At 37.3% G+C, this 72,089-nt stretch overlaps 1 protein-coding gene across 1 annotated transcript; it reads right to left on the bottom strand.

Moving 5' to 3' along the window:
• Positions 1 to 14,606: 14,606 nt before the first annotated feature.
• Positions 14,607 to 60,318, bottom strand: LOC128863680 (developmental protein eyes absent). The gene is made up of 5 exons (XM_054102958.1): positions 59,865 to 60,318; positions 36,303 to 36,349; positions 16,260 to 18,185; positions 15,925 to 16,169; positions 14,607 to 15,844 (listed from the first exon to the last, which is right to left on the bottom strand). The coding sequence occupies exons 1-5, from the start codon at positions 59,934 to 59,936 to the stop codon at positions 15,663 to 15,665; spliced, it is 2,472 nt and encodes an 823-aa protein (XP_053958933.1). The 5' UTR covers positions 59,937 to 60,318; the 3' UTR covers positions 14,607 to 15,662.
• Between the last annotated feature and the right edge of the window lie 11,771 nt (positions 60,319 to 72,089).

Here is a 72,089-nt window from a genome sequence, read left to right as displayed (position 1 = left end):
ATTGAAGATTAACAGATTTAAGTTTTAAAATTCTGGCCATTAGTACTTGTAATTAGAATCAAATGTTAAAGCAGACGTGATTACTCTTTTTAATTTTTTTTTTTTAAAACTATTTTGATATTTTCTATGAAATTTTTACTTTTAGACGTTTTAAAATTTGTGCATAACTTACTTACCTCCAATGCGTTGCAACATTTTTCCTGCGCATTTTTTAGATTTTTGTCTCTTTGAACCTCATTGATTGCTACCAAGACTCATAGGTGTGTAGTCACCAGGTGTAATCAAATAGAAACTCATTTGTGAAACATTTATTAAAGCGATTTTTAACGTTTTTGCATCATTCGACGGAATAATCCGCGAACAAAAACTGTCTCTTATCACCAAGAACGGAATAAGCCGTAATAAATTATTTCTTTGTTAAAGTTTGAAGAAAATAAATAATTTTGTAGTCCTGTCGCATTCCGTTTCATTAGAGCAAATAGTAAAAGTCTTACCGGCGCAAGGCATTTTTAATGCACCGCATATTTCGAGCGGTGATGTCAAAGGCTTAAAGAACTACAGCAGTGTTGACGAACATATTTTCCAGAATTCGACAAGACATTTTTTTATAAAAAAAATTGCTCCAATAATTAGAACAAAAATAATTAATGTTCAAATGAAATAGTTTTCAGCAAACACTGAACTAAATATAAATCTTCCTACATTTGAGTACGGGAGATCCAAGTTTAGGTTAGGTTAGGTAGTGATGATTGCCCAGAGAGTGGGCCCACTTGGACGAAAGAGTTTTGTTCATCCTTTGTGATACCATTGCAAGATGGGAAAAAGAGGTGAAGGAAAAGGAAGATAGGACGAAAAGGGAAAGGGTTGGGGAGGGTTGAGTGTTTGTGGACTATGAACGGTGACTGGCCTGCGGTTGTGTTAACTTCTCAATGCTGCTGATGAAGTTCATCAGTTTTTTGTTATCAAGACCCGCTATATCAGCAGGCGCAGAAAAGAAATGAGGACCAAGATGCTTGAGTCTTAGTCCCGCGAGAGCTGGGCAGCTGAGGAGCAGGTGCTGAGATGATTCCACCTCATCATCCATACAGCTGACGCAAAAAGGACTCGAAGTGATTTCGAGTCTTACGGCATGTGTACCCCGCGGGCACTGCCCCGTGAGGGTGACCACGAAATTTGAGAGATGAGATTTCATCATCCTCAGAAAATCCCTCGAACGCCTCCTATCCAAGCGTGGCCAGAAGGACTTCGCGACCCTACACATTCGTGTATTTACCCAGCGCTCGCTGAGGTGGTGCAAAGCCCATCCTTCCAGGAGTAGAGCGCAGGTTGTCAGGGGGATCCCGATCCTATCCTTTCGCGGGCACACCGCCTCCCAGGTCCCTTGTCTGGCCACCTCGTCAGCTTCGCAGTTTCCAGCAATGTCACTGCGACCAGGTACCCAAATTATCTTTATATCGAAGAATTCTGATGCAATCGAAAGAGATACCAGGCATTCCCTGACCAGCTTCGAGTGCACCATAATAGCCTAATTGCCGCTTGGCTATCGGAGTAAATATTTACCTTCTTAACAGTTATTACGCTAGTAAGTAGCCCGTCAGCTGCTTCTTTACTCATTTGTCATTAGCATCGAAACTGGCTCTATTGACTGCCCCTCTCTTTTATAAAAGAGGCTTTTAATATTCTCTCTCGGCGCTCAGGTTAAGAGGATCTTCTCAGTTAGCCACTAGCAAAAATGGGCACACAAAAATACTAGGCGAATTTTCCTTCATACCCCATACTACAGGCCTTTGTAACTCAACAGAGCTACATTTAAATGCATCCTGTACCACAATTTTCCCAATGAGAGAAGATAGGGACAATGGGGTAATGGACAACAGAAATGGAGTTAGTATCTATACTAGTGGTTCCAAGCTCAATGAACACGTAAACGGAGGCTTTCACTCTGAGGAGATGAGATCCAGCATTTCCTTCCGGCTGCCGGAGCATTGTAGAATATGGACGGAAGAATTTTTTTTGGGTTTCCAACAGCAGACTGGAACCACACTATTACTATACTACTGCAGAAGCTACTTTTTCTATGCAGAGCTCGGGGTAGAAGAATGTTTAATATTCTAAAACAAAGCTTTTTGAATAATTTGGCAACAATAGCCAATTTAAATCTAACAAGAAACAGTTATGGTGTCACCGCTCCCACATCCAGAACCTGCACTGAACTAAACTTAGTCTCCAATGCTTTAGATTTTGATTGCAGGCAGTCAAGAGCTTCTTTAGTTATTTAATATTTGCGAAAGTTTTTCTCTGCGCCACATCTCAGCTCAGCTTTTGTATTTAGATTAATGTTAGCTGTGTAGTCTGTAAGAATATTTTGTATTCCAAGACTTGAATTACCATAAATACAAGTCAATATATACACGATTGCAATCACAGATTTAAATAAATAAATATTCATTCAAGGAAATATTGTTTCGCGTAAGTTTTATGCTACCATTGCCCAAATTTACTTACAAATAACACTTTTGTTTCTGGAATAAACATAATACGATTACAAGTGAAAAAAAGCATTGAAATCAAAACGAAAAATCGAAGAGTTTTTTTCCTTGTTCACTCCGCTCGGGAGCATAGACCCTCACAAGACTCTTTTATCGTACACGATTCTGTGCTTTTGTTTTTGCTCAGTCCTATGTGATGTCGGCATCTGCTGGCTCGCGCAACATCGATCTTCTCCAAGTATTCATTGGGAGACCGCGACCTGTGCTGCCTTGCGGGTTCCAGGCCAATGCGATTCTCGTGATGTTAGCTGCTGGTTTTCTAAAGGTGTGATCTATCCATCGTCACTTTCTGCATTTGATTTGCCATAGGATGGGTTCCTCAATCGTTCATCTCCACAGCGCGTCGTTGCTGATGGTGATCGGCCAGAACTCTACAGATGATGCGGAGGCATTTGTTGACAAAAGATGGGAGCCCCTGTGTGATGGTGTTAAGGACCAGCCAGCCGAAAGAATTAAAGTTTACATAATTTCACTTAGATAAATACTGATTTTATTTCTGGAAAACTATTTTACTACCCATTTACTAAGTAACATATTACCGTGGCGGCAAGCTTTAAATTATTATTGTAGGGATTACACCACAATCAGCTGTTTTTTGTTCATTCAGTTTTTGATTTAAATGTTGTGGCAGAATTAGGTTTTAAATTTAAAGACTCTCCCTAATCGCTGAGCGTATGAGCGGGAACAGTCCCGCATTAACTATGCAATTCGTGGGGGTTAGTTTGGTCACGATGTCACAGTGAGCAGGTGAAAAACATACTTTCGCAATCGAAGCGCATTTCAAGGTCAATGATTCGTGTGAAAATGCCCGTCGTAAATTTGATTCACTTTACGATATTCGACGTTTACGTGGTACCCCAAGTGAAGATTTGATTCGTTCATGGGTGTGAAGGTGCCGAGAAAAAAGTTCGGTGGCAAACAGCGCACGGTCAGGGCTGAACCAGCTAAAAACATTGAACTCGCCACTACAAATTTGCACGATAATCCGCGTCAGCCTGTGCGCAAGAGAGCGACTACTCTGCCAATTCCAAAATCGAATGTGCATGAAATATTGAGGGAGAATCTTAGACTTCGCCCCTTCAAAATTCAAATAACAAACTGAAAGCCGTTTTGGAGACATACCCCGGCCACCCAGGTCGCTCGATCTTACACTCAAGGACTTTTTTCTATGGAGATACCTTAAAAGTAAAGTCTATGAAAGAAACCAAGCGCCCATCACAGCATTCAAAGAAACGATCGTTCACGAGGTTATTAGCATCCCGGCATCACTCATCCAGCGAGTGGCACGCAGTACGGAGGTCACATTCTAAGAGTGCATCCCACGTATCGGCCAACATTTAGATAAAATAATTTTTCTAAGTTATTATTAATAAAATTTTGTAATAGTTATTGAAGTAAACCTTTATCATTGGTAATTCTTTTTTAATTTAGCTTTTCATTCTTGGTTCTGCCACCGGACACCCTGTCCATGCATATAATATCGCACAGAAGTAAATATTACTTCAATTTTCTGTATTTATATCCCATTTTTCAGCTATTGTGAAACATCATTTACGATACTAACCGAAATAAGCCAAAGATATCATTCACGGTTAAAAAATATTACTGAGTTCCAACTGAAGTGGATGTGAATACCCCTGTTGTTATTTGCTAAAAAAATGTGTGCCTTCGCTAAGTAAACATCGCCATTCAAACTGTTAGGTAATGAGGCTTAGCTCTCAAACTTTAAACCACTTCGATTGAGAACGTAAAAATGTTGACAAGGTGCCAACAGTGAGTATAAAAAAGGTGTACGTTCTCTGCAATTACGCTCTTTTGATTTACGTACTTTGGCAGCACTAGAAAGCACAGTTTGAGGATCACTACGCAAACAGTTTGCAAGGTACAATGTGTAAACTAAATACGGCAGTAAAATAGCGGAAATAAATTACTAGAACTGTGTTGTTTCTCCATTTCCGTTTTCTTCAATTCTTTCATGTGTGCCTGCACATTCATATCAATTTTTAGCTACGCGAGTAGAGATGGGTTTTATAGTTCACTAAAAGGATTAATTCACTTCTTTCTAGTTCGTTGACCCCATTGAAGTAGCTGTTTAGGCTCTTAGTGCGTTCACGTCATTTTATTATTATTTGACACCCGAAACGAAACGGAATTATCTGATTTACATACAACTAATTTTTCGTTCGATAAGCTGTATCTTGAGAAAAATTAAGGGGTTACATGGGTTTCGTCGGGTAAAAAAAGGTCTATTTTCAATATTTTTTTCTATGTAAAAAATTATTTATTTAATTCAAACTTTTTTCTTATTTAAAGAATAATTTCTGAAAATTTCAAAAAAAAATTAAAACTCCTCCATTGTGACGTCATTTCAGGTGACCCCTCGAAAAAAAAGTGTGTCCGCGTTGTCAGCATAACTCCTAACAGGATCATCAAAAATGAAAAAACAAAACTAAGTGTTTTAGTTAAGACCATAAACTCGTGCTTGAAAGAAGGAAATATAAAATAAAAATTGGAATTTTGGCAGACATTTTTCCAAAATCCAGACATTTTTCCAAAAAAATTATTCGTGCAAGCACGAGTAAATTGTATCTCGAACACCTGTGTAAAATTTCATCAAGATCGGTTGAGTAGTTTTCGAAAGTATTTGACAACCGACTTTAAAAACACGGCTCCGAGAAAAACGCGTTTAAAGTTTTGAGTAACAATAAAAGTGGCTTGGAGCGCACACCTTCCGAAACTATTATTCGGATCAACTTGAAAATTTAGGATAATATTCTTGAGACGTTGTAGAAATTAGTAAGCTAAAAAAAATCGATTTTTTGAACCCACGAAACCCATGTAACCCCTTAATGTAATTAAAAATGTTATTATGAGAAAAATACTCCAATTTATTGTTCCTTAGAAATTAACAGAAACTTATAAAAAGCTTTCCCCCTTGAATGCAAAATTAACAAAAATCACAGTATTCTTCATATTTTTAAGGGACAAAATTATTCACACAATTAAATTTCACAAGTAAAATATTAAGTTCAATGAAATTTTAATATTGAGTAGGCATTCCTTTTTGCCTGATGACTTCCTTAAATGTATTTGGCATAAAGTTAACTAATTTTTTAGTCACTTTTGGACTCAAATTTCGCCATTCCTATTGGAGTACCTCCTTTAGTTGAGTTTTGCTAGTTGTGTTAATTTTAGCGACACGCCTACTGAATTCATCCCACAAGTGTTCGATGGGATTCAAGTCTGGAGACTGTGTTGGCGGAAGAATGTGAGGCACATGATGTATGATCAACATACGCACATCGTGGGGAGTATGCTTGGGATCATTATCTTGTATATAAAAGTAATTTCCAACATAGAATTTTTGCGCACTTTCATGCAAGTTTACTTTTAAAATCTTAGAGTAAAGTACTTTCTCCATAATACCATCAATAAATACAAGATTACCCACGCCTGGCGTTGACATACATACATCCCCACACCATTACTCCCCCACCACCATGATTCACTGTACTTACTGTATTGCTTTAATCAAATTCGGTATTCGGTTTTCACCAGACTCGTCTTACCCTCGTCGCTAAAAATGACGTTGCTCCAGAAATCAAATGGCTTGTTTTTATATTCCTTTGTGAACTCTATCCTTTTATTTTTATTGACTTTGCTGATGAATGATTTCCGTCAAGCAATTCGTGAGCTATACCCGGCACGTTTCACGGCCCTGCGAACTGTTTTCGGATGTACTTACATCTTTATTAATCTCTTCAAGAACTTCTGCTATCACTTGCGTTGATGCAATTTTTGGATTCTTTTTATTTTTCTTATTACATGGCGTTCATCAGTCAGTGGCAATTTGCGAGGTCTTCCAGTATGAGATTGGCTCTTAAAATATGTATGTTTCCCCTTTAAAACGTTTTATTATGCTGTAAATAGTAAAACGGCTTCGATTCACCGTTTGTCCGATTTCTGCACATGATTTGACCTGATTATGCAAGTTAAGCAGAAATAACTGCTGGTCTCCTAAGTAAACGAACATGTTCTCTTCTGTCCAACTAGCGAACATCATACACATACGACTCTAAAGCATCCCATGCAGTAACAGTGCAAGTGTGAATCGGCTGCTGTGAGAGCCAGTGCAGTTAACATCAAAGATCATACGCCTCGCTTGCAGTTACTATGCACTTGTGAGTATACTGCGGGGACAGCGAGTGCAGTTAACGGCGAGCATCATACACATCGCTCGCAGTTGCTATGCAAGTGGGAGTCGACTGTTGTGAGAGCGAACAGAGCAGTTAACATAAAGTGTGAAGTTCACCAAGTTTGGAGATGATGATGAAATTACCATATAAGTTGATGATCATATTCATAATGGGACTTATTCGAAAGCATAGGTTGCTTTGTTAGAAAAATTAAATCAGTTAAAGTTTAAAATTCATACTTTGTGCGAATAATTTTATCCCTTAAAAATTTGAAGAATCGTAGGATTATCGTTAATATTTTATTTGTGGAGTAACGTCATGTTAAGTTTATCTTAGTTTTAAATAAACAATATACAGTTGAACCTCAATAAGTCGAACTTCGATATCTCGAATATTTGATATCTCGAATCAAATTGCTTGGCAATGGCGTTTAGAGTGAGAATTGTGTGTAATTTTTACTTGATAACTCGAACTTCTATTACTCGAATATCTTGATAACTCGAACAGAATATTTGGCGCCAGCTTTGATAAGTCGAATTTCCGGGGTCAGTCAAAAATTAGAACAACCGAATTTCAAGGCAAGCACTGGTTGGCTCGATAATTGGAAACGAAGGTATGTACATTCATAAAATAAATGTGCAAGCTGGCACCTAAAGTTATTTTTTTTTTAAGATCTGGTATATGTCATAAAAAGGCGTGTGGTGAGAGTGATGATGTACGCGAAGAAGACTGTATGAAATGGCAACGTGATGTTTTACCTCATTTATTAGAAGGTTATCAAGCTCGAGACGTATTCAATGCAGACGAGACGGGCTTATTCTTTAAATGTCTTCCAGATAACACCTTGACTTTTAAAAACCAGAAATGCCATGGAGGAAAGCACAGTAAACAGAGAGTTACTTGATGTTTGCCGCAAACATGGATGGATCAGAAAAATTGAAATTACTCTTGATAGGTTATAGTAATCAACCCCGCTGTTTTAGAGGTGTTAAATGGTTACCTCTTCACTATAAAGAAAATTCAAAGGCGTGGATGACGAGAGCCTTTTTTGAAAAATGGCTTCTTAACTTAGACAAACAATTTGGAAAAGCCGGAAGAAATATTCTACTTTTTATTGACAAATGTCCAGCCCATCCCAAAGACATCCAACAGAGATTGAAGTTTATCAAACTTGCATTTTTTCCCCCGAATATGACATCAAAATTACAACCACTCGATCAAGGTGTCATACAAAATTTAAAATGTCATTATCGTCGCAGAATTTTAAAAAATACTATAAAATGCTTTGAAGTAAACAAAAATCTTAACATTACATCAATGGACCAGTGATGGTAAATGTAGGGAAAATTCCCTACATGTAGGGATTTTTGCCGAAAAATGTGGGTGTAGGGAAAAGAAGGACAGATTTTTTTAAATTCTGTAAATGTAGGGAATTTTCAAGAAGAACAGAAAAAATTTTAAAATTGCGGAAAAAATTAAAAAAGTTCACTTAAAATAGAAATCCGCAGTAAGATTTCATGCCAGACTTTTTCCCTTATGGCAGCATACTTTTAAAAGCGTTAATATGGCAGCATTGCCATTTTTTTCTTCGTTAACGCTAACGGAATTTTTTCTTCGCGCGATAATTGTTAGTTGTCCTACGTTTTCTGCTGCTTTTCACTTTTTTTGAATAAAACGCGTGATTTCGTGTGAAATATACAAATATACAAATTATTTCAACAACTTTTAAGGTAAGTTTGCAATTATTTTAGTTTTAGCTATTTTTATATTTAAAATTCATATATTTTACAGAAATGAGCTCCTTCTCTTCGACTGACTCTTCGGAGGAGCACCAAGAAAAACAATGCAAATATAGAAAACAAAAATTCAATAACAAATGGCTTGACGGCGACAATTTCAGTGGCTGGCTGGAAGCTGTGGCTAACGATGTACATACATATATAAATGCAAATGCGCTGCGTGCGACAAAGTTTTGAACTGCGGAAAGTCTGATTTGCAGAAGCACGCTGAAACAAAAATGCACAAAAAAAATATAAAGGCAACAAAAAAGACGACTAAAATAAACAGTTTTTTTAAGAAAAATCCGTGTAAACCAAATGGTTCAAAAAATTTCGAAATAAGACTTAGCATGTTCATCGCTGAGCATAATGTCGCGTTGCAAGTGGTGGACCATTTAATCCCCCTATTAAAAGAAATCGTGCCGGATTCGGAAATAATAAAAAACTGTGAGCTCGGAAGAAAGAAGTGCACCAGCATAGTAAAAAATGTATTGGCAAAAGTGGATAAAGACAATCTAGTTCAAAAATTAAAAGTAAACAAATTTTCCGTAATGATCGATGAGAGCACAGACATCGGATTGAATAAGCATATGTGTCTCCTGGTGAGATTTTTCGACGAGGAAAGCGAGCGGGTTGTGGTTAAGCTGCTGGATCTAATTCCAATAAGAACTGATTGCACTGCAGAAGCTCTGTACGGAATTTTTAAAGAATCCATTTTAGCTCTTGGAATTCCATTCAACAACATAATAGGCAATTAAAATAAATTTTTTCAGCATATGCAAACATTTCTAATGAAATATTTGATTACATTTAAGGTATATGCAGCGATGGTGCCAGTGTAATGATCGGACAGCATAATTCCTTTGCATCAAGATTAATTGGGGGCATACCAAACGCTATAGTTGTAAAGTGCATCTGTCATTCTGCAGCAATTATTGCAAGTAAGGCTTGTTTAGCGCTACCCAGAGGACCTGAGGACCTTTTGCGGCAAATCGGTACGTACGTTTCGGGAAGTTCCAAAAGATGCGCGCAATTAGAAGCTCTGCAGGAAATGCTAAACGAGAAGAAAAAGAAAATACTTCGGACTTGTACAACCAGGTGGCTCTCTCATCACAAATGTGTCGAAAGTGTATTAGAAAACTGGGATGTGTTATTGGCATTTTTCAACCAAGCTGTCACGCAGGACAAATTAAAATCAACAGAGGCGATTTTATTGGAGCTCAACAACCAATGCAATAAGATGTATTTATTTTTTCTCAAGTATGTACTCAATTACTTCAATACTCTAAACGCACTTTTTCAGTCGAAAGCACCTTTAATACAGGTACTCCAACGAGAATCCATCAAAATATTTTTAGGCTTAGGTCAAAATTTTATTAAAAAGTCTGAGCTTAACATTACTTGAGCTGTTAGATCGCCACATATTTCTCTACCGCTTGAGGAAGTTGTTCTCGGATTTGAATGTAACGAGCTCCTAAAAACTGTTCCAAAAACGGCTGCAAACAAAATTAGAACAGATTGTCTACAGTTTTATATTATTGCTTTGGAAGAGATACAAAGGAGATTACCGCTCAAAACTGAGCTATTCAAAGAAATTGAGTTTTTAAATCCAGAAGTTGCAATGGCAGTAAAGGGAAACAAAAATGATCTCACATTTGAGAACATTTAGTATGTGTGGATGCCAACTCTCTCCTACAAGAGTGGAGAACGTTTGAGTTCAATTTCTCTGAAGACGAAAAATCTAACCTTTTAAAGATGAGAGTTGAAAGTTTTGGAGCGAAGTCTGTAAACTTAAAAATTTCAATGACAATTTTGTTTTTCCTATTTTGGCTAAAGTAGCGAAGTTCGTTTTATCTTTACCTCATGGTAATGCAGACTCCGAGAGAATTTTTTCTATCGTAACAGATGTTCGCACCAAAAAAAGGAATAAGCTCAGTCATGAAGTTTTAACTTCGGTTTGCATTATTCGTTCTTTTTTGCAAGACGAAAGTCAAGATTGCTGCAAATTTCAATGCAATGAATCTCATTTCAAGAAAATGGTATCTGCAGAACTCTATGATCACGTGCAGTAACTCAGAAATTCTTAATATTGACACTATGTTCCTTAGCCAAACGCAAATGAGTACAAAATACAAACCTTTGTATTGTTTTTATTAGTAACTTAGCTTTAGAAAATGAACTGAGAGTAATTTTTGTGATCTTAGTTTAAAAACTCTGTTATGTTTTCTTTTTAAGTTTTTCTTATTTTAAACAGAACTAAATGTAATGAAAAAGTCTAATTTTTAGTCTTTTTGCTGAATTTTTTTTATATGTATATGTGTTTATAATATAATAAATATGTGTATTTATATATATTTGAATTAGAATTTGTTTTTATTATAAAGAGGCAAATCAGCACCAAGTCCAAAACTTATGCAAATAATTCAATTTTGACGTTGCAAGTGTCTGATTATAGTGTAAACACAAGAGAAAAAAATGTAGGGAATTTTGTAGGGAAAATTTTTTGTAAGCGTAGGGAAAAGTAGGGAATTTTTTTGGGCTGTGTAGGGATTTTTCAAAAAATCATTTACCATCACTGCAATGGACTGTGTTGATAAAAATAACTAATGCATGGAATATCGATGTTAAGCCTGAAACCATCTCTAATTGTTTTAGAAAAGCCGGCTTCGGTCAATATTCTGATGGGAGGAAGAAGATGACGTTCCTTTGGTTTTCATAAGCGAACGCATAAAAGAAAGGAGTAAGGAAGAAATTCAACTGCAGAATGAATATGAAGCTTGGCAAAATATCAAAGGTACAGAAGGTGTCATCTTTAATGATTTTATGCATGTGGATGGCGATATTGTTACTTCAGAGTTTCCCACAGATGAAGATATTGTGGAGCTATTGGGATCAAAATCCGAATTTGAGTATGATAGCGAAAGTGATATAGAAGATGATTTGCAAGATGATATGCTGCAACCAGTTTCAAACGAGCTAGTTGCAAATTCGTTCAAGATTTTGCGGTCATATTTAAAAACCAATGAACATACAACAGATTCTCTGTACAATGGTTTAAATAATATTGAAGCTTTTTTTGAAGATCATAATAAAAAATCCTCTCGTCAATCCCAAATGGCTGACTTTTTTACTATAAAAGAATGAAAGCTATACATCTATTCATACAATGTTCTTAATTATGTATATATAATTTTAAAATATACACATACAATATTATACAGCAACTATACATAACTTGAAGCATGGACTGTTTTATCAATCAAATTCTTTGCTAACCCTTAAGTTTTATGGATTGTTTTATTTTTCCATCAGGTTTTATTTTGTTTATGGATTTTTATGTATGTATGTACATATGTATATTATATTTGATAACTCGAAATCTTGATAGCTCGATTTTTTTTGTGGCATGTCGTAGTTCGAGTTATCGAAGTTCGACTGTATTTGTGTATTTTTCTCAGAATTACATTTTTAATTACATTAACATTTCTTTCAAGTAAGAGCTTCTTGGATCCAGTATAAGTTGTTTTGTGAATAATTTTGTCCGTGTGTTTATAAGAGATCTCTAATATTCTGTCAAAAAAATATTGGGAAATATGTATTTAAAAAGCGCGCGTACACATATGTCTAAATTTTTTTTGCTGGAAAGTTGGTACAACTGTCCTCTATAGTGCCGCAGAGTTTGAGCCTGATATGTCAATAAGCATGTTTTTGGCATTTAATTATATCAGCCCAATAAAAACGCGACGTTTGCATCGTCGTACCGACCAATAAGTCCACTGCCGACAATATCAAAAATATTTGAGAAGCTACTCTTTGATCGCATAGAGCCCATTCTAACAAAAATAAATTTAATTCCCCAACATCAGTTGGGATTTAGGCGAAAACATTCGACAATCCAACAAGTGCACAGAGTCACTCATAAAATTAATAAAGACTTCAACAATAAACAAGTATGCGTGGCTGTATATCTCGACGTAGCTAAAGCCTTTGAAAAAGTATGACAACCTGGATTACTCCACAAACTCCAATCTTGGTTGCCATACGACTACTTTCTAATGCTAAAAAGTTACATCCAAGATAAAAAATTGTATATTAAATATAACGACAAATGTTCCTACATTGAGCCTATGAACGCAGGAATTCCCCATGGCAGTGTATTAGGACCCACTCTGTATCTTATCTACACCGCAGATTTACCGGAACCGTTTTAAGGAAATAGCATGATTGTGACGTTTGTAGATGACACTGTACTAATGGCATCTCATAGAGACCCGAAAATAGCACAAACAAATTTACAAAACGACCTCAACAAAACACTGGACTGGTTCAATAAATGGAACATAGAAATTAATGGCGACACAACAATTCATGTCAATTACACGAACAGAAAGGTAACCATTGACTCATTAAAGATTGGAAACTCTGACGCGATTACTGATACGAAATACTTAGGCATTACAATTGACTCTAAACTAAACTGGAAGAACCATATAATAAAAAAAAGAAACGAAATTAAAAATCGTTTTCGACAACTCTTCTGACTGCTAGGACCTCAGTCAAAGCTCTCGCTGCAAAACAAAACCTTAATTTACAAAACGACAATTGCATCAATTTGGAAGTATGGTATAGAAGTTTGGGGCACAGCTTGTAAATCCACGTGTAAATAAACGTGCCCAGTCGAAGATACTTAGGACAATAACAAATGCACCATGGTATACACCAAACGCTGACATTCACCGCGACTCAAACATCGAAACAGTTGACGAAATAATACAAATTGCGAGCAGAAGGCACATAAGCAGATCACATATCACTTTACTATCCAACAATTTTTTTAAACAAATTACTTATTGTTAATATAGACAGGCGTAATATTTTTTGGAACCAATACAAAAGAAAACAAAAATTATATCAGTCAACCCCAGATGTGATCTGCGATTTTCACTATGAATAAAAATATCGAACAAAGAGTTTGTCTTAAATTCTGTGTATTGAACGGGATTTCGTGTGCCGAATCGTTGATAATGTTACAGAAAGCCTATGGCAAGTGTGCTTTATCAAAAATACGGGTCTACGAGCGGTATAAGGATTTGCAGAGGGCCGAAAAGTCGCCTAAGATTTGCCTCGATCTGGTCGCCCATCAACGTCTTCAACTCATGAAAACGTCGGCAAAGTCAAGGAAATGGCGCTGGAAAATCTTTATTTAAGTTTGAAGGAGGTAGAACGTGATCTTAGTGTGTCTCACGAATCAATTCGCAGCATTTTATACCATCAATTGGGCATAAGACGCGTGGCTGCTCGACTCGTTCCAAGAGAGTTGAATTTCTTTCAAAAAATTCATCGGAAGAAGGTAGCTGAAGACATGCTCGTATTCACCGGATTTAGCACCCCTGTGACTTTTTCTATTTCCCAAAACTTAAATTGCCACTCCGCGGATGCCGGTTTGAGTCGATAGAGGCCTTTAAGGAGAATTCGCTGAATGAGCTGAAGAAGAGTGCTAAGAGTGACGCTAATTTTCTTATTTTCAAAGCAATTGATCAAAAAGAATTTCGTGTTTTAATTTTACACTGCTGTAAATGGGATGAGAAAAAATCCCGTTTAAGCGAAGTAATGGCCTGAAAAGTGTTATGAGGACTCCGCTCCATCAGAAACAGCAATAAAACGATGGCTTGCTGACTTCAAACGTGACCGTAGAGTCACCGATGACTCAAAACGCCGTGGGCGTCCAAATGAGGAGGTAACACAGAAAAATATCAAAAAAATCTACTAAATCGTTTTGAATGATCGAAAAGTGTTGTTACAGGAGTTAGCTGATAGATAAAGATATCAAAAGAACGAGTTCGCTTCATATTGCATGATCATTTGACTATGAGAAAGCTTTGTTCACTGTTGACCAAAAACAAGGACGTCACAAGTCAATCAAAGCAATGGCAAAACTTCATGAATCGAACTTCGAATTGCTCTCTCATCCTTCGCATACGCTAGATTTGGCTCTCAGCGACTACTGGATATTCACAGAGCCAAAAAACGTTATTGCCTGTAAGAAATTTCGCTCGAATGAAGAGGTTATTGCTCAAACAGAGAAAAGGTACCAGCTAAAAATTGAGGCCTATCACCAAAGTGATATTGAAATATTAGAGAGGCGCTGAAATGATTGCGTTGTGTTTGATGGAACTTACGTTGATGAATAAAACTAATTTTGAACACAAAAGAACATGTTTTCCAATGTTAGGCGCGGGACTTTTCAGCACATGTGTTAAGTTAAACTACCCGGCTACGGTGGTTAACAAAAAAAAATGGTTCCGGACGAGACCGCTCTTTATTGGTTGCTTGATATTTTACAACTGAACTTACAAATTAATAATTAATTCTAATACTAAGACTTAGATTTGGCCCGTGTGCTTGCCCGGTGACCGGTACTCTGCTGAGTAGGTCTTTCCAGCGGGAGCGTCTATCGCATTTCCTCAATGACTTTTTGGTTGCACGTGTGTAGTGTTAGGTTGCCATCATATTATGGTTGGCTTGTGTGGGGTATTGCGTTAGGTTATACAAAAATGCCCAAATTAAGGAGAATAATCCTTTTAGCCATGTCCGTTCGTTCGTCTTTCCGTTCGTGCGCACGATAAGTGGAGCAAAATTTAATTAATAAAAAATGTTTTTATTTTTATTTTTTTATTTACGTCAAAGTGTAAACCAAATGTAATAAGTTTATTTTCAATAAATATAATACAACTTAAAGAAGACACGTTGCATTAATTTTGTACATATTTTTTTTTTTTTGTTTTTCTTTTTTTCTTGCAATCAGGCAACAAATAAAATTTTTAATTTTTTACAGTTTTAGATTTTTCAGTGTTAGACATATTTTTTTATTATTTAATTAATTATTATTTTTCTTTAACTAAATACAATGATTAAGTCTTTTAATCTTTAGTGCGTACATTTGCTTAGCTACAACAATATTTAATTTATATGCAAGAGGTTTTCACTTATTTATTTATTTTATATTTTTTGTTGTATTTTTTTTTTTTTTTTTCAATTAACTCAATACTATTTAATATTACAATTGTCATCATATAATTTACTTCTTATTTTTACAGTGTAATTGTCGCGCAATATACCCAGCTGCAGCAGCGCGCCTTTCATAAGAAACCCATGTCGAGCGCCGTGTAGAGGGCGCGAATATCACTGTGCGACGAGATACGCCAAAATGGAAAGTTATATGTCTTCGCCGCATTCTCCTCCTCTGTGCCGTCGCCTATAACAACGTAGGTGCCTTTCCGGCCAAAACGCGTCATAATCCGTTCGAAACAGGTGTCGTGACCTGAAAGGTGCAAATAGAGCAAAAAAATAATGGCATCTAATCTGCTTTGGGAAATTGGTTTTCTCTAATTCTGCACTCACCAATCTTATGCGCGCTGTAGATATTCTCAATGGAGAATATGCTGCCGAGCCCGAAGAGCAGCACTTTAGCCAACGCAGGCGCGAGTTGGGTCTGCGTCACCAACACATTCACACAGTTCTCGCGCTGCGCAATCATATTCAGACACTTCGTGGCCAGCGAAGCCCAATTATCGGTAGCCATCTCAATGTCCGAGCGTATTTGCAGCCAGGCATCACGCTTCTCGGGACCCAACAGTCCACCAACGCTGGAAAATGTAAATAATAAAGGTAATAAGAAAAATAATATTTTTTAGTTCCATCCAACATAACTTTTACGTTGGTATTCGGGTACTCACTTCCCTCTGTAGGTGTTGTAGATCTCTTTGATTTTCCGATATCTAAACGCCAACTTGCGCATCCAGTCGACACCTCCGCGCACGCCAGTTGGCAGACAAAGATTTGGCGGCGCACCGGGTGGCGCGCCCGAATGGAAACCGTCCGTCGCGAAATTGTAATTGCTCAAGTCCTGTCCATTGTCATCGGAGGACACATCATCAATGTGCACCTGATCGCATTCCTCAATTTCGTTGAAGAAAAAATGCGTGTCGGCCATATTGAAGACCATCTCCTCCATGCGGAAGGCGATCGTCAGCAGTGTGCTTTGGTCTTTGGTGTAGCGATTGGCGAAGGAACCGGAAAGTAGCGTATGAAAAATGATGATCGTCTCATCCAGGTCCCAAATGAAGACGCGTTCGGGCGGCTTGGCCGCATCACTGTTTGGTGTGTCCGAAGTGGTGCTGCGTGTTGGACTGGGCTGTTGGTGGCGTCGTCCGCGCGAACGCCCACTCTTGCTGGTTGGCGTGCTTTTGGCATGTGTTGCCGTCGCTGCTGCCGCTACATTCGTGCTCAGCGCCGCGGCATTGGCATTCGGTGAGATCGGCAGCGGCGAGTGTGGTGAATGTGTGGCATGCAAAATCGGTGTGGTCGAGTGCGTATCTGTAGGACTCTCCGACAAGTTGGAAGCGCCCACATGAAAACCGTGGCTGGCCGCACTCGAACTGGGCGAACTTACAGCTGCATACGGTGAATAGCTGGCAGGGTTGTAATAGTTGCCATACTGATCGTTATAGTAGCCGCTGTAGTCCTGCTGCGCTGCAGCTGCTGCTGCTGTGCCGAACTGCGCAAAGTTGTTGTAACCATATGCGGTCGGATAGAGCTGCGAGGAATTATTGTTGCTTGCTGCAGTGGCATATGATGATGTCAAGTATGGCGAGCTGGGCTCGATTTTAGTGGCTGCGCGCGTAGCCGCTGTGGTGTAAGGTGTGCCGTAGGTGGAGTAGAACGGCGGCGTATACTGTTGCATGCTGTTGTAGTAGTTGTAATAATCGTGTTTGCTGGTGTCGTAAGCTGCCGCTGCAGCAGCTGCTGCAGCTGATGAATTAACCGCCGCCATCGCTGCGCTGGACGAAGAGTTGGTGCCAATGCCCGCCACAGTGCTTTCCAAACCGCTCAAGCCGCCAACGCCGACGGAGGAGCAGCTGTAGACTGAGCTATTGCCTGGTGTGCCACCATTGCCCGTCATGCCACTATTGCCATCTAGCTGTGCAGCGCTGTTGCCGCCCAAAGTTGATTGCGTTTCAATGCCGCTGCTGTTGGCGTTCACATTAGATGCAACACCTCCACCGCCACCGCCGCTGTTATTAAGACCAGGACTGCGATTCTCCGACTTCACAGATGCCAAGTGTGACTCTGTCGGTAGCCAATGGGGCATGCCCGCGCTGTCGCTGCCACCCACGCCAACACCTAACTCCGCATGAGAGTGACGTCCAGCGCCCGCCACGCTCGTGTTACTTAGACTCGTTGTGGCATCGACGCCGCTGGGCGTGCCGTCAGCCGTCGCATGTGGATGCTGATATGTGGAAAAACTGCTGCCGGGTGACTGGGTGAACGACGCAGCGGCGGCGGCGCTTAACGAGGGGTAGGCGCCTAGCCCAGTCGATAGACTACAGCTGGAATTTAGGTTGGGGGCCGCATTGTAATGACTGCTAAGTGACGCCAGCGAAGTGATTGTTGGCTGCAGTGGTTGCGACTGCGGCGGCAGCGTTAGCGGGCTGCATTGTCCGGACGCTGCCGATGTGCCCGCGGCAGCTGCGCCCAGAGGCGATTGTGTATGAGGCAGGGAGTGAGGATGAAGTTGTGAAGTGTGGTGTTGAGGCTGATGCGAATGTTGTTGTTGTTGCTGCTGCTGTTGAGGCGATTGAGCGGTGGTTTGAGAGCAGAGTCTAAAGAGAAAGTAAGAGGATGGATTAGTTTGATTGAATAATTTCATCAACTAGTAAATGCGAAGGGAAATATAGAAACTACATAGGTCTTAAAGCTTAAGATATCTGCCGAACTTCTTGCCATTTGCATGTGTGAACACAGCGACCTGATTTGCTTGATGCCATTTGCAAATGAAATGTTAAGATATTAAGCAAGTTTCCCACACGATCAAACTGGACTAGGTCCATAGAAAAATTTGGCAGATGTTGAGTTAGTTTGTTGTGGAGTTATGGCGTTAAGCACCTAGAAAATGTGATATTACAACCTCAATGCTCGTTTTTCTTTGTACAGACCTGGCATTTCTACATGGTTCCGTAGGCCCTTTCGGTTCGGTATGTGGATCTCCATAGAAATATGAACTTTTTCGCACTAGACGAGGCAGATCTATTTAATAAAGGAGGATAATATCTACTTAGAGCATCTCGAACGGTATTTAGTGCAACGCTGGTTGTTTGAGAATTTTGGTTATTGACAACCCACCGAAATCATCAAAAAGGGCTACACCATTCATGCCATGGGGCGCTTACCGGAGATGAGTGGTGACGTCAAACTTAAATTTATTTATTTATTTATTGGGTTGGGGAAAAAGAAATGTCGTATTTGGGATCGAAATTTGACGCTTTATTTAACGTACTTAGAATTATCCGATTCAAGTCAAATATGCCCCGTTTTGTTCGCAAACTTGTTGCCATTTAGAAGGCAACTTCATTATCCCCCCTTTATAAATCCCCCTTGGCTTGGCGATGGTTTGGGCCGGCTCGCCGCTTCTCGACCACGATCTTTTTCGCTTGGCGTTGTCGTACGTGATCCACTTTTCATCGCCAATCACCATCCGCTTCGAAAATGGGTCAAGTTCGTTCCGTTTTAGCAGAGAATCGCAACCGTTGATTCGGTCCAAGAGATTTTTTTACGTCAACACGTGTGGCACCCAAATATCCAGCTTTTTTTGGAATCCAATCTTCTGCAAATGGTTCCAAACGGTTTAGTGGTCTACACCTAGTTCCTGACTAATCGAGCAAATGCTCAAATGCCGGTCTCTTTGGATAATTTCAACGATTTTATCAGTCTCTACGACGATTGGCCTACCAGTACGGGGTGCATCTTCGACATCTACTACACCAGAATGAAATCGATCGAACCAACGATGTGCTGTGCAAATCGTTACAGTATCAGGCCCATAAACGAATTTCTTGCTTGGTGGACTCCATCTTCTTTCAGACTGAAACGTACGATCACAACACTGTAGACACTTGTAGTACAGATTGTCGTCTTCACATCGCCGTTTATTGTGACCCGATGCAATGAGTACAACATGTTTAAATGTCGCGCTCAATTGACAAAATACGACATTACTTTTTCCCCAACCCAATATTTATTTATTAGAAAATTTGGAAATACGTGATTTCTTGCAGACTAAAATAAAAAACCTAACGAAAATAGTTCATACTTGTCAATACAATTCATGCAGTGACAATTTGAAAGTTTGTTTAGAAGATGAAAAATCAAAAGCCAAAGTATTTGACATTTTATTGAACTCATTCAGTGTTTCATGGGCCGAAGCATATGAGACATAAGTAGTTCTAATCCGCTCCAGAAAGAAAAAAATTACTCGCCCGGTTTTCTTTGTGGAATGTAAAAATAAATGAAAAAATTAAAAAAATTTAATATGTTCACTAAGTTCATGCAGCAAAGTGTTGAAAAAACACCGAAATGTTGATTCGTCGTCGTTCTAAACTTGTTGGTCTTTGTCCTTCGACCACGTGGGAAATTCTACCTTAGGATCTGGGGTTACGTACCTATGACATACAATTCATGCAAGAATAGAAGCCAAAAGACCTTCGTTTGAGTCGCATTTTTACTGATTTAGAGTTATTATTTAGATTGCTGGAAAAAGTAGTCAAAAATTGGACTGATCGAATGGTCTATGAAATAAATAAACCCCATGAAATTACTAGATTATAAAAATTAAAAAAATAAATAATTTCAGCAATTTGTATTTCCGTTTCGTATTATCATTTGAAGTTCTCGAGCTCTTAACGAAATACCCGATAGTAACTTTCGAAAATATGCATCAGTGACGTCTGAATCAAAGCATCGCATAAATGCATATCTAAAGGGTATTTCAAATGACGCGCCTAGATGTTGTTTTGAACAATTTTAAAATACTCTAATTTCCACCAGGACACAGCAAAAATCCGACAAACAGCCAATTCATGAATGCCTAACCATTGAGAACGTCCAAATATCGATGTTGAAGATTGTTCAGCCGCATTTTGCGCTACAGCCGCAATACTCCTAACAGAACGTCCAGTTTTTACAGTATTTAGTCTGTCATTCAAAAATTGCACCGAGATACACAACTTCATTCGTAATGGTGAGATGCGGTTCCTTAAGTCCAAGTCCTAAGCCTATGAGTGCTGAGTGACTACCATTCCGAAGTGCCGGAAGGGCGTAGGTTCGAATCTCCGGGTATGAAACCTCAAATGACTGAAAAAGTTAATGGAAAGTTGTATCTAATAGTGAGCGCCCCTCGATAGGCAATGGCAAACCTCAGAGTGTATTTCTGCCATGAAAAAGCTCCTCTTATCTGGCGTTCGGAATTAGCTTAAACTGTAGATACCTCCAGTTGTAGAACAACATCAAGACGCACGCCGCAAATTGGAGGAGAAGCTCGGCCAAATACCCCTTAAAGGATGTACATAAGAGCGAATTATATAGATATATAGGGTGGGCCATGTAAAATTTGCCTTTTGAATCGGCTATAAATCAATATTTTTTCAAACTTTTTTTTATTTTGAAGATTGAACATTGTCATTTATGAATGAAAAATAATATCGTTCAAATGACTGCCACGACTGGCTTTACAGGCTATTCGATCAACCCAATTTTTAAGCACATTTTCGATTGTTTGGGCTCCAATTTCATGAATGCCAACTTCGATTTCGTATTTTAAAGCATCAATCGTCTCTGGGTGGTTCGCATAGCATTTATCCTTAACGGCTCCCTACAAAAAATAGTCCAACGGGCTTAAATCATAGCTCCGAGGCGGCCAATTGATATCGGAATTTCGGCTGATTATTCGGTTTTCAAAAACGGTAGCCAAAAGTTCGAGTGTAACTTTGACAGTGTGACAAGTTGCACCGTCCTGTTGAAATCAAATGTCGTCCATATTATCCTCTTCAATTTTTGGAAACAACTCGTTGAGCATGTCACGGTAACGCTCGCCATTTACTGTAACCGCAGCTCCTCGCTCATTTTCGAAAAAAATGGCCCACTTTGGGAATAGGTTTTCAATATTTCCCAATTTTGTTCAAGCGTATAGTGTCCCATTTCGTAAATGTCAAACCCTTAAGTAAATTATGAACACATTTGACATGTCATTTGAGTTACCCTTCTCAAAAAAATAGGTGGTTCAAAGAGCAAACGCTATATGGCCCAACCTGTATAAGCCTACGAGTGATCGCAAATTAAGCACACGGTTTTTGTTTGTCATACCTGAGGCTTATCTGCTTGAAGAAAAATCTGTGTTCCTAACCTGATTAACATATAAATCAAATTAATCAAATAGGTAATTAATTTGATTATTTATTTTTTATATCTCATTTTGGTGAGATAAACACATACATGCATATGTACACATAAACGAGCCTCTGACTTAAACTAGACCCACTCGCTTAAATGGTCCAATAAACTCTAAATTATTACCGACGATTCTACGAAAAACTAGCGAACGGCTGTAAACTATGAGAAAAACGGGCAGCACACATCCAGAAAGAGCAATAAATAAGGGTAAATGCAATACAGAAAACAACTCAACGAAACAGAAAGAAAAACAATAAGAAATAACAATCAAATGAAGTAGAATAAAAATAAAATAAAAATAAAAATCAGAGTAACAAAACGTTGGAGTTGTCGCCAACGATGGCGACGAAAATGAGCTATAAAAAATCAATAATTCTTTGGACAAACATAAAAATCAACATTAATGTTAACTACAACAACAACAACAACAACATCGGCAAAGACGCACAAGGGTAAAAATACAAAAGTAATAGCCAAAAACTCAGACGTGGACCACAAAACTAAACGAAATTGAGAGCTGAAAAGGAAATTAAAAATAAACACTTGAAAATCGCCTATACAACAGTAAAGTCAAGTGTCCTATTGTTAGGCGCAACAATCAACGGAACAACGAAACCTATGCGGACATATGTTCACATGTTTGTACTATGCGTATACATATACGTATGTATGTATGTGTGTACGTGGGCGCGAGCCGCAAATGTTGCCAAGTGCCTCGTCGAACGGACGCTTTAGGGACCAGCGGCTAGAATCTAGCCCATGCGCTAAAGTGTCCCACAAGCCTTGGTAACTACGGTACATTCATAGAAATATATACATACATACATATATACGTATGTAAATACTTAAAGAGCTCGAATGTGAAGTGAATTGAAAAAAATTCAAACAAAAATAGCAAAAAGTGCGAGTCCTAATCATCTGCTCTGCTCACATTTGGCGATACACTTGACTTGATCGTTGTCCGTTTGGTTGATCTGTTGTTGTTGTCTTTGTTGTTGTAGAGTGCGTGTGAGCATATGTGCTGCAAATGTTACTTTCATTTCTTTAATTTGCTTTGTGTATCTTTACTGCGCTTGTGACATTCAGCTATAAAAAAAATTAAGTATACTTTTATCTTTTTTAAGACCTCAACTTTTTACGAAGTTTACATGCACGTTGAGATTTTCTTGAAAAACGATTGATTGCCTTTTTGAATTAATGTGACAGGTATACGCGAATATGCTCCACATGAGTGAGTTTGTGCCTTCAATTGTAAATGTGGCGCACTTATAAAGGGGGTTTGCTATGGAGATAGATATTTTTGATCTCTTATTTAAAGTTAACCAGCTCGGCGTGGGGACTGAAATTCGAAAAAAGAACTGGCAGTGGATAAGACATACGCTTAGAAAAAGTGTTGGCAATGTTGCTAGGCAGGTCTGCGTTGGAATCCCTTCCAATAAGCTGGCCGAGGAGTGGGTAGGCCACGTACCACCTGGAGATGCTCACCAGAAGCTGAAATGAACTCCCTTGGTCTAGCGGTCTTGCGAACTGCGATATATGTGCAGCTCAAACCCGTGACCATCGGCGAAGAGACGTAGTTAATGTCCTTCTTCGAGCACCTGGGGTCATATGCGAGTGTCTTATACGTGTGTTGGCGATAACTCTACGAGTATTGGCTTTCAAGTGCATACTGGTAGATTCTCAGTATCTCGTTAATCGGCGTAGAGCAGTGATTTTACATATCCTTGTAGGAAATAATTCCAGCCTAGTCGTCTATCTCGAATGATAGACAGCACGAACGATTTACTACAGATTCTCTGCTTGCAACTGCTGGATGAATATTTGATGCATTTTCAAAGATGTTTTATATTTTGTTACATTTAGGTTAGATTAGGTTTGGCAGCCGCATCGCACATAGAGACAACGATGCCACTTAGACCACGAAATGGGTCCGTTGTGCGCCGCGGGGGCTGGGCTACATTTCCCTCTCCATATTGAACCATCCTGAGCTTTTCTTTCTATATTCCTTAGGAAGTAGAGTTTTAAAAATCTGTTCCCGCTTCTAGCCAGAGGTGGGCGCCCCTTTATGGTATTAATGCGAAATAGATATTCCATTGAGTTTGCAGGATCGAAAAATCTGGGCATCATATGCATACAAGTGAGAGCGCATTTCGGTAAAGATTGCTGGCAGATCTTTGATGTGCAAAGAAAAGATAAGAGCACCAAAAATATTGGGTAGTCGAAAAAGTCTTTTCGTATTTCTAATCAAACTTCAACTCATTTTTTTTATATTTATAATGAACTTTATTAAACCAAATATGTACCATTTTGGTCGACCACCTTTTGCCATTTTTCTTCTAGAGACATTATTCCATCAGTGTAAAACTTTTGTGGTTTCTCGACGAAAAACTGCGACAAGTAATTTTCACAGGCTTCTCTTGAAGCCAACTTTACTCCATTAAGGGAGTTCTGCATTGACCGAAACAAATGGTAGTCCGATGGTGCAAAGCCAGGGCTATATGGTGGATGCATCAAAACTTCCCAGCCAAGCTCTCCCAGTTTTTGCCGAGCCATCAAAGATGTGTGTGGCCTAGCGTTGTCCTGATGGAAGACGACGCCCTTTCTGCTGATCGGTTCTGGCTTTTTTTTCGATTGCTTGCTTCAATTTCATCAGTTGTTGACAGTAAAGTGTAGAATCAATCGTTCGAGCAACCTGGAGCAGTTCATAGTGGATGATTCCTTTCCAATCCCACCAAACAAACAGCATAACCTTTCGCGGCGTCAATCCTGGCTTTGCGACCATTTGTTAAGCTTCACCACCCTTGCACCATGATCTTTTTCGCACATTATTGTCGTATTTGATCCACTTTTCGTCTTCTGTTACCATTTGCTTCAGAAATGGTTCGATTTCATTTCGTTTCAGCAATAGAACTTTGCAGAGCTCCTCTGTGCAAGTCTAAAAAAGATGATGTGGCCCACTATAAACAGCTTGCGACCTATTTTTTAGAAAAGAAGCAAATAACTTTATAGCAGTTGGTGAAATCCCATACAAATTTGTCGAGTTTTGTCGAGTGGTTAACTGAATCGAATGCCTTTGAGTGATCAAACAAGGTAAGAAAAGTGACGTTTTCTTCGTCAATGGGCTGACGAATATCTTCGATAACGTCAATCAGTGCAGTTATACAGTTATGTTCTTTCCGAAAACCGAATTGCCTGCCATTTGAGTAAAAGAGAGTTCTTAGAAAGAAAAGCGCACAACTGTATATGCATCACTAATTCGAGTACCTTTGAAATATAGGGTAAAATTGCGATTGGTCTGAGGTCACCGTCATAGTAATTTAAGGGGACCCGGTGGTCTAGAAATTTAAAAAAATCGATTTTTTATTTTTTCGATATTTCGAAAGCATACTATCTTAAGAATATACTGTGAGATTTTCATGCTCAAACTCCCAGTATTGTAGCTTCTACAGCCCATTAACTAGGTAGAGAGTGGTCCGCGCGCTCCTGTACCTCCAACTTTAAACTCATTTATCTCGAAACGACTTTTTTCGGCAAGGCGGGGATGAAAACAAAGAAACTATTCAACTGAATCACTTGAAATTTGGATATGTTGTTCACAACATGTATCGCTATCGTCGGAACTAGAATCATAATTTTATTTAAATAATTTCCTAAAAAAAACCCGATTTTACGAACTTTTTTTTCAAAAGTGCGCCATTTTGTCAATTTTTCATTTTTTCGATTTGTTCTAGTTCCGACCATAATAACTGCACTCTTTCTGATTAAGAATCTTCTTGAATTTCGTTTTTCAGATGAGTAAAAGTCTCGAAATCATCTACGCCGTCCGGGTTCGATTTTTCGAGAGGGTCATCTTCAGCGGCATTTTTATAATAATGAATTTGAAAATTGAATTTGAAAAGGTCGAGCCAAGGAGCACCAGGAGATTTGGTGGCTCGTAAAACACTCAGGCTAAAAAGCCCATTATATTTAAAGCTCTGGAAAGGGGGTAGATAGTCAAGGAGGGAGGGAGAAAAGTATCAGAGAAAGAGATAGGAAAGAATAGAGACAGAGATAGAGTAAGTTAGTCCTGTGAGAATTTTCCAGATTCTTTGGCAAATCTGTAAATATCCTCCAGTTTTAGAGAACGAATATTACTCATTCTCATGACATCGGAACCCAATACTCGTAGTCGCGCTCTAGCAAAGGCAGGACACTCACAGAGAAAGTGCTCAGTGCTATCCGCCTCCTCCAGGCATGACAGGCATACCGGGTCCTCGATGATTCCAATGGTGGTCATATGCTGACCCCATGGGTTGTGTCCTGTAATGATGCCGACCATCAACCGAATGTCTTTCCTTCTAAGTTTTAGATCGGCATTTTTATAATAATAAATATTGTTTCAAAAGTAAAAAAAAAAAATTTTTGTATGCTAAATAAACGTACTAATAAGCCCGAAAAGTTGATACATCGTTTTTTTTTAATTTTTAAAGGCAAAAAAAAAAACATCGTGAAAATAGGTGAAATTTTTGTGCTCTAGACCACCGGGTACCCTTAATAGTAAAATTGGTTGTCTTATTATAGAAAGAAAAGCGCAAATTCAGCAGGTACGTAAACTTTTGTGAGCCCATGTACGCATATATGTATAATACATTAGTGCACAAAAGTGTTGTAACCCATTTACTAATATCACTCCATAATTGTTACTAATATACAAATATTAATCGGCATAATTTTTTACCCACAAATGCATTTCCGTTTAAAGCTAAAAAGACTAAAATAGAGGTATTCAGTAAATTTACATTGCTTATTGAATTACACCTCACTAAATTAATCACGGGTTCAATTTTAACCCACCACACATACTAATGCATATTATCATTTCAACACACATACACACACACACAGGCACGCTATAGCCGTGGATGAGACCAAAGGAAGCCAAACAATTTTCCCACTCATATTTCTGACACTCTTGAGACATTTATAGAATTACAATACTACAACTATCACAAAAAGCAACAACACCTATGCATCAAATTACAAGAACAACAGCAGCAACAATATAGCATCAACTAAAATATGATCGACCAACGGCACGACAATGAACTTCATTTATCACCAACCAATTACGAATAAGTGTTGCGCACGAGACAATCGCTGCGAAGGGTGAAGGAGTGCCAAATGAATGGCAGGCAAATTTGAATAGCAAGAAAAATGATTTCCAAACATTTTCCCATGCTTATTACTTTGAAGATGTGAATGGCCAAAGCCACACAGCCACCTCAACTCAGCGCAACACCTCAACAGCTTCCCCCACCAGCAGCATCAGTAAATATAATATTATTGAGAGACAAAAATTTCATTCATACACATTAACTTATAGAGATTAAATTGTACGCAGATATGTGCATATGTATGCCATGTAGATATGTATGTAAATATTATATGATTGTCTCTCGAACCACACGCCACAGCAGGCAGGTGTCGAATTGCATTGTAAAAGTGTCACAAGACATTTTTTTGGAGTCGCATTTCCATGTCATTGGCCATTGTTTCGTTGTTGTTTTTCCTCCCAATTAGTAGTCAATTTCTATTTTGAAAAACTATGATAAATTTCTGTATTGCCAGCAGCAACAACTCTTTCTTCGTGTAACGTTTTTTCATCGCGTGTGTGTGTGTTTTTTTGTTCTTTCTGTTGCTGCTCAAGTCTGTTGATTGATTGCGTTATAGCGCGGCAATTAGACAAAATGTGGTACATAAATACATACATACATACGAATACGAACACGTGCTTAAGGAAGCAGAAAAAATATGTCACTTTTACTATGCCAAGCTTAGTGTAAATCTTCGTAAAAGGTAGAATTTAGAATTAATATTAAATGTTTCTTTTATTCATAGCTCGTAGTTGATTTTGATTAAGAAGAGCGAATGTTTAATTAGGGAAATATGGTTTTAAACTGGCTTGAAAGCTAATTTCGTATTAATGATCATCAGGTTTAGGTAATTTTTTATATGAAGCTCCTCATAGGCACGTGCGTTAACTTATAAACTTTGAAGCTGTTCAGTGTTGAGAAATTTTAAATTAATTATAGCTCAACAAATTTGAACGCTTAAAAACGAAGCAGCTCGAAAGCAGGGATACGCAGTTAACATAGAGTGGATAAGGTGGATAATGTGTTTGAAGTCTGCATGAAACATTGAATTGGAAAGGGTTTCAAAAGTGGCATCTAGATGTCAGTAGTAAATAATGCCATGAGGTCGAAGTGCAAACCTCCAATAAATCTATCTAAATAATTCCTAGACATAACCTTTTTTTTTGGCATCTTTGACAATTGTGCCTACTTGACAATAATTTACAGTTGGTTCCAAGCTAGATGATAAGGTTGGCTATGGAGTATTTTTGAAGGAATTACGACTGGAACTATCCGTTCGACTACCAGACTACTGCAGTATCTATCAGGCAAAGGTACTAGCTATAAAAGAAGTGGCTCATACCTAAATTTGCATGCCGTAACAAAAACGACTATAAATATATTCTCGGATAGCCAGGCGGCCATTAACTCAACGAATGCGGCTATACTAAGACCGAAAGTTGCACAATAATGCCGGGCAGCCCTGAATGATATTAGTGACGTATTCAAGGTCAGCCTTATTTGGGTTCCGGGGCACAGAGATATTGAAGGAAACTGTAAAGCTCATAAGTTAGCCAGAAAAGGTACAGCTTTTCAACTCAGTGTGTGCTCAGTGATAAAAGTAAATACCCATGGCCACGAGCAAACTAATAATAAAAAACAACATTATCATGGAGAGATGAAGATACATGCGTAATAGCTAGGCTACTGTGGCCGCAAATAACAAGAAAAAGACAAAGGAACGGCTTGGCCTCTCAAGTGATGATATTTCGAAGGTCGTGGCTTGTATATTTGTCGGTTATTGGTTACTTGGCAGGCTTTCCTCGAGACTAGGAGTTTACTCCCGTGAATATTGCAGAAGTTGTAGAAATGAGGAAGAGGAAGAAACAGTTGAGCACTTCCTTTGCAATTGCCCAGCCTTAGCTAAAATCAGAGTAGGTTCTCTAGGTAAATACTTTTTCAATTCTCTTACAGAGCTGTCTAGCGTGGCGACGGGATCAATTCTACGTTTAATAAGAGCCACAAAATCGTTACACGAAGGAAAGTAAATTGGGTTCCCGTGCAGCACAGTGGTATCACAACGTACCTGTAAGGTCTAAGTGAGTTGGTCGTACAGACCGACTACCACCATAACTAAACTATAACATAACTAACGCCATTAAACAAGGCGTTAAAATTATTGAAACTTATTATGAAAATGGTCGATCTTTAAGAACGAAAAATTCTTAAATTCGTAATTTTTATGTAGAAAATAATCATCTGAATGAGTCGACAACTCAATGGTTGATGAAAAATTTCAAAGACACTAGTTCTGTTGAAAATAGAAAAAGGACTGACAGATTAAATATTATGAAAACTGCACGTTCTGTTAGGGGTAATGCTGCTGTAGCGCAAAGTGTTACTGAGCAACCTTCAACATCGACATCTTGACGTTCTCAAAAATTTGGGCGGATTTTACCTGCAGAAGTGTTCATGGTGGATATTTAAATGATATCATTTTTCACATATGATTGCTAAGTGTCGTATTTTGAATAAAATTAGTGAAACTTGAAATAATCTAAAGTTTTTACTTTTTTCTATTTTAAAACAAGTTTTTTTTAATAGACTCTTTGCATATATACTAATCGAAGTCCAATGGGAGCATCAAGTATTAAATTATACTCGAACAAAAAAAATTATTTTCAATTCAATCGGTCCTCAACAGTCAATGGTAAGCCTTCGAGAGCTTCTCCAAAGCACGTACATATCAACTATTTATTTTAATTAAAAGGTGGCCAGATAGCATCATTTCTTGTTTTTCCTTTTCAACTTTTCCAGTTTTTATGTTTCTGTAGCTGTCAGAGTTATTAACGACTTGCAGCTGTAAAAATGTCCGGTAAAGTTCGCTATTTCATCGAGCATCTCTTCACGCTTACTTAAAATCTCAAAATTATTAAAAAATGTTATTGAAATTTTAGTTCACTTGTATGGTATTATTATTATTATTAGAAGGCCATTATGCACTGCGGCCAGAGCTGATCTATTGTGAAAAGCCTATTTTTGTAACCCTACAGTTTTAGGCTTTTTAAAAATTTTAGCACAATTTTGGGTTTGTTGTTCCAAAGATTGCATGGAGATATTACGATACCACCAAGGTGATGAAATCTCTGTCTGCCCAACGCAGAACATTCACAAAGCACATGTTCTGAGCTTTCTATGTCCATTTCGCAAAAGCGGCAGACATTGGTCTCAGATAGACCAATATTATTTAGATGATAACTCAGGCTGCAGTGACCTGTAAGATATCCTGTTAAAAGACGCAGATCTACTCTTCTTAGTGAGAGAAGCTTGTCAGATATTCCTTTGTTGGGATTTTGGAATAGTTTGGCTTGACGCTGACCGGCACAGTTTAGCCAGTGTGCGGCAAGTTTTCTTTCTTCCCATTTTCCAAGGAATTCATTAATGTGGCCTTTTGTGAGTCCACAGAAAGGGTCAGGACCATTAAGTTGCATATTTGCTCCTTGTTTTGCAAGGTCATCAGCCATTTCCCTTCCCTCATGTCCTTCATGTCCCGCAATCCAGCATAGTGTTACTATGTTGAGGTTCCCTAACGTGTTGAGAAGGTTTAGGCAATCATTTACCAATTTAGAGGGGATAGTTGTTGATAGAAGGGCTTTTAGAGCCGCTTGGCTATCTGAAAGTATGTAGATGTGAGTACCTCTCATTTTCCTTCTAAGGCATTCTCTCACACATATTTCAATGGCATGTATTTCTGCCTGGAATATTGTTGGGTAGGATCCCATCGGAATCAATTTTTTGAATTTGGGCCCATTGATTCCTGCCCCTGTTCTACCATTTTCCAATTTGGACCCATCAGTAAACCATAGCTGGGAGCCAGGTTTGAAAGTGATAGAATTAGTTCTCCAGTCTGTGCGTTCATTAATTATAACTTGGAAGTTCCTGAAGAGTATTGGTTTGGGTGATAGTATATCATCCCTATGAAGAATGGGACTATGTAGGAAGTCTTCTAAGATCTTTAAATGTCCTTTCGTATCGCCGCTTTTAAGTTCAGATATACCTTTTAATCTTAAGGCACTCGAGCGAGCTTCCCTTTCAATCAAGATTGGAAGCTGTGGTATGTTCAGGAGCACACCCAATGCCTCCGTGGGACATGTTTTCATAGCCCCTGTAATACCAACACATATCAGGCGATGCAGTTTGTTTAATTCGTTTACTGCTTTTCTTTGTTTGACCTTGGGCCACCATGCTAAGGATGCATAAGTGACTATGGGTTTCACAACTGTGGTGAATGTCCAGAAGGTCATTCTAGGTTTAGTCCTCATGTCTTACCAAAAAGCCTTGTGCAGGCAAAGAATGCCCTTGTGGCTTGTGAAGTAACTCTCTCAATATGGGAATTCCACGTAAGCGTTTTGTCAAGACTGACGCCAAGATAGTTCGCTTCTGTCGAGAGTTGAAGTGTTGTTCACTTGTGTAGTAAATACGCTACGTGAATTTCGTCGTGAAGTCGCTTCCCTCCATTTTTGGCTCAGCGGCTATACCAACAAACAAAATTACCATTATTGAAGCGAAGGCAATCCACATCTGTTCGATAAAGCATAAATGCATCCACAGAGACTGACTGTTTGATGCGGTTTATACGAGTAGTACGGCAGTAAAAGAAAACATCGTTACAGTCATTGATTCTCGTTACAGAGCATTGCTAACCGACTTACTCTTGCAGTAACTTGAAAACTTCGTTATATCTAAGCTGTCTTTCAAACAAGTCAGGTCTAAACGCCATACAAGCAATGCAACGCTCGAAGTTGTGACGAAGAAACTTGACGACTGGGTCATCTCACGGTGAGTGTTCTTAACAAATACAATTAGCTGCTGCGATCATGTGACTTGACAACTCTTGAACATTTTCTTCCAGACTTCATACGTTCTTAGTCTACCTAACAAACCAACCTCTTTCGACGAGCTCGAAGCCAACATTCAAGATGCTATGGAATAATGCCGTAATAATTGACCAAGTCATCAAAAATTGAATCGATCGCATAATCAAGGCATCCATTGTTTGCGATTGTCGAACGGAAATTATCATTTTTCTGGTGTTAATAAAGAATGAAGCATCGCCTGAATTCTTTATAAAATACCAAAGATAAACTATTGAATACTTTTCCTATAAAATTTCATTAAATTATCTGTTACGGCTGGTTCTGTCGTAGTCGTGAAAGCCAACTGACCATTAAAAAGGGTGATTACATGACCACGAAAGTATGTGCTAATCGATTATTTTAAATATCCATTGTTTTCAATAGACTAAATTAAAAAAAAAACCTCTCGAATGTTCACGGATATATCAGTTCATTTACATACATACATATATACATAGAGTGTGAAGAAAGTTGACAAGGAACATTTCCAGGCCAAGTTCGATTATTAACATTTTTATTTTCATACACCGAATTAAGTTTATTTTTAGATAATTTGTTTGGTTGTATTTTCAAATTTCATTTGCTGCCTATTTGTCTTCACTCCTTGCCATAACTCGAAATCTATTTCTTCCAGATTTATGCGAATTATTTCTCGTTCGAGAACTATGCAATTTAAAAAATCATTCGTGCAAAAATTTCTTTCTATTTTAATAATTTCTCCTACCCTGCGTAAAGTCAACAATATTCTGAATAACTGTAACATTTTTATGTATGTAAGTGGACATTGCATACATACACATCCATAAATATATGCATTGTGTTTACAGAGCCACGCCTGTGCTTTACTTTTTTCACCAAAGTAGTCTAATCTTTTAAGTAGTGGGCGCATCCTGCATTTCTGTTGTGCATCTGTAACAGATTTCTATGGCATTTCTAAAAGACGGCAAACACAGGAATAATGCCGTGAATGCGCATGTGTTAAGTGTTAAGCGCATTTCAAATGCCCAGAATTCCTTTTTAACTTCTTTCATTTTTATATTTAAATGCCATACAGCGCACAAAGTGTTAAAAACGCTTATGTGTGACATTTTTCTACACATTTATTGGGGATCCTTTTTTCTTTTTTTTTTTGATTTCATTTAAACCGCTTAAGAGGAGAACAAGTACAAACTCGTACCAAATCAAAAGTGGTTTGAAAGATTTGTGGCATGAAATTCTTTGAAATTCTTTCACATGTTCTTTAACGGGAAAATCTAGAACCGCATATATGCAGATGTATATACATTAGGGTGGGTAAATTTGTATGAAACGATTTTTGTCGACATCGTCTTTAGCAAATTCGGATTAAGTATTAAATTATAGGAAAAAATGTCCACTAGATACATATTTACTAGGTCGGGTCTATAATTTTTCGTCGTCGTTCGAAGCATATTTGGATTTTGCATGCAATTATAAGGAAAAATGTGCATTAGAGCATAGCTGTAAAGTCATTTTCGAGACGCCCAATTTTAAGTGAAGCTATCCTTAATTAATATGAAAAAAAGGGAGGAGTTATGGTTATGGTGCTGCAAGTGAAAGGATATAAAACAAAAATAATTAAAAATATGGTGTTGATTAACAAAAAATAAATAATTCGAAAACAAAAATGTAAAAATAAATTTTTGATATCTGTAAAATTTAATTGTTTTCGGTCTTTGAGCAAATTTTAGTTGGATTTCCAAACAAAAAAATTGTATATAGTCACTTTTCATACTACAATTCTGCAGTTCTTTGAGTTTTATTTTTTTCATTTACATCAAAAATATATTTTTCATACCAAAAATTCCCTAAATACAACTTCTTATTAAAAAAACTTAACCGTCACAATATTTTAACAAATAATTTTGATATTAACTTTGTATTAATTTAAAGATGGCTTTTTTTTAAATTTGTGGGCGCTCGAAATTAACTTTAGAGCTATGCTCTAATGGACTTTTTTTATAATTGTATGCAAAATCCACATAAGCTTGAAACGCCGACGAACAATAATTGACCCGCCCTAATGTATATGTAATTATTGGAGTTTTTTTCTTATAATTTGATGTAGAATCCGAGTCTGCTAAGGACGATGTCGATGTTCCATACAAATTGGCACACCCTAATGTATATGTATATAGGTATTTACATGCATGCAAAATATGAAGAGAAAAGAATATTTCGTTGAAATTTGTACCCATTTTGTTATACTTTTTGTAACAATTTATAATTAATAAAATAGTGTATGTGCGTATGTATCAGGCCATAAGTGCTTCAGTTCTGTTAGTGTAAAAGTAAGGGTGTAAAATTTGTCGCTGACAAAAAATTAAATTTATTGCTCATTTGTCGCTTGCTTTCACTGCATTTTGAAGTACTTTCAGACGCTCGATGGACATTTCTTGTACTTACGATGGAAAAATGTTATGAGTCTAGTAGAAACGGGACTTTATTGGAAGCGAACAATTTTTTTTCTCAAATAAATAAACTAAAATATAAATAAGGAAAAGATTGAAATCGTTAATAATTTGGGTTTATTATATTAGCTTGCAAATTTTATGGCCTTTATGGTCTTATCTTGCCATTAACGCGCTGGGCGTTGGCTCTCAAGTCATCAAAAGGAAGCTGCTGCACCTCTTTAAGAAACTATTTTGTACTAAACGTTGGCCTCAACTGCAATTTCAGAAAAGTATGGCTTAAACTATCGATGTAGTGGTACCTGATATCGCTAAAGATATTTTAAGGTAAAAATGTGGTTCAGCACTTAGTTAATTTCCAGTCCATTCGCTGAAAGTACGCGTAAATAGGCCAGAAAATCGTATACAAAATAGACAGGCAGAGGCTTAGTTGTTGATAAAGGTGTCTAATGAGCAAATTTGAATCCTCGGTCATATTACCTTTAATAGCGGCGATACCCAGATGCCCTGAGTATTGTAACCTACATACATACATATATACTTATACAGCCTACCAGAAAATATAGCCTCTCAACATTTTACCAAATTCTGACCAATTTTGAATATTTTTCTGTTTTTTTAATGGCAAATTTTGTATATAGGCAAACTTCTTTATCTAACTTAGAAACGTATAAATTCAGATTTCACACTTTATATATTAAAAAAATTAGAAATGTTGGAAAAACTTCTAACTTTTTAATCAGAATTGGAAAAAAAAAAACAAATTGAGTATATAAATACATTTCAGTATAATAAATTGCCAGTTTCAAGTTGCTAGAAAGGCTCGTTTATTTTAATTTTCTTTTACGGTGTTTCGAATTTTCTCCGTATTCACGATTTTTTTTATAGAGATAAAACGCGACACCGTCTGTGGAAAAAATTATCAAAAATTAATTAATAAAAATGTTGAGCCACCTGGAATGTACTCTTTCTTATACTACTGATAACAAATTTTCAAGGTTTGATGAAAATTTTTCGAACTTTATACAAAGTGGCGCGAAATTAATCACCCCATCGGAGGATTTATAATTTTTGCAAATGGCGTCCTGCGCTAATGATATTTGACAATTGTGAAATAGACAGCTGCAACATACAAACAGACAAGCAATGGAGTGCGCGACGGGCAAAATAAAGCTCTATATATGTATCTGAAAATCATTAGTTTTTTTGTTTTTATTTAGTAAAAAAGTTATTCAAAAACAAAATTTGATGATTAATTTAGTGCCACCTTGTAAATCTTATTCAAAGTGCGAAACTTGAATTTGTAGAATATCTGGTGCGAGGAAAGGTGGAGATAGTTTTGATCACCTACTTTGTCACTGCCAAGGTTAGGTTAGCGGAAAATAACTTGGACATTTTTTTGAGATTATTTTCTGTTTTGAAATCCTCATAAAAAAGCCATCTGCAGTTGGGAGTTGGTTTAAAACTGTAGATTTCTCCATTTATTGAGCAACATCAAGACGCACACCACAAATAAGAGGAGGAGCTCGGCAAAACACCTAACAGAAGTGTATGCGCCAATTATTTATTTTTATTTTAATATATAATTCGAACCTAAATGCAGATATTAGATAATTTGCCGTGCTTGGTGTGCGATTTATGCGAAGCAAACTAGGAAAAACTTTTGAAGTTTTATATTTAAAAATTGTCATAAGCATAAATTATGCATTCAGAATAAGTATTTATAATTGTTGAAAGTAATCATCATTAAGTACTTTTGTCATTCTTAATGTGTTACAACCACTTGAGATAACGATAACTACTCGGAAATTATCTGGTAATATTTAATTTGGGAATACGAAGAGATTCTAGAGGATGCTTGAGTTGTTATTTGCCATTTGTGAGCTTAAGAAAGTTCATCGATGATATTAAATAAATAAATAAATATGTTATGGGTCCATGGTTCATAATGTTGTAGCGCAGTCGCTTATCTACCGATTATTACACCAACATACCTTCCTATTCTGCTTTAGACAATTTATATGGTGATTTCTTCTTACCGATTTCGTTCATTTGTATCCGTGTGCTCTGTCTTCGGACGTTTAACCTGGAAAAAAATATGCATTTATTAATATTAATTGTAATATGATTATATTCCTCATCTAAAATATACATTTGAAAGTTTGTTGATTTTGAGGTTTATTCACTCCTATGCACGGTTCGTCCATTTTTCCGATTTATGGCGAGCTTGCTCTGAAAGGTAAATGAGTTTATTTGGACGTTTGATCGAAATCGTATTTATAATCCGATTTGGTTCATAATCACAATATATCCTAATTTCCTGGGAATAAATATTTGCACCCGCTAAGTGATGCTGGAGTAGAATTATTTGTAAAAATCTCAACCACAAAAGTCTGTTTCTGCTCGTATTCAGAATGTACGCGTATAAAATATGATATCAGTGTTTTTGCAATAAATAGTTGCGGGTCAAAAATTGCGTTCTTGGTTCGATTTAATTCGGTATGGGTACTTAAGATATAATGGTTTTGCAGAAAATTTACCCAATAAGTGGCATTGGACTCCAGCTGTTAAAATAAAATATTTCCGTTCCTAAATCTGCTACTGTCGAGATTTAATCCATAAGAAAAAAATCAGCAATTTCACAGAGAAAATGTGTTTAATTCATTTATTTCTTTTATGAAAACTTTCGTTTGATAGAAAACTTAATTTGGTAAAGGAAAAAACGTTCTTTATAATTACATCCATTTTTTTATTACATACATATTTCTTATATAAAAAAACTTCTGTAAATACATATAATATTCGTGATTTTTTAGTAAAATGTTTCCCGCAAATTTTTTTAAAATTCAATTCAATAGCATTAATTCATTCAATAGTACCATATAAACCAAAGTTTTAACTTAACAAAATTTAATGGGCTGTAAGACTTCATACGTGGAATTTTCATGAAAAACCTGATTGAAGTTTTGAAAATTGTATTAAAACTTTTTGAGTTTTTTTTTTTATAAATAATTTTAATTTTGTGCAAAGTGTAGAACCTTAAGTCACGGTTTTTGTTTTTTTTTTTTAATTATATTTTCATAAAAAATCTTTTTTTATAAAAAAAATTTATAAATAAATTTCAAAAATATGTCACGCTGCTATTATTGCAAGCACAGATGTATTTTAAAATATTAAAAAATACATAACTTCACTTGAAATTCTCTAAAACTGTGCATCTGTAAATTTGTGGATTAAAACTGGAAAATCCGCGGTCTTTTCACACGGTCAGTATGGCTATATGAATATATGCTTTTCTAGTGGGAAATCCTTTTTTCATTTTCCCAGAATATGTGAAAACAACATAAAATAAAAATTAGTGTATGTTAAGTTGTTGAAAGAAGATAATTTGCCTTACCGGCTGAACAGCGCATGCCGGGTATTTCATATCTAATTTATCATAAATTCTGCAATCATTTATTTACACTGACACTTACATTAAAAAAATTACCAAATAAACTTTATTCTATGACTTATTTATAATTTTCATATTTATTTTATTTGCGCTGCATCGACAGATTGCATTTAGCTAAACAAAAGGCTCACCACTAAGCCAGTCTCAGCCGGTGTCGTTGCGTTCCCATCGCCTTATGGTTTGGTACAAAAATATTTCAGAAAAAAAAAAACAACAAAGAAATACAAAATAAAAACTAAATTAAATAAATGCTTGCATAAACTTTTCACTTCATTTACAGTAGTTTGCTAGGCATAAACAAAAATTCACAGCGCAAATTAAAAACTTGCCACTGGCTTCGACACTTTCGACGGTAGCGAGCAAACTCCTGTGTAAGCACACAAATCGCATTTACTCGTACAATCAACGCCAAGCCATATTTGTTTATACATTTCAGTCGCGTTAATTTATTTTAACTGTGTTTATTATTTTTTGCTCTTTTTCTGCATGCAAGCGCCAACTTATTTTGCTCACTTTTTAAAAGACGCACACTTACGAGTATTCGCAGCTTTTTATTTATTTCAATATTTCCTTCAGTTTTCGCCTTTTTGTACCTCATTTCTGTGCGAGAATGCATGCATTTTTCTTTTCTTCAACGAAGCCGACACTTCAACGCCTTCCTGGAACGCTGAACTCGGTGGGTTTCGTCTGTGTACCTATGTAAGTATTTATGTATATGTGGACTTAGTTGTATCTTGGTAGTATACTTAGTTTTTTTCTCTGTTTTTTCTGTTTTTTTTTTGTTTTTTTTTCTTGATTTTTGCACTTGACTCAGCTTAACTTTTAAAACTCTTTGTTTGGTTTAATAAATTTCGGCTACTTGTTGTTATTATGTAAATTCAGACTTTTTATTTATTTAATTTTTTTTACATTTGTTTTTTCTTTCGTTTTGGACATGATAATCGTGGGAACTACTGGTGTAGACGCATGCATGAATGAGCGGATTTCGAAAGCGACAGAAATAAGAAACGTAAAACTTCCGAATGTTAAGAGTTACAGCGATATTTTGCAATGCGGAATAAAATCTTTAAGTTCCATTGCAGCAAAAAGAATGTGGCAGACAAGAACGTGTTTAAAATGGAGGAGGCTAGGTGTGGTCGATTAAAGGCCAATGAAAACCCAAAAACTTTAAGGCACCTAAGTAAGTATTAACGGCCGGTTTTTCAAGGCTGGTTAAACTCTGCTTTTAGGTTAAGCTAAGTTTAAGTGCCCAATTTTGTAGGCTTAATCTCAGTTTTAAAAAATCACCACACTTAAACTAGCACTGAAAACTGGTCCTAAGGGTCTCACGCACTCTAAATCATTACCAAATAAAAAAACATACTTTGGTAACATAAAATTCATTTATTATTTATTATTTATTGAACCACTTATAAAATAGGTTAGGTTAGGTTGACCTGGCTGGCTGAAAGCCATCACATAGACCTATTGATCTTTAGTGTTACCAGATGGAGCTAGACCCTTACGTTTCTTTGTAGTAGACATCTTGTAATACGTCTGCGTTTTTTGCGAATCTAAGTAAACTTTGGAGCTCTATCCCCGAGAGGTTTTCTAACTTCTCATATTGTAAAGCTCCTAAGCATTTTAATCTGGTTCTAGCTAATGCAGGACAGGAACATAGAAGGTGTTCTAGCGTTTCTCTCTCTTCTAGTTCATTGCAAAATCTGCAGCTATCGTTGTTTGTATTTCCTATCTTGTATGCGTGCGACGCTAGCAAATTGTGGCCTGTCCATACCTACGATAGTTCTGCTTTTTTTCTAGACAGAGCTAGTTCGAATCGGACGTATTTATCTGCGCTCTGTGTAAACATGATTGTCGCGGTTCTGCAAGTGGCTAGATTTTTCCACCTCCTATCTATCCGTATTTTCAAGTCCGCAGAGATGTATTATACCGTATTTAAAGATTTCAGTATGTCGTTTTCTTGTTCAAATTTTCTGTAAACAGCACTTTTGGCAATCTCATCTACAATTTCGTATCCTGCAATGCCCTTATGTCCGGGTACCCAATATACATATATGCAACTGTGTGTCTGCGGCTAATCTCTCTATGGCTTCCCTGTTTTTTGGAACATTTTTAGATGAAATTTCATATTAGTTTATTGCTTTTATCGCAGCTTGGCTGTCAACGTATGTATTTAAATTCCTGCCTGATGCCTAGCTCTGCGTAATAGATCCCTACCCCTACTCCGTCTAACATTTTCGCTTTTAAAATAAATCTTAATAAAAAATTTTCAAAGCTGAGCCACCTCTCAGCCGTAAATTAGATTCCTCAGATGGACGTTTGTATCTCTATCAACCCTTCAGCTCACAGTATCACCCACAGGTGCGGAGAGTTAAAAAAAAATATATGTTCGATCCAAAGTACAATATTTCTAGAGTAACAAAGCCATTGGTTTTGTTTAATGCTTACTTTTTAATGGAAAAATATCCATTAATCTACGGATCTTGTTAAGAAAATACCAAATCAATAGGAATCAGACGAAAAAATGATCAGAAAAGTCACGATCATGTGCAAACAAGACGATCACAGCACTCCTCTTATATGTACTATCACTAACATAAAGGATAGAACTATGATAGGTGTGCTGAGGAGCACAACCCAGTAGCTGCGTGTGCTAATAAGATAAGAGGCTCGGACAGCGAGGAATGCAAAAAACGTAGGGAGCAGGGCTCAAGGGAAACTGTAAAGCATCTATAGGGTTTTCCAAACAGAGGTGTTATTTTGATGAAGAAAAATGCTATTTTTTAATATAAATGATCGGATGTTTATTTCATTATAAAGAGGAAGTTAAGCCATTAATAGTGGAAAATAACATCAGACAAATGACCACCACGGCCACGCTTACAGGACAATATCCTTTTCATGAAAATTTCCATAACCGAATTGCAAAGTGACTGCCCTATGCCTGTCCAATTTCCGAATTCCACCTTTGAGGTCTTGAATTGATCCTGGGCTGTTGGCATAGACCTTCTCTTTCACGTGGCCCCAAAGAAAAAAGTCACAAGATGTAAAATCACAAGATTTCGGTGGCAAATTGTGATCACCTCTTCGAAAGATAACACTGTCCGGAAACTTTTCCCGTAAAAGATCAATGGTTTCGATGCTTGTGTGGCACGTAGTGCCGTCTTGTTGAAAATAAACGTTGTCCACATCAATACCATCCAATTCCGGGCATAAAAAATCGTTAATCATCTCTCGATAGCGCAATCCATTCACCAATAACACTGGTTAGTCAAAGTTTCGACATGATGTAAATATTAATGCTATGTTTTTATTTTTGTAAAATAAAGCAATGGACTAGCGAAAAAAATATTGAAAATCATGATTTTGTGGGGCCTCTGACTAGCCGTAACCACTTAAAGAGTATGATAGGCATAATTATTAAACCAAAAACGGAGAATAAGTAGTAAATTATAATTTTTTTTATTAGTAATAAGAAGAAAACTAAGATTCAAAATTTTTTAAATTTTTATTTATCAATTTTCTGCATCAAATAGAATTTAAATCAAGAGAAATTGTTTTTCGAGTCAGTTTGGCTCACGACACAATAATTTTTAGCAGGTGGTTTCACTTCGTTTTCCTAGTGCCACTTCAGCTTTTTGAAAGCAATAGTGTTTCGTATTTTTTTATTTTAAGCAAAAGTCAAAAATATCAGTAGAAAAATTTTTTCAAAAAATGATATATGTGTGTATAATAAATTAACCATTTGCCTTAAAACAACGAGTGGAAGTCGTGATCCTATTTCCATTCCTCGTATCAGACACGTGATGACTTTTTCTGGCGAAAAGTGAAGAACTCGTATACGTAATACGAGATTGTTTTTAAACACGAGAAAAAACGAAGCCTGCAATACACAGGACGGATTCATTGCATCATGAATTCAGTATGTTATGAAAATATGAGACCACTCTTCATTTGCTCCAGAAAGCATACTCCGTCTCATCATGCCGTTTTGTTGATGTCAGCCCCTAGGATATAAAGCGTGGCTCTGACTGTAACAAGTTTTTCAAAACCAACTGACTCACAAAGCGTGTAGAGTGAGGGTTAGTGGCTTCAAGAGCATATTTAGGAACGTTAGTTGCTCTTCTAGAGTATTTATTCCGCTTTCGCAAGTATGAGAATTTTTTTTTTTAATATCTTAAAAGAGCTAACATAGGAAAAGTTGAGCTCTGTTGGCTTTCTAGGCCTAGTGCTCAAAGTCTATTAATACTCGTACTAACATAGAAGTTTATGATAGTGCAATTTTAAGGCCGACGTAGAGAGGTCACAAATGAGAGACTTCTGGTATTTCTGTTACATAGCAAATACGAATGGAGTCCTGAGATTCTTCGCTAAAGCAGAGACACTTAAAATAACTGCTGAAATAAATGAATGTATGCGAAATATTCCATTGACTTCTTGTAATTTTGATTTAACCCTCGCTCGAAGGGTTGGCGTCGCTGAGGACGAGAGGTATTGGAGTGCGCAGTAAAGAAAATAAATACATTGAACGTAAGGCTTTATTTAATTTAATTATTTTTCATATTATCAAAAAATAATTATAAACAAACAAATTGAAAAAACAACAACAAAAAGAAGTTTGTTTGTATTTATGTATACGTTTTATATACCGGCATTGTGTGGTATTGTTCAAATTGACGAAGTAATGCCGTCATCTTCCGTCTTATCAGGTTGAAAGTAATACTCGTCTGACTTATCACTATCTAACGTATTATCTCTAGATCGCTTAGCCATCGTGCGCAGAATAAAATATAAAATATATAAAAAGCATGCTGGTTCCTCTGGCAGTTACACTGAGACTTCAGTCGTCCTAGTGCGCCCACTCTCCGGGCAACCATTACTACCTAACCTAACCTACACTGAGAGACTGAATCGAAGAACTGAAATTCGTTCTGACTCTACATCGTAAGTTTATATTATAAGGAAGATAAGACTTCATCGCTAATGGTCCCTTATGTTTTTGAATGAAAGCGTGACTCTTTTACTTTACTTATGCGTATCTTATCGCTCAGAACAACAGACGTCGCGAGCCTTGGGCGGCTATATGCCGACACGCGTCCGAAACGGTAAAAGGGCCTGGGCGGCTATATGCCGACACTCGTCCCCAGAGGATTAAATGATTTTCGAGAATTTCGAGATTTTCTGATTGTGAAACAAATTTTCTGAATGGAAAAAATACAACTTTTTACAAATTTCTTTTTATATCTCTTCTTTCATATTTTGGGTCGAATTAACAAAGATTTTAATGTAGTTGTTAAAGTTCTTTTTTTCTGAAATTGACGTAATATACCTGTAACTGTCACTAGTGATTTACCTGTGAGCTGCTTGTAAATTAATATTTTATTACAAAACAGAACGCAACAGAAAAATGCTTAAAAAGTAAATTTAAAGTATATTTTAAATAAAGTATTTATAATTTAAAAGCAAATTTCACCAACAAAACCCAGTCACAATATCGAGTTCCATAAGTCAAAATTAACTAGAAAAACCGCTCAATAAATGTGGCGTGATAAAAGGGTAACAAAGGCACTCTACATTAATGTCTTGCCCACCAGTTAAGTGTTGAACAATGAAATTCTGTAATAACTGTGCATTTTATAAGAATACGCATGCATGTATGTGTGTGTTAATGCTCGTGCATAGTTAGACATGGGTACGTATGTATGTATGCAGCCAGACGGTGTTAAAAATTCAAATTGAATTTCACCGAAGCACAACGAAATTGTCGCCAAGTCAATGTTAGTAACACGCATGCGCAGCACCAATCGCCCATCGCCAATCGCCCGTTGGCCCTTGGCCTCAAGTGCTTTGGCTGAAATGTTGCGTATCGAACGGCAGGAGGCATTCGACAACTTCAACAATTCAGAGTGACCGACCACCTAGTGGTTAATGTGAGAGAACGCAAATTGGCTGGATGGTGGAAAGGAGAAATACAGCGAGAAAAATATTGCTCAATTTGAACTGTGGAGTTGGTACAGTGCAACAACGTGTGGAAACATTTTTGATGTAATTAATTTATGAAAAAACAAAAACAAGTTAAGATCAATTAAAGTCAAAGTTCAAAGTTTTGCCCATTACTTCTCTTAGCGTGATGAGTTAGAGATCAACGAAAGAAGTTTCGTGAATTAATTAGAATTAAAATAAAATAATAAAGAATGTTTAACACCAGAAGATTGTCTCTAGGAAATTTACAAAAGCTGAGCTAGGTAAAATAAGGTTTTGCGATATTATATTAAATTTTCGCATGGCTCTGAATAAGGGAACATTGATTCCAAACTTAAATTGAACATTTGCCCAATAGAAGAGATGAGAGAGGCGTAAGTTACGCTTCGAAACATTAAAACTAGTATTTTCAAAGAGATACGTACAGTCCACTATTCCTTGTGGACAAAAGTTAAGGGGGCAGATACCTGTAAAATTTCGAAAAAAAAATGTTCATGAAATGTTAATATAATCCTTTAAGAATGTGTCAAAAAGTTTTTAGAACGTAAATTTAAGTATTTATTATATTATAGATCGTCAACCGTGACGACTCTTCTCTTAGCGTTCGAGCGCTGGAAGAAGTATAGTTACATTGTATTCAAACTTTAGGCGCGTTTCTCTCAAAACTATATTCTTCGAATTGGCGTACACGATAACTCGAAAAATTATTGACCGATCTCCCCGAAATCGCACACATCTTTTTTATGATATTACTTTCTATGTGAATTACAAGTTTTCGAAAATTTTTGGAAAAAATTATTTTTTCGAAACAAAAATAATAGGAAAATTCGCACCAAATTCATTTTTGTTTTTCTTGAAGCATTATATTCCGCGATTTTTTCTTTTTTTCCATTTTTTTTTAATTCATATGGAAATTATGACATTAATAAACAAAAAAAGTTGGTTTTTTGTATTCAGGTCCCTGACGTCGATGCTACAATGCCCACCAATTAAGAAGCCTCGCTGCGATCTTCCTGGAAGAATTGATTGTACATCCGCCTTTTTAAATGATTAAAATAAAAAAAATATATATTGACTTTTTCATTTTAAATAATTTTAATGAAAATCAGGGAAAATATGGCCCCTTAAGCATAACTTAGACCTACGGCTTGCGGGAGATGTGTGCGATGGCATAAAAAACAAAAAAAAAAAAAAATAATTGGCGCGTACACTTCTGTTAGGTGTTTGGCCGAGCTCCTCCTCCTATTTGTGGTGTGCGTCTTGATGTTGTTCCACAAATGGAGGGACCTACAGTTTCAAGCCGACTCCGAACGGCAGATTATTTTATGAGGAGCTTTTTCATGGCAGAAATACACTCGGAGGTTTCCCATTGCCGAGGGGCGACCGCTATTAGAAAAATGTTTTTATTAATTTTGCTTTCTCCGAGATTCGAACCAACGACCTCTCTGTGAATTCCGAATGGTAATCACGCACCACACCATTCGGCTACGGCGGCCATGCGATGGCATAGGAGTTTTAAAACTCAGCGAACGAAGAGAAAATTGCAAAAAACTGATGGTAAGGCCTGCGAAACTCGTAAGCAAAATTTTTAGGTTATTGAACTTCGCAGTGTTACGACGAACAAAACCTAGAAGAGAGCAAGACTTCGCAATAACGAAATAAATGTGACTATTAAGGCAGAACTTACTGTCAAAAATAATGTCTAAGCCTTTAGTTTCATTGACATTTTGCAAGACATTGTTTGATAGACAATTCGAGGTATTGCAAAAATTTTTAGTTGGAGCGAAATACGTTTTGAAGCATTTCTTTATGTTCAAAGAGATACGCGGTTTTGTACACCATAAGTCAAGAACATTAATGTCGCGTTGAAGTTTATTAACAATTGGCGCTTACACCTTTTTTGGGTGTTTGGCCGAGCTCCTCCTCCTATTTGTGGTGTGCGCCTACAGTTTCAAGCCGACTCCGAACTTGATACTTTTCAATGATTAGCCGATCTTTAATTATTGCAAACAATGTCAGATCATCCGCACACAGTCAAAAGTCGGCATGAGAAAAACAGTCGCTTATGTCATTAATGAAGAGAATAAATAGTAGTGGACCTAAAACGCCCCCTTGAGGAACGCGATAAGGAGTACAAAAGTAAAAGTGCATCTTCTGGTACTCATATTCTCTATTGCGACCACAAGAGAGAGATATGACTTGTTAGTGAGACATGACTTAAGCCAATCCAAAAAATATGAATGAAGTCCCATACAGAAAAGTTTACTAATATGATTTTTATGTGACAGAGTGTCAAACGCTTTATGAAAGTCTGTATAAATGCAGTCCACCTGGTAACCAGCAGAGAAGGCAGCAATGCAATATTCAGTGAATACGAATAGATCCGAAACCGTCCAGCTATTGGAAACAAATCCATGTTAAAATTAATAAATGCCGTTGAAACAATTTTTCATAAAAAACACACTTAAATAGTAGGATACAGTCGAAAGTTTTGAGTTGAGCCTATAATTTCGTAAATCATTTTTTACCATTTTTTGAAGATGGTAAATATAGTGATTTCACGCATCAATAAACTTCCCTAAAGTTAGAAACTTGTTTAAAATATATCTGAGGGGCCGAAGAAGAGCTGCACAGTTTTTCAATAGCACAGCAGAGAAGCCATCGGTCTGTACGCAGGTAGGTATTAAGGGATAATATTCCTTTAGCAATATATTGGACAACAGGTTGCGATTCACACTTAAGAATTCAGCGTAGCCACGGACTTTGTCAGCCAAAAGATGCAGCGAAGAATAACTCTTGCCAACAGGTGCTACTTTGGACTGATTAGGCAATTGAAAAGTAGAGCCCTCTCTCGATGCACCAAACCAAACCTCTATCAATCACTCATCCTCACGGACTTACTATAGGGCGCTGAGTCCTGGACATTAGCGAACACCGATGAACGGTTTTTAGGAGCTTTCGTGAAATATATTCTTCGCAAGATCTGAATAATGCATATCGAATAAGATGGGACCACGAGCTGTACGTGCTGTACGCCGACATCGACGTATTAAAGCGCATTAAAATTCAGGGACTGCGCTGTCTAGATCACGTTGAGTGAACGGACAATAATGCTCCAGCAAAGAAGGTGCTCTGTTCGAAATGCACTGGTAGAACTCGCAAAAAGGGCGTCCTCACCTACGTTGGAAAGACCAAGTCGACGACGACCTGATCGCCCGTGGTGTTTCTAACTGGAGTCAGCGCGCGCAATGCAGAGGCGATTGGCGCAACATTTTGGTAGCGGCCAGGACCGACCATCGGTTGCAGTTGCAGCTAAGTAAGCAAATTCTTCGGAAGATAGCATTACGATGCGAATCGATATCTGAAGAAAAACTTAGTAAATAGTCCATATCGCCATGAGCAAAGTTCGACTTAAAAAGTCCGCGAATAAGTTAGTCATATCAGATGGATTATCAGCAATATATTCGCCCAAAAAAATGTATGTGGGTATCCCAGAACGCGCCTATTTTGACGTTAGGTAGTTCCAGAAATATTTGGGATTAGTTTTAATGCTCAACTCAGCATGACGAATATATTTATTGCAAACGAATTTATCCAAGTGATTAAATTCCTACAAAATACAAAAAGTAGTGGTATTTGATTAAAAAAAACTTTCGATTTTTGGCAAACTCAAAGGGTGAAATTTATTTCTTGCATTTTTAAGGTTTTTAGGCTCTTCTGTGTCCCAAGGTATTTTGTATGGCAGCCTTTTCTTAAAGGGAATGTTTAAAAAGCACATCTTAGAAACGGAATACCCAGGAGGCAAAAATCACCATTTCCGACACCTGTTCTTCTTTGTTTTTCATCGAGGTCAAAAAGGTGTCGAAGCAGCCCGGGATATTTGCGATGTGTATGAAGAAGGTATCATAGGCGAGTCTACAGCGCGGAAACTGATTGCAAAGTTCAAAAATGACAACTTTGATGTCGATGACACGTCCCGCAGCGGAAGGTCGTCTGAATTCGATGAGGAACATCTCAAATAACTTTTGAAGGAGAACAAACGCTAAACCAGTCACGAATTGGCGAAAAAATGAACTTCGATCATAAAACGATTCTCAATCACCCTCATTCAATGGGGTTTTTCTAAACAAATGGAAGCCAGGTACCTCACGAGCTCAACAAAGAAAATCCCCTTCAAATTGCTTCTCAGCAGCTCGCCCGCCATCGAGCAACACGCGGTCATAAAAAGCGCCATTTGTACCGAATCGTCACAGAGGATGAGAAATGGTGCCTGTACATCACTATGGAGCAAAGCAAGAAGTGGGTGGCTCCAGGAGATACGCCAAAGCCGAGAGTCAAGCCGGATCTTCATCTAAAGAAGATCATCATATGTATTTGGTAGGACTGGGAGGGCATGGTGCACTCAAAAATAACGGTCAGCAAGGAGCTTCACATTGCCCAGCTACACCCCGTGAATAAGGCTGTTCGACTGAAAAGACCTGATCGACATGGTCAAACCGTACTCCTCCACCACAATGCCTTATCCCATGTTGCACAAATCGTCAAACCTGCACTCTAAGAGCTCGAATAGGAGGTCCTTCAGCATTCGCCGTATTCTCCGGACCTTGCCACGACCGATTATCATCTCTTTCGCTCCATGTCCAACCGTATGAAGGACGTTACCTTCGATAACAAAGAGGTCTTTAAAAACTGACTCAATAACCTCCTTGAGACCAGACCAGGCGATTTCTTGGCGGAACGGCATAGAAAAATTAGTCGAGAGGTGGGAAGTGGTTGTAAACAGCAACGGCGATTAACTTATTAATATATTTATTGCTTTTTGAAGTCTTCGGTAAAAACGCTACGAACTTACTCCCCGACCTAATATTAAATAGTACTCAACATTCGTTGGTTTAAGACAAATTTTGGGTGTTTGGCTGAGCTCCTCCGCGAATGTAACAAGAGATTAAATTGCTAGCAATATTTGTTGCTACTTTGTTTCTATTTCTGATGCTAGTCGCATAATGTAAATGTGTAGATAACTAAGTCATCCGCATAATCCCAACATTAAACACGTTGCCAATTAGTTTCGCCAGAATTTGAATAAAAGTTGCATCAATAGCAGCTAATTTGCAAGATTCGTTGCATTAAAAGCTTTTGTAATAAGCAGCCAATGCGAAGTTGGATTTCCTCTACTGAAGACTGTGATACTTCCATTCGCGTTCACGTAAGACATCCACTGGCGGAAGAGGTAAGACTTCTAGAAAAGCCCAATTCTGTCTCAAAGCCTGAGTTGTACTGCTTCACATGCATGCGTGCGTATTTGTGCTAGTGATTTAATCGTTTCATCATTTATCCATTGATTTCTGGAACAACCGATTAGAAATTTTAATTACTCTATCAATTTTCGTTAAAACAATTGCATGAATGTACATACACACAGACATACCTACATATGTGTATGCATATAAATGTCCATTTCCTCGTCTATGCCCACAGCTGCCCCCTCCTTTCTTTACTACATTGCATTTGGACAAGAAAGCTCACACACTCAAACTCAACCTCAGCGGAGGTCAGTGCTGTTTCAGCTTTCAGCTGCAATCCTGTGCTGCTTGCTTTTATTGTACAAGTATTGCTTAAATGTTGTTTGTATTGTGCGCTGCATTGCAGCTGATTCTTGTGTTTGTCACATTTAACTGTCAACTAATTTATGGCACAAGCGCGTAAGAAAGGCACGTTAATTTAACAACAACCAACGTGGGGAAGACCACTGCTCCTGCAGCCCTTACCTACCAGCCAACCAACCAACCAAACAGTCAGCAACAACAAGCAACAGACAGCCAACCAGCCACAAATACCTGTTGGCATCCGTGGCTCTACTTGCATACAACGTTTCTTATGTTTGTTTGTTATTGTTGTTGGGCGAAGACGCATTCATGTGCTTCATGTGTTGGCGCGCATGTGTAAGTAAATACTTTTTGTCGCCTGCTAACCCAATGCTGCAGTGGACTAAAATTCCTTGCACGATCGTAATCGCTTTTGTCTTTACGGCTTATGATTCTGTTTATTATAATTCCCAATTTCTTTCGGCATCGCGATGCAACGCGTATTGTGATAATTTTTGTGTTTTCCTTTACTTACACACACATTTTCTTATTCAACTCTATTCTTGATGCTGTGTATTTGGTTTGTTTTATTGGTGATTTCATACTTGTTGGCTGGCGCTGATAAGATCGTTGTGGAGATTGCAGCAAAAATAGTTAGTTTTTTTTCTTGTTTGGATTTTTTTTTATTTTTTGGATTTCTTCTGCTTTTTTCACTCTACGTTACGTAGAGTTATTTAAATTCTTTAATTTTGAATTATGTTGCTTGCGTGACAATTTTTCCATTGCTGCTGTTGTTGCTATCAGCTGCATTCCTGTCACATTGCACGATCACTTTGCCGGTTGCGCATGCGTGGTGAGTTTACGTTAATTGCCCGCCTGCACAGAGCTCAGCTCATTTTCACGTTACAGCACACACACACACACACGCGCCGGTGTCTGTTAGCTCGTCGCACGCAAGGATCGTCTCGTGAATTGTGTCATAAATTACAGCAGCATGAGTGTGCGGTCTGCTCAGCCAAATGACCGAATGACTGTCGTCCAGCCATTGCGACGTCACTTGCCAGTCTTACACAGACGCGTAATAAGGTGAATTTCATCGTTTTACATTTTGCTCTTTTTTCTGTTGCCTTCTTCGAACCCATCTTTTGACAATCAAAAATTATAGTGTGTTGAATTTTTATTGTCGCTTGATGATATTGATTTGTAGTTGTTGTGATTATTGTTGTCATTTTGTTGTTCTTCACTTGATTTGGTTCTTTTATTTGCCTTTTATTCGATTTACCGATGTTATTGTAGTTGTTGCTGTTGGTTGTGTTTGTTGTCTACTACCTTTTTGTGTTTTTATGGTTTGTTTATTGGTTTTGATTATATTGTATTATGTTTGTTCTTCTGTGCATACGCGCATCTTTTGGCCCCTTCATACTCGTTCTTGCCTCGTTGTTATTCCAGTTGTTTTGGCCACTTTTTCTGCTCCTCAAAAATTGATTAATGCCACCATGTCAACATGTTTGGGAATTAATGTTTTTAAATTTGTTTTTATCTCATTTTCTTTCACTTCATATTTTTGGTTTTTGTCATCATTAAAGTCGCGGTGCGTAAATGTTTAATTTACGACAAAATAATTGAGTAAACTTTTTAAAGGTCTACCGGCAATGTGGAATCGGTTGAACGAATTGAGACGCAGGCCAAAAATGTGTATGGTAGGTTTTGAGATTCTGAATGGAAATTTAGGGTCAATGTTTAGTTAGAACTATTGATTAGGTAGGCGATTGCTGAAAACATTTCGATAAGTGAGTCAAATCCGCGAAATTTTCCAAAAATTTATAATATTGGTCTCACTGATCTTACTGGAGCGTGAGGAAGTTTTTGTAAAGTCTTTACTCTACGAATGATATTTAAAACCAAGCTCACATACCAGAGACTATCAACTAGCGGGGCTCACAGCATAGTGATACTTATTACCATCTACTATACTATATACTCTGCTATGGGGGAAATGGCAACTGTTTTTCAAACGGAAATTTTTGCCATCCTGAAAGTAGCCGAATGGATAATCGAGAGGAGATGGAGCGGGAAACAGATTGGAGTTTTCAGTGACAGCCAGGCTGCACTGAAGGCCCTGGAGAACGCGAAGCAAACCTCAAAGATTATTCAAGGATGTGAGAAGAAGCTCAAGAAGCACTTACTATATGGGTTCCAGGACACTCCGGTGTTCAAGGAAACGAAATTGCCGATGAATTGGCCAACCGTGGTTCAGCGGTTCCCCCGCAAGGGCCAGAGCCAATAATCGGAATCAGTTCCCCAGGAATCATGAATTGGATCAGCGATTATGTATGCAATCTGCATAAAGAGCGATGGTCCGGTCTAGAACGCTGCAGAACTACAAAGTATTTTGTGACAAGTTCAAACAGAAAACTGTCAAACTTTCTACTAAAACTTAGAAGGAAAGAGATTCGGTTGTTGGTCGGCATCATTACGGGACACAACCCATGGGGCCAGCATATGACCACCATTGGAATCATTGAGGACCCAATGTGCCTGTCATACTTCGAGGAGGCGGATAGCACTGAACACTTTCTCTGTGAGTGTCCTGCCTTTGCTAGCACAAGACTACGAGTTTTGAGTTCCGATGTCGTGCGAATGAGTAATATTCGTTCTCTAAGACTGGAGGATATTTACAGATTCGCCAAAGAATCTGGAAAATTCTCACAGGACTAACTATCTCTATCTCTGTCCCTATTATTTCCTGTCTCTTTCTCTGATAATTTTCTCCTTCCCTCCTTGACTATCTACCCTCTTTCCAGAGCTCTAAACACAATGGGCTTTTTAGCCTGTGTGTTTTAGGAGCTACCAAATCTCCTAGTGCTCCTTGGCTTGACCTTTTCAAATTTCATTTCAGCGGGGCTCACAGCGTAGAGACAGGCTATTAACGACATTCACTGAGACCCCCTCACCACCTTCATGAACTGTCGCTCTCAGAATGTCCTTATCGCAGTCCAACCAACACCAATTGGGGACGAAAAGCTTCAGTTGCGTTCCCAAGACAGTCGATTCTACATTAGCGGAGCGACCCGGATTTATATACGCCCAAGCACTGTCTCTCCAGTAATATTCCCCGTGCATGTGCATGCCGCTACTACAACAACAACAACAAGAGTTTCAGCTATCTCGAAAGACACTGTCCTTCTCTTTACCCAGAATTGACTGAGACATACTGAACATATGTCCGGCATATGAAGACACCCTACCCGACACTAGCCATCTCCTCATATGCGCCTTTAAATCCACTAAGTTCTCGCTGTTTTTTTTATGAAAATACAACTTTATTCTGAAAAAATGGTTACAACTGAATCATTGAAAGTATTGCCCATCGCTGGCTACTACTCTTTCCTATCTTTCTGGTAGATCTCGTATACCGTCGCGGTAAAACTGCTCATCTTTTGAGGATATCCACGGATCAAGCCATTTTATGATGTCTTCATATGAATGGAACTGCTGGTCAGCTAGAATTACTTTTTCATGCCAAATGCAAATGGATTGGCGGGTAACTCCTAATTGAGCTATACCAATATTATAATAATAAAGAGAAATTGGAATAATTTCCAAAAATTGTATTTTATTCAAAATCAACACCGGCCCTTGAAACTTAACCACCCTTTATAATTGCGTTTACCCATATTATTTGCTTACTTAAATTAAAATCGTTATGCGTCATAAGGTATGGATATGAAGAAAGGTCTCATACATAAACAGCTAAGCGCCGTTTTCTCAAGTAGCTTTTAAAATGTATCTGCCTTTTAAAGAAGCTGTTTTCAGAACAAGGAAATATGTCTACTGGACCTACTACGTCTACGTCTATTACGTCAGCCTGTACCCTTAGTAATAATATACAACTCATGGTAATGTTTCCAAATAAAAAGAGTTAAAATTTAGTTTTATATTATCGAAAAATTCGTGCAAAGATTAAATTTTTCCACTTTCAATTTAAGGACACATTTCTTTCAGTGTAGCCTTTCAACGAGCAGTATTTAAAACTTTCCCATAATTTATGCTCTAGTACAATTTTCCACAATCGCAAATCTCATTACGGGAGCAAAATTTATATCGCTTGTGTTCGAGCTCTGCGTACATAAATGTCTGCAATCATAAACACTCGTTCACACAATTTAGCAATTAGGTAAGCATTTAGTATTTGCTATCCCAGACATTCGTTAGATGCACGAGCACATAAAATTTTAGTTGTGAAAGAGGTTCGCATGTAGTTTGATTTTATGTACAAACACAAACGAGTACAAACGAGCCTAAGATTTGTGATGATGGACGTACATGCAGAGTTCGTAATATTTGAGGAAAACAAAGCAGATATGTAGCATAGCTACTGTTTGCTACCGAATGGCAGAAGAACAATTGATGGGAAAGCGAATTAAGTGCATGTAAAGCACCAACACTAACTGGATAATATCCGATAGTTGAGTGAACTGGGTAAATCGATACGCTACCTGATACGCAGTGCTGTGAGGTAAAAATAAAAAAGAAGCGACGCTCAGTTGCGAATAGGAAGTTGAAGGCTTGAGAAATTTCAAAGCCTTTTTCATTTTGCACATGAGCGAAAATGGTGTTTATGTTTTATTTTATATTTTTAAATTTATAAATATAATTATTAAAGATTTCGGAAAATAGCTTATTTTGACTTTCACAACACTAAGTGTGGCAAAGCAAATTCTAACGACCGAAAATTGATCAAATACTACACCTCGAGTGTTCTCAAAGGAAAGAGTGCGACTCCAAACCGATCAGTGGTAGTAGTACCATGAAAAGGAGGAAGCGATTGGGAGTGTTAAGTGAGTCAGGACAGTATTTGAACGATGGACTACATGGTCATATACGAGATGAGTTGCAAGATGTGAGTAAGGTGACTTTTCGAATTCCTCAGGTAACGCACAATAGATTTTTTATTTCATTTTTTTTATTTGTTTTGTTGACACAAAGGTTAGACGAGCTTTAGTCTGCCTGGCGATTTTCTGCTAACGAATTCAAATAATGTAGAAATGTTTTGCCCCGTTTTTTGACCGTAACAATACCGTAATCATGCGTTATTGAACGCCATCCGCCGAACCTCGCCCCATAAGACGAAATAGGTGGCAAAATAGGTACTGCTCTATACAAAAAATATATATATTTTCTTATGAGAAATAAAAGGACACTTTACTTTTTGAACAAGCTTATTCTCCAATTTCTGGATTGTAGTGGATCAAAAGTACTTCTGGAAAAACACTATCACTGGTGTATTATGAATGAATAAATATTTTTCGGGAAAAACTAAAACTCAATTAACTTTTTGAACGAGCGTCGTATAGATCAGAATAAACCTCTTGGTAAAGGCAGGCTAGTGAAATCTCAGAACAAACGGCTCTATTATTTTAAAGAAACCTTTCTAAAATATTGTCTACTATAGAATATACCTATCCACGAATATTAAGGGGTTAGGCAAACAATGAAAATATTTTTTTTTTTATTAAAAAGTATTTTTGCTTATAATATTCTTTATTTCCCTTTGAAAAAATTGTTTCTCATAAACATTTTTTTTTATGATGTAAAAAACCTCAGAAATTAGTTTCATAGCCTTTCCTAGAACAGGGTGGGCCAAATAATACCTACTAATGTTAAGCACAAATAATTTTTTTATTTTTTTACATATTTATTTTTCTCTTTTTGTAGGTTATAATTGAATTGTGGGAAATTTATTATGGAACCCAACAGTACAACACAACGCGTTAAAATTATCGAGTTTTTCTATTCTTACACAATTAGCCACACAAATTGATTTTTTAAATAATGTTTTGATGTCGGATGAAGCGCATTTCCATTTAAATGGTCTTGTCAACAAACAAAACTGTAGATTGTGGGTCTCTGAAAATCCACGGGCAACACACCAACATCAGTTGCACCCATCTAAATGTACTGTTTGGTGCGGTGTTATGGCCACTATGGCGGTCCATATTTCTTCGAAAATGAGGATGAAACAACGGAATCAATTTCAGAAGCTTCTTACAGAACATTGATTGAAAACTTTTTACGGCCAATGGCGGAGCAATATCCTAATTTGTGGTTTCAACAAGATGAACAACTGCGCATACTGCTAGGCAGTAGTCTTTAATCATTAGTAGGTCTTATTTGGCCCACCCTGTATTTGCTAGAGCTTAAAAGGTCGAGAAGAATTTAAAGAAAGGGTGTTATGCGGCCGCCGTAGCCGAATGCGTTGGTGCGTGACTACCCTTTGGGAGTTCATAAGTACGAATCTCCGTATATCAAAGTGATGCGAAATGATAGAAAAAGTTTTTTGTAGCGGTCGCCCCTTGTCAGGCAATGAATGGCAAGACTCCGAGTATATTTCTGCCATGAAAAAGCTTCTCATAAAAACCATTAGATCACTCCATTTGTGGAAAAACATCACCACAAATTGGATTAGGACCTCGATCAAGCATATAACAGCGATGTACGTTCGCCTTGTGAATGGAAATACTGGATCAACGAAAACTAAACTCGCGACCACTGAGGTTATTTATCTTAATCTATAGCCAAGATTTTACGCACTTATCCAAAAACAAAAGTAGTTACTAAAGCTTAAGGGACCGGAAAAAGATAATATGACGTATGAAAAACAAAAAATTAGTTCGATTTAGATAGATGGGACTGGGCTTGGAGATGCACAGATGTGAAAGTACAATCTTACGTTTTATTATGAATGCTCGAAAAGGCGTTAAGACCAAAGTGGTAGATAGAGGATGTAGAGGGTCCCACTTAGACCTGGAGCCATTGTGATTTCACTTGCTTGAGCTCACGTCCCCCTTCTCTTCTCTAATTTCCAATGTAATGAAATTACTTCGTTTCTCTGGTAAGCAGATATTGCAGATTCCAAGTCCACCAGACAACCAAAGAAGAGAGAGGAACTGTTCGACACACTTCTGTAGCTCGGCACAAGTCATTTAAGGGAAACACTTAACCGCAGCACATTAATGGAAGTTCGGCATAGATTTTTAAGTGACCTAATTCTATGTTTCATTCCTTCTAGACCAGATATGCATAGTTGCCTCACAAGGGGGCTCCGTGGGCAATCTTCTGTTGACCTGCGTGATGTAGACAAACACAGCACGCTTGAGAATAAAGAAAAGTGTCCACACCCTGCGCAGAGTTGACTGATTGAAGATTAGTACTTCTCCATATCAACTCATTAGCGATGCAATTTCTAAGAATACTTCTGTGTCCAGAGACCCGAACAATGTTCGTGACACGCGGCAACATTGAAGTACTGGCATTGAAGTACTATTGCACTTGGGAGAATTTAGGGCAACTTGACTGTCAGAGTAGATAGTAATCGGTTTTGCTTCAACTACAATGCAGCTTCTTTCAGATTCAAAGGCAATGCAGTAGTCAAGTAGCTGTGGGCTTCGGTTCAGCTGCATCTGTTCTGAGGCAATGGCACTGCCCACCGTGTTATTTAGCCTTGAGCCGCTAGTGCAGACAGGCATTGATCCTGAGTTGAGTTCCCAGCCATATCTTTCTGTTGTTCTTGTGGAAAAATTATTTTCAACCCAGAATTGTGGAGCAGTACGATCTGGTTCCTTTGTGGTTCCGAAAGAGCTCCTACAATTTTTAAGTGCTCAAATTCGCAATCTTTCTAGGGTAGTCATGCATTTAGTACAAAAAGTGGTAGAAGATTGGAAAACATTTAAAGGCGGATGACAGCATTCGCGTTACGTAGAAAAGTTGCTTGGAACTGTTCCGAATTCGGACGTTAAATCGTTGGGTATTGTTTTTCAAAAAGGCAATGACACAAAGCATACAGCAAAGGTAATCAACCAGTAGCTTTAAAACAACGATTCAAGGCAATAAAAGAGCAGCGCTTAACCTCCACAACTCAGCGCCAACGAAATCAGCTCACTCAATGGAATTCGCTCCAAAGTGCAACAGGTATGGATTTTGATTTAACCCCAATTATTGGAAGTCTTATAGTAAGTAAGTATACTTCAACGAATTAATGCAGTGTTATAAGTGCGAGGATACGCTAAGTGAAGTTGTTAATATTAGTGATTTATCAAAATCAAGAAAGTCAAAAAATGTATTACACTGGATACGGATATGTCGGGTATTAGATTTTTGTAACTTTTGATAATTGCTTTTGTCTAACTTCCCCTTTTTGTTGCTGTTTCTAAAATATATAAATTTAAATAATATAAGAGGCATATTGAAAGAATCAGTCTTTTTTTGATTTGCAGGTGGACTAGGCACCAGCTATGGCACTAGGCATGAACGTGACACCAGTTGTCTGAAGTAGAACAAAGCGGCAGGCATACCATTTTACCTGGGAAAACCTATTAAGCGTTCCACTTAGCTTCTTCCTAGAAAATCATAGCAACTTAACTAAACTTCAAGCATATTTTCATATATCAGCTAAACTGCGAGAGAAGAAAATATGGAAGACGCGGTCAATATCACAAAGTTTAGTAACCGTCAGGCGCATCGCATACAAATACATCGTGGAAAGCTTATTTAGCATCTAAATGCACATATAAATGTAGTTAGTGGCACACATACATATATAAAAGTGCATATATGTACGAGGATTAGAAAATAGGGAGTCCGAAGAACTTGTATGCCAAAAATCTGATACACTCTTGAATTTTAAAACAAAATATAATATATCGCGTGTTTGCTAGAAGGGCGTCATGCTTTTAGTTAGGCAGGCAGAAATGACCGCCAGCTCTTCTTTAAGGGGTTATACGCAGTTATGACTTTCAAAAAAATCGATTTTTTTTTATTGCATTTTTGTAATGTACATATATTCAAAAGTATACGCACGAAATTCGAAGTAGATCTAAGCAATACTTTCGGAGTTATACCTAAATATGTAGAGATGCCTCGGCACGTTTTAAGGTAGGTATTGAAACTTTAAACGTGTTTTTTTCAAAACGGCATTTTTCAAGTCGGTGTACACGATATCTCGAAAACGGCTTGTTTGATCGGTCAACCGTTTTAACTCAATCTTTAAAGATACATTTTCTAGTAATTAATCGTTCCTTTTGTAAATCTGATACTTATTTTCCATTTTATAATCAATTTACGGCCAAATTTTAACGTAAAAATCGAAATCATTTCTTTTAAAAGCTGCCATTTTGTGAAAATTCACTATTTTGATTAGCCGAACGATTAATTACTAGATAATCTAATATATTAACAAAAATTGTTTGGTTTTTTGATTTCAGATAATCCAATCCTGAGTTACGATGTACACCGTAAATCGTCTTTTTTTAAAGGAGGTTCCAGAAATCGCCTGCAGCGCGCTCTATAATCAACATTTTCATAAATCACAAATTTTGTTACGTTCTTGAAGGATGCTTTTATAACCGCCAAAAATTTTCAAATTAAAATATTCTGAAGTTTCTTCAGGATAAATCCTTGACAACCCGTCTTTTATTTGCTTCATAACTGCGTATAACTCCTTAAGAAATAACTTAGCGATATTTACTAAAGGTATCGCATTAGCGGCCGCCGTAACCGAATGGATTGGTGCGTGACTACCATTCGGGAGTGCATAGGTTCGAGATTCAGTGCATGAAACAGCAAAATTATAGAAAACGTTTTTTTAATAGCAGTAGCCACTCGGCAGGCAACGGCAAACCTCTCAGTGTATCTCTGCCATGAAAAAGCTCCTCATAAAAAAATATATCCTCCTTTCGAAGTCGGCTTGGAATTGAAGGCCCTGCATTTGGGCAACAACATCAAGACGCACAACACTAATAGAAGGAGGACTTCGGTCAAACACAAAAAAAAAAAAAATGTTAGCTGAATTATTTATTAATTTTTTTAATCTCAGAAATTTTTAAAATAATTTTTATTTGTGTCGGATTGAATTGTTTTTTTTTTAATTTGACCTTCTTCGAGAAAACATAGCATACGAAAATTTTTTTAAAATAAATTTGAAAAGAAATAGCGGTACACCACTTTTTAGTAACTTTAGCTCATTTTCGCAACACTTTCGATGGAAATTTTAAAGCAAATCTCATATTTTTATTTCGTTAATAAAGTTTTTAAACATTTTTATGCAGGCCTGTTCAGATTAAACTCTTCTAGCATCTGAGATAGGTTAGGGTAGGTGGAAATGGTTGCCCAAGAAGTGGGTACACTTGCAAACGAATTCATCCATTCATCCTTTGTGACAACATCTGAGGTAATTATTGTATTTGGAGAAAAATTTTTTAAAAACAAATTTTATTTACGAAAACAACGCGATTTTTGGAGGCATTTTCAAAACGTTCCAGCTCACATAAATCTGCATATTTTTCCGAACTATGTTGGCGAAAGCTTTGAAATTTCGTACAGAAACAGTAACGTTTTTTTATTTTTATTTTTTTAGACTGATGCACCCTAATGTGTATATACAGAAAGAATTTGTGTATATATTCTACTTAAACTCCCACTTTATTTTGAACATCCATAACTTTAAAGGATTAAATAAAAATTCTGCGGAGGGTTCATAAAAATGTATGCCCAATAAGTCCTTATTGTTGTATGTCAAATACCTTAGGTTCAATCATTTTCTCAATTAGTCCACATCTTGGTGCAGAATAACTGTATGGCATTAAGGTGACCATATTACGGTGATTTTTTTCAGCTGACTTCTTTACAAAATTTTACTGTCAGACTAATCGGATATTAAGATTTTGTCAAATCCCACACGTAGGCACTTTAAACGCAGCATTTAATAAACCGATTAAGATTTTTTATTAATATAGCTTAGTGTAATTTTTGGTGTTTTTGTTTTTTTTTTAATTGGTTGGCTCTGTGTTGTTTTTTTTTTTGTTCAATTTAATAACGAAATTACGCCTTTTTCGCGCACACCCATCAACACGTCCGACTAGCGCACCGAATACCATATAACACTTTAAGATGCTCGATCGTACTGAAGTGGCGAATACAAAAGGAAAACAGTATCACTCACTGGCAGTGGTTGGATCAGCCAGGGCACAAAAACGCTCAGAACTCAAGCGCTACGCTTTGCTTGCCGAGCAGAAACTCAAAAGCCACAAAGAAGTCATATGAATGATAGTAGAGACAGCGATAGCAGAGATGGGGTGGTTAAATGGTGTCGATTGGCGAGTGTGAGTGCTTCTGAGATGGTACAGCAATCCACTTGTATGCGAGTGTGTGTTTGAATGATTTTGAGTGAGTAGCTGCGCATATGAATGTCAGTGCAGGCAGTCGACTCACAAACTGGCTTGTGGCTTTTTTGCTGCAGTCCCACATCCACACACAAACACACACTCAATTGCACAGCAATGCTGCAACAGTAAGGGGATGTTGCGCGAACGCCATCAGCGCCTAGTCACTCAGGTGTTGGCGTTATTTGTTTAGCGGTTATGTGTGTGTGCGTGCTCCTGTGTGTATGCTTGTGTGGTTGCGCGCTGCTTCTGTTGCATGTGTGCGAGCGAGTTGGCAACTCTCGCTTTGTCACCTCGTCTGTTTACTCTGTATTTGCTTGTGAAAGCATGAAGCGTGGCGCATCTGTTTCCATTACGATTTGGCTCCGCCCACATTGCTATTGTACATGTACGCGCAGTGTAGTTGCTTCCTCTTCTTCTTTGTGTTGAATACACAGCCAAGCGCACTTGTGCATGGACAAACATACACACAGATTTATATGGTTTTTAAATATTTTTTATATAGACTTATGAGAGTATGGATGTGTGTATGTGCGCTCTTAGATAGTTTTAAACATATTTATATGTACATATATTTATGGGTGTGTGTATGCGTGTATATCCACACATTTATTATTTAATGAAACTTTCATACTTTTGTTTTTATTTAATTTGTTGGAATTGGCAATTGGCTACAGCTGTTAAAGGTAAAGGTTTTTGGGAATTTTTCGAATTTATCTAAGTAGCTTTTGCTTCCCTTTTTTATTATTTTTCAAACATTACAATAGTTTCGTAGTTATCTGAAGCGAAATAAATTTAAGGTTAATTAAATTTTATATTAAAAATTTAAAAATGAAATAAATGTCACAAAAAAATAATTTTATTAAAAAGGCAACTTAAAGAAGATCTTGTTAATGAACGAAGCACTCAATTTAATAGCTATCTCAGTAGTCTAAACGCTACAGCAGATTCTGAGTACTCGCTCTGGAAGGCTAGAAAGACCTATACTCCTGCCCTTCGAATGGAAAATAATGAATGGGCCAAAAGCGACTCCGGAAGAGCAGCGACATTTTGCCGGCACTTAAAAAGAGTATTTAGACCCCACTCAATGGGCTCTTCACCCGGTACCCTAGAAGGCATAAATTCTATACTAACACAAACCTATCAAATGGACCCACCCATATGTAAATTATCTAAATTTGAAGTGAAATCTGTCATTAAAAGTCTGAACACTAATAAATCTCCCGGCTACGATCTTATTACAGCCAAAGTACTCAAAAAGCTCCCAGAAATAGGAGTTACTCTGTTAACGTATTTATTTAATGCAATTATACTAACTGAAAATTTCCCTGCCCAATGGAAAGTGGCTCAAATTAAAATGGTCCTCAAACCTGGCAAAAAACCAGATTCAGTTGAATCGTATCGTCCAATAAGCCTTCTACCATTCACTTCCAAACTTAAGGAATGTCTTATTCTTAAAAGACTGTTTCCGACCATCGAAGAACGAAGAATAATACCCAATCATCAGTTTGGTTTTCGAAAAGAACACAGCACTTCACAACAAGTTCATCGAATTGTTGAATACATTCACAATGCATTCGAACAAAAAAAAAAAATACTGCACAGCAACGTTCCTCGACATTGCCCAAGCTTTTGACAGGGTACGGCACGACGGTTTGCTCTACAAAATTAAAACCACCCTCCCTATAAACTTCTACTTACTTATAAAGTCTTATCCTAATAACCGAAATTTCTTCGTCAAGGAAGGAGATCATCTCTCCGAGCTCTGCGAAAGTTCAGCGGGCGTTCCCGAAGAAGCGTAAGGGGACTAATATTGTACCTACTCTACACATATGACTTACCCGAAACTGAAGGAGTAACTATAAGCACATTTGCTGATGATACTGCTTTACTAGCAAGTGACACTTTCCCGCAAGCAGCTTCTTCTAAACTACAAAAGGGACTCGACAAAATCAACCTATGGCTCAAAAAATGGAGAATAAAGTCCAATGAAACAAAATCAGTACAAATCACATTCACTCTTAAGCGAGACACTTGGCCACCCGTCACACTCAACGATGTGGAAATTCCACAAAGCAATGAAACCAAATATTTAGGAATGCATCTAGACAGAAAATTAACGTGGAAAACACATATATTCTCAAAAAGAAAAGCACTTGGTATTAAAATCAGAGACATTCACTGGTCTTTAAATCGTCATTCCCACGGTTCTGTCGAAAGCAAATTGCTCTTATAGTCAGCTATTCTAAAACCCGTGTGGAAATATGGTACTCAACTTTGGGGCACTGCGGGAAACTCCAATATCGAAATTTTATAACGGTTTCAATCAAAAACATTAAGAATGATCACCAACTCGCCCTACTATATTACAAAATCGCAACTGCACCGTGACCTCCAAATATCCACTGTTATGCAAGAAATGGAGAAATATGCAAGATCTCACAATCTCAGGCTTTTTCTTTTAGTAGGAAAAAATGAAATGGGTTTGCCACTGGGTGCATCCCATAAACGACTGAAATTCTCTAGCTGCTAGTTTAAGTTATTCTACAAATATTGCTTAATGTATGTATACATCTTGCAATAAAAGTGTTCTTAAACAAAAAAAACAAAAATTGATTTTACACTTCCCTTAGCCTTAGCTCTTCACCCCAAAGCTTCTCCTTGATAGTGTGTTATCCCATAGCAAAGAAGGGCTCTGGTCTTATTAATAACGAGGCCGTAGCCTCTCCAGCCAATGCATCCGCTACTTCGTTCCCTAGTTGTACCCCTGTGTCCTGAGACCCAAATTAGCTGGATACGATTGTGCATTCCTAACAAATTCAATTTCTCAATGCCTAGTAAGCACTTAACCTCGCCGGATGCCAGTGCCTTGAGTGCCACTTGACTGTCGCTCAGAATGGCATCACTCATCCCGGAGGTTCTTGTCTAATTTGATCTTTGCACAAAGACAGATGGCATACACCTCTGCTTGGAGGATGCTGGGAAAACTACCCATTGGTAAAGAACACTTAGTTCTGGTACATATATTTCAGCGCCTATGCTAGATATTCTAGCCATCTGTGTATCAGTGCAGGGTACACTCCAGGAGCTTCCTTTCAATAAACGCAACTGCTTTATAGATTTAAGGAATAGCTCTACAAAAGTACATTTTTGGTTGCGTTTTCAGAGCGGTCAAAATTTCTGTTCATTTAAGGGGGCAGCCTGCTTTAGAGGCTTCAAAAAATCGATTTTTTCACATCAATGTATTTCCAAACTACCTAAGAATGTGTCCTCAAAATTTCAGAAGCAAATTCAAATTACCTTCGCAGTTACAGAAGAAAGGTCTACGAGCGGACGGATCGCTTAAAGTGCGATTTCTCAATTTTTTATTTTTACGATTTTTCCTAATTGGCGGAAAAGATAGGGAAAAAGTTAAACGTCCTATCGAAACGAGATTACATTGATTGTATTTGGAATTAAATTCTCTTTTAGTTGAACCTAGAAAACCTTAAGAAAGTTATGATTAACCCACTTTTTAAACAATCTAAAGTGAATTTGTTTTTCCAAAAAAAGAATTTTTTTTTAATTAGCGAAAAATTGTTCAATTTCTCATTTTTTGTTTAATTTTCTTGGTTTAACGAGAAGCTATACTATACTAAAATAAATATTTGTTTGGGTTTTTGGTTTCAGATGAAAATTGCGACCTGCATCTTTCCCGCCGCACGACACATGCACACTCGAGGCGCCTCAGCAAAATTCTTGTACCAGGCATAATATGACATATTATATATTTTAATGAAAAAATTAGAGAAGACTATTGACATGTATAACAATAACACCTGAAAGTTTCGTTTCAATCGAATATTGCTTTCCTGCCCAAAAAAATTCACAAAAAAATCGATTTTTTGAAGCCTCTAAAGCAGGCTCCCCCCTTAAGAAGCATTCATAGTCACCCTTCATTTGACGAACTTCTGTGCGCTGACTGTGTAGTATAGCGTGTTAGCGTGTCTTAACGGTATTTTGTCGTGTGTTTCGAGTTATTTTTTTAGTTCGTGATAAAATGTTGGCTGTATTTCATAAATCAATACTGATGTTTTTAATGAAATATTAATTTTTATTTATACTGAATTTATTTCCAACGAAATATGTTTATATTCGTTTATGATTATTGTATTGTAAATATAAAATCCACCTGGTTATCAAAAAGCTGTGATTGCTCTAAATAATTGACGTTTTGTAAACCGTCCAATAAATGAATTTTTTCGCTCTTTGCAACCTCCCCTGAGACAATTTGGGGAGGTAATTTTGAGGGATTCAACTGCATTTCTATTCACAATTAAATCGTTCATTAAATTAAGCAATTTTAAATAATATTTCCAATTAATTAATACATACCGAAATCAATCAGTCACTAATTGGAATTTTTCCTCGATTTCAGCTTCAATTAATTAACTAACCACGAGCGGCCAAACAAAAAACATTTTATTTCACTACAACTATTTTTTATATATTTTTATGGTTATCTACAATTTTTCTTTTTTATTACATTACAGTTGTTATTTTATCTATTTAATTTACATACAAAAGTGCATACATCGGTATATACAATTACAAGCATCTAATTAGCAGCACCACATTTTGTCAAGTTTTTACTAATTTTCCTTTGCTTTTTATTTTTCATTCATTTTTATAAAAATATATAATAGAATATGTAGTGAATTACAGTGCAACCTCGCATTAGACAGGCACTTCCCCTGGGTGGTCTTTTTCTCTATACCAAGTCTTAGATTCCGGAACTGATTACCCTCTCTTAAGCTAATACCGTTTTTGGACATACAGAAAATGACCCAGTTCTAACAAAATGAAACATTAAAATACAAGAAAAAAAAATTCATTAAATTTTATTTTTCTTGCCCAATTTTTCAGGTCATATTTTGTTACCACAAAAAATCGATCGAAGTAAAATAAATCAGATCAATCACCCGACTAACAGCTTCTCCACCAATGAGCGTAAAAAGTATGAAAAAGTGTGAGAATCGGGCGACAGTTACGCTAGAACTAAAGTAGCCAGCTGATAGTCTGACTAACTTCTCTTAGCTTCCCTTTTCCATTTGATTGCCACTCAACCTATAAGGCAGTGCACATTCAAGGTAGAAGAACTTTGTGCTAGTGGCTCTCAACTGCACGCCGGTACACGCAGGAATGAGTGGACCAATGCGCTTGCCAAGAACGGTGATGGCATCTTATCGATTACTGTGTCCATATCTCTCTCAGCTAGCTTGGAACTGAGGTAGGAATAGCATTGAAATGAGGTCAACAGCTTGTTGAATGATATAAATTTGCGTAGGATTTACAAAATAATGATATATTTAATGCAGGGTTTAAGGATTTTTCGCCATCAATTAGTACAGTAGAAAGATGGATTGCTGAATTTAACCGTGGTCGTAGAAGCCTTGATGAGGATTCACGGCAAGGACGTCCAAAAACGAAGTGCAGCAACAACACCAGAGAAGCCCTAGGCATCTCATTGGGCAGTGTAAGCAATATTTTGACTGAAGTATTGGACTTCAGAAAACTGTATGCACAATGGGTGCCGCATTCACTAACAGTGGACCAAAAACACATTCGAATGCGACTTTGTCAGCAACAATTTGAATATTTTCGAAGGGATAAAGTGGGTTTTGTGTGTCGATTTATTACTATGGTTGAGACTCGTGTCATTCACCATGAGCCTAAATCAAAACAAGATGCCAAGTAGTGCTGTAAGCCTGGTTCTTCGGCTCCGAAACGAGTTCGTGTTCAGAAATCAGCCAAGAAGGTGTTAGCATCAGTTTTTTGGGACATGAAAGGAATTTCGTTTGTGGATTACTTGCCAACTGGTAAAATAATAAACTTTGATTATTATTATAACCTTTTAGACCAGCTGAAAGAAAAAAATCGTAGAAAAATACGCAGTTTGCAAAAGAAAAACATACTTTTTATCAGGACCATCACAAGCGCATTTTGGAAATAGCTAAAATTCATGAATTAAAGCTCGAATTGTTGGAGCATCCACCGTATTCATCAGATTTGATCCCTAGCCACTTCCATCTGTTTCCGGACCTAAAAAAAATGTAGGCGTGGAAAGCGTTTTTCATCAAATGATGAGGTCCTAATAGCTGTGGAAGCTTATTTTGCAGCCCTTCCAGATTCTCACTTCAGGGATGGAATTCATAAATTTGAATCTCGTTGGAACGAGTGTATTGATGTTCAGGGAGACTACACCGAAGAATAAAGTATATTTCAAACCATAAAATTGCGCTTTTCTTATCGAACCGCAAAACTTATGAAACAACTTAGTTGCTTAAATTAGATGGCGGTGCATAAGATTGTAGAAATGCCAATTTAGACTGGAGGCCCATTCTGATGCCACTTATTGTATTTTGAGCTCAAGTCTCCATATCTGATTCCCGATGTGATGAAACCACTTCGTCTCTCTATTAAACGACAAATCACTATGTATTGATACAGATTTCAAGTCTGTGAGAAGTAAGAAGCCTAAAGAAGTAAGAATTTAGACAGTAATATCGCGTTCTGACAGAGAAAGTGTTTAACACTCGATATTTTCTTCTTGTTTCTGCAGCTGTGAACACACCTCCTGTGCATCCCCATTAGAGAGTGCCCGGAGATGATAGCAGCTACTGTAGTAACGGACGCCCGGTTTAGGTTGACTAGAGACTTAGTTGTGTTCTGTGTTCATTCCTGCCAGACCAAGCCTCTCTAGCTAGCTCAGAAGTGAACTCCGTCGTATATCTGCTGTGGACTTGCGCGGTGTAGACCGAGCTGATTCAGAGCTTATGTGAAGATAGAGGGATGCCCATTGGCTAATGTAAGTTTAGTTGCCCTCGTTATCAGCTTATTCACGATGCAATTTCTAGAAATGTATATTTTGTCTGTGCTCCCTTATAGAGAAAGTGGGCGCAGTTATGCACAGATTTTATTCACTATCCCAAGAGAAATGAATGTAAATTTAAACAATATTTACTCTCATATTTAACGCATATTTTTTTCAATTACTTTTAATTGAAATGTTTGGGTAATATGTCTACTTCTAAATTTGTATTAATAAGAAGAGGGACCATCGGACGCATGTAAAGATAGACATGCATGGGAAAAACATATCATCTACTCACACCGACCGTGGCTTTTTTTTTGAAATTTTTAGTCAAACAGACGTTGCGCGGGTGAGGTTACACAACCCCTATGAGTCAGATGCAAAAGAGTCGTAACAAATTAAAATATGTTTCATAGCCAATAAGAATGCAATTTCCTCCTATTCCACTATTTTATTGATCATTTTTCACTTTTATTAAATATTTTCCGCTTTTCATATTCAATTATCAGCATTTAAGTGATGGTACTCTCTTTCACTATCTTCTCTCTGATGGCATCGCAGTGATCTGACGCTCTTTGCAAGTCTAAGGGTGTCTCTTTAGGACAGCTTTGGTTAGCTAACAATCAGCAGTTAAGCCAATTAATAGCAATTTTCAATAATGAAATAATCAACGCAATTAATTAATTCTCATTAATATTCATACGAACATATTTATGTATGTATGTATGTAGATGCAAATGTCCGTTTCCATTCGTTCAGCATTAATGAAATGTTTATTTAAATGTTTTTTATGCAATCCGTGACCAATTAAATGAACGTTTATTATGTGCTAAACTAATTTATTGTTATTCGTAATCTAATATTTGCTGTAATGGTGCTATTGTCCGTATGTATTTTATGGCAGCAGTTAAAAATTGTATCTGAAAATAATTAAATCTAAGTAATTGTAAATTTAAATGTCGTTTTTGTAGATAAAAAGTATGTGAACCATTTATAAAATGTTAGCGAAGAAACATTAATGGCCAGTTTCTCAATTAGAATTCAAAATGAGTTCGAACTGCACCTTTCAAGTCGATTAGAATTGTCGCGCATTTTGAACGAGAGTTCACATTTTACACAACTGTGATTTGACATTTGAACTTTTAAAATGAAAAAAAAAGCTAACAAAAAAAGGATCTCATTAATTTCAACTAAGAGAAGCAACAATTTTATTTCCGTGTGCTGTTAGAACATAATCATATGTAGGTGATGCTGTGATACAATAAAAAAATGAGGGATTGCAATATTGCGTAGATTGAAGTGGAAAAATGAGCGAACTTTGCTGTGACGAGTTATGTGATAGAACTACCAAGAGAACGGTTTAAAACCAAGTCAGCAGTCCACTAACGATAAACCTCCATCGCCAAAAACACCTAAATTAATTTTAGTGATATTTTCGATTCAAGGAAATCTCTGAGAATCTAGATAGATTTTAGCAGATCTTAGCGATAATAAAATAAGTTGGGTGGTCATGTAGCTAAGGTTTCAAATGTAGCAATTCGTCCATGACAAAAATAATCCGTTCATCGCTTAAAAAGCAGTGAATTGGGTGACGAGAAAAAAAGTTGGTGCTAATAGACTTACTCAACCAAGAAGAAGGATGATTACAAATTTAGGCCAACCGGAGCAAAAGTGTGAGAGTAACTTCGGCTACTATGCCATAGAGGATTCGGCAGAAGAATTGTGCCCGCCTATTTCATGAAATTATTGAACATTGAAAGGTTAAAATAATGAGGGCGAGAGCCACAATTATAAATATATATAAAAGATATTGCAATTTAAAAAAAAAGAACTAACAACTAACTAACTAACAAAAACTAGGAAAAAAAATCAAAATGAAAGAAAATGTCATAAATTAAAGAGATCACAATTCAAATTTATTACTCTCCTGACTTGAGAAGTTAAAAACTCATTGTCCCCCGACGCATCCTCGAACCAGGTTATTCTTTACTTTGTACATTTTCTTCCTGAAAAAACCGTTTTACAAAAAAAATAAATTTACTTGGAGCATCAACCTTGCACTAAATATAATATCTACTTCCTTTTGTTTTACTCTTCTCTCTTATTGGTACATAAATTCCTGCAAATACCGTTTTCGACAGCTATTTTTGACGCCTTATTTCTGGTAGCTCGCCACTTCCTCTATCAGTTGTTCATCACGCCAGGGACTGGCAGTGCTGCCAAGTACTCTAATGAGTTTCTGTGCGCGCTCTCAAATAATATGAGGGAATTTCGCATCTTGTCATCTATGGTTCAGACACAAATAAAGTATTGGGCTGGGGAATAAGTTCGTAGCGTTGTTACCGAAAGCTTTTATTTAAACAAAAAACAAAAATTATATCAATAAGTTAATCAATTATAAATTCACCGTTGCTGTTTAAAACCTCTTCCTACCTCGCGATCAATTTGTTGATGTCGTTCCGCGAAAAATCGCCTGATCTGGTGTCAAAGAAGTTGTTGAGCCAGTTTTAAAGGCCTCTTTGTTATCGAAGGTAACGCCCTTCATATGGTTCGACAAGGAGCGGAAAAGACGATAATCGGTCGGTGCAATGTCCAGATAATACGGTGGATGCTGAGAGACCTGCCATTCGAGCTTTTGGAGTGCGATTTTGACGACTTGTGCAACATAGGACCAGGCGTAGTCGTGAAGGAGTATGGTTTGATCATGTCGATCAGGTATTTTTAGTTGAATAGTCTCATTCACGCGGTTTAGCTGGGCAATGTGGAGTTCCTTGTTGGACGTGGCAGTCTTTTCGACTTGACTCTCCTTTCTCACCTTCATATTGGTGTAAAGGCTCCACACTTCCCGTGACGATTTGGTAGAAAAGCGCTGTTTATGATCGCGAGTTGCTCGATGGCGGGCGAAATGCTGAGAAGACTTTCTTTGTTTTATTCGTTGAGCTCGTGAGGCACCCAGGCCTGTAAGGCACCCAATTTTTTAGTAAATCTGAATGCAGCTGATTGAGAATAGTTTTATGATCGCAGCTCATTTTTTCCGCTAATTCGCTACTAGTTTGGCGACCGTTCTCCTTTAAAAGTGATTTGAAACGTTCTTCATCGAATTCAGAAGGCCTTCCGCTGCGGGACGAGTCATCGGCGTCAGAGTCGCCATATTTGAACTTTGCAAACCATTTCCGTACTGTAGACTCGCCTATGACACCTTCTCCTTACACGTCGCAAATTTCCCGACCTGCTTCTGCAGCTTTTAGACCTCGATGAAAAGCAAAGAAGAGCAGGTGTCGAAAATGTTTATTTTTGCCTCCTGCATATTCCATTTCTAAGCCTCATAACTTATAAAAAAATTAAATAACTCAAAAATAAAATTAAGATAGTTTTGTAAAGCAGAAAGAGCTCTGATGGATACTCTTTACAGCAAACAAATCGTTGTAAAATAAAAAAATATAAAAACGCTACGAACTTATTCCCAATAAACCCAATAAAATTCAACGGCTGCATTGAATTTTTCTTGTATGGCCAACACAATCCTAGTTTGAAGGAGCTTAATGTTTCTGAAACGCCGGATATGTCATGGTTTTTTTCGGAAAAAAATATCTAACCAAGACCAAAGTAGCAACCGCAGAATGACAGATCGCTAAGTTCTAATGCTATAGAGGTTCCAGTTGTCATCCACGCAAAGTTTCTAACAACTGTTAAGATTTTAGGTGTGGTGCGTAGCAAAGGATATGCCACCACACTTCTGTACTCAATGTATGGATTCGAGTGGATATACATATGCTAATATCCTACATATATCGGGGCTCCAAAGGCAGTAGTAAAACCTTGGATTGATAGTGTACGCGGTGCAAGCCCATGCATCTTTCAGCAAGACTTTGCTCTTTCACACAAAGCGATGGCGAAACAAGATTGAATATCTGAAAATTTCCATGGCCACATATTACCGAACATATGACCGCCTAATTTCTCAAACCATAATCCACTACGTATTGGATGTAGTTGAGCATGAATCCATTAAGCTTTCTCATAACACCATTTCTTCTCTGCAGGCTGCAATTAATACCGTTATGGTCAATATGAATAAGGAGCAATCGTCACCCGACCCGGTTCGTTTGAGGAGGTTATTGCAGCTAGTGGACATTTTTTCAAATTATTTTAAAGATATATAATAAGTTAATGTTGTATAACAAATTTGTGAAGCTTAAATACATTTTTTTTTTTTTTTTCAGAATAAAAGCTATTTAGTTTTGCTCTCAAGTTGACCTCAAATACCGTACGCTCCCGTGCATACACACAGCCGGGGACAAGTGATAGCACATCAGCATTTAGCCCATTTTGGAATATTTTTTTTATTTTTATGCTCATTATTTCCTTTACAAAAGTTCAGTTCCTTGCCTAACAGAAACCATAAAATCCAATTTTAAATTCAAAACAAAAATGTCGTTCATTTGTTATATGGAGGAAATGGGCAACACAGGCTGGAAAAAAAATTATAAAAATTAACGGGTCTTTTTAGCAACTTCAAATCTGCAATTTCTTATACCCAAATTTATTTAGCTATAAAACTGCATACAAAAAATCTTCCTCAAAATCTAATTTAAAAGCGTGGAATTGGGCTGAATCGTTTGTGGAATTTTCCTATTTTTTCTATAAAGTTTGAAAATCGAATTTATCTGGCTTTTATTAAACAATGAACCATACTTTTGTACAAAAATAATGAACATTAAAAAGAAAAAGGA

Source organism: Anastrepha ludens, chromosome 5 (assembly GCF_028408465.1).
Source record: "Anastrepha ludens isolate Willacy chromosome 5, idAnaLude1.1, whole genome shotgun sequence".
Taxonomy (NCBI): Eukaryota; Metazoa; Arthropoda; class Insecta; order Diptera; family Tephritidae; genus Anastrepha; species Anastrepha ludens.
This window is presented reverse-complemented; position numbering and strand designations above follow the sequence as displayed.

What these genes read in the sequence shown, in the direction of transcription:
- LOC128863680 (XM_054102958.1), bottom strand. Translation starts at nt 59,936, where the DNA reads ATGGTCACCTTAATGCCATACAGTTATTCTGCACCAAGATGTGGACTA. An exon ending in AGAAAATGATTGAACCTAAG is followed by an intron (nt 36,350 to 59,864) that starts GTATTTGACATA and finishes ATTTTTTTCCAG; the next exon opens with GTTAAACGTCCGAAGACAGA. An exon ending in CTACAGCGCGCATAAGATTG is followed by an intron (nt 15,845 to 15,924) that starts GTGAGTGCAGAA and finishes TGCACCTTTCAG; the next exon opens with GTCACGACACCTGTTTCGAA.